Raw genomic sequence first — 60,948 nt, 5'->3', positions numbered from 1 at the left:
AAAAATGTAATCATTCTTTTAGTGTTTTAATAACGAACATTAAAAACTAAGTAGAATAAGATATTATGTATTTGTGTAGTTTAAAAGTGATGTAATGATATCTATATTTTCAGTCATCAGCTCCTGCTCCTTTTCATGCATGGATGCAGTGTTGTTTTAATTCAAAGGAAGGTTTGTGTGTAGGAAATTAATTACTGTTGCACCATGTGTGAAAAATTACATGAAATGAAATCTCAGTGTACTGAGACAGGATGATATGGTGTCCGGCGGTCCCTGAAGGCAGCACGTTTTTTGGCGTCACTGCGTGATATCCCTCCGCGGGAGAGAAGCGCGCAGCCCTTTCCCTCCCTGTAGCACAGGATGCGAACGGGCGGCGGTGAAGCGACGAGACGTGACTCTGCGCCGACGCTGTCAACATTTCCCGCAACATCCGAGTGAAAATACGCCGAACGAAGACCGGGGAACCTCCGCCACCCGTATCACCGACTGAACCCGTCCTGTGCCTGACAACGACCGAGCTCCGTGGAAGAAATATAATCCGCTGTGGGCGCTGCGCGGCAACCGAAAGTGTCGGACTGAAGAGAGGCAGCCGGGGGAAGGAATGGAGCTCATCACGATTCTCGAAAAAACCGTCTCTCCGGGTGAGTCCCTGCATCACGCAGCGCACACAGCCGGCGGCCCGGGCCCGATGCCCGGCCGGGGGGTGCGGTGTTTGCGAGACGGCGGGCTGCCCGGAGCACCGGGGAAAGTTGGAAGCAGGGAGGAGGGAAACCATGCTAGCTCACTGTGCTAACCCGTTAGCGTTACGGCCTGACGCCGCTGGTGACTTAGCACTCTACCGGGCGTTTAAGCACACTTTAATGGCATTGGTAACCCTTTAGCCTGTCGACGGGAAACCAGAAGACGTTGTCATATCGCCATCACGCGGATTCGGGCCCACATAGGCCGTAATGCCGGCTGTGTGTCCCCGATCAGAAGCCGCGACCCTGCCCATGCCCGGGTTAGCCGTTAGCTTCTTCGCTAGCTCGGGCCATTCAAACTGTCGGCCGCTTTCTCGGCGTGTTCTCCTGGGTAACGCCGCTTTAGAGTCGCTGCGGGCACAGGCGAGCGCCCTGGTTGTGAGTTGACCTCTGCTCCGCTGCTTTAAGCGGAGTTGGCGCAGTTTTAGCGGCTCCGCTGTTTGCACATAAAACTTCATGCGCGTCTCTGGAAACGTGTCGGCTAGCGTTAGCCTGCTAGCACAGTGCAGGTGGCTAGCGCGCATGTTGTAGGGTCGGTGTGCTTCTCGGTACCACCGATGGCTCTCACCGGGGCGGGAGTTAAACTTTCTGAGTCTGAGGTGAATCATTAGTGCGGGACATCCACCCCGGGGCCGGGTGCTTGTGTGTGAACGTCTGGTGAACACGTTTAACTACCGTGCGTTAGCCCGTCCGCTAACCAGCCCCCTCCTCTCTCCTCTGTCCGCAGACCGGAATGAGCTGGAGGCGGCGCAGAAGTTTCTGGAGCAGGCGGCCATAGAGAACCTGGTGAGTATGGAGGGAGAGCAGCTGGAGCTCAGGCTGCTGCAGGAGAGGAGCGGACAGGGACCGAGGACTGCTGGATCCCGCCGGCTTTTCCTCCTTCCTCCTCCCCTTCCTCCCTCTGCATTGGCACACACGCACGCACACTCTTCACATATGTGTCACAGTGAAAGCCTCCATTGGCTCCTGATATGACCGTGCCAGGGTCTGCATGCTTCAGCCACTTCAAGGTCTTCATCAGAGGGCGAAGCTGATGCTCCCACATTTCTACATACCCTTTGTGTGGTCCTGACCTTTGACCTTGCCCTCATATACTATTTAAGTACACATGCTAACTTCAACCAGAACAGGAAGTGGTTCATAGCGAGTGTCTGTGAAGGTTCATAGCGAGTATAAATATGTATGTTGAGCGAGTATATCTCTGTAAACGGGCTGTCTCTGCTGGTCACATGACTGCAGCTTTCTGTGACCAGGTGTGACCGGCAAGTGCGAGCAGGTGGGTCTCTGTGAAACATCAGTGTGAGGGTCACAGCTGTTCCAGGGTTTCTGTGAGGGTTGGATGCCGTCTCCACGGGTCGCCCTTCTTGACTGTGTGGTCAGGTTTGACTGATATTCTGTAGTGAGGGTGGGGCTTGATGAGTCAGGGTGTTGCGGTTACGTGGCTTACTTGTTACTCAGGGAAATGTTTAAATGTGTTGTCAGATGTGGTGACTGGCATGTAGAACTCCAACTAAAAGGTGCAGGTGGTGGGGGAGTCGGGGTAGGGCCGGTGGGGTTTGCAGTAAAGCCGCCATGGGGCTGTGGCGGTGTAGTTTGTGACCATGTGGGCGCTGTTGTCACGCGTCACTGGGAGACCAGGTGAGCCATCCTGAGCAGCAGGTTCACCTGAGGAAATGTTTCTTCCTGTTTATACACACAGACACTCCATACGATCGTCAGCTGTGTGAGGTGATGTCATCGTCGGCGGGAACCAATAAAATCAAAGATGACTTTCTGTAGTTTCTTATTTTGTAGTTTTTGCTGTGTCAGGAAGATAAATATCAGACTCTGTGGTCAAATGGTCTCTGTGTTAGAGACAAAGGTAAGAACAGTTACCGTTTATCTCGCAGTTATAAATTAAGCCCCACCCCTTCGCTTTACAGTGTGTTGACAATAAAACTGTAAACTCGGCAGAGTGTAACCCGACCGAGTCAATAACTCCTGCCAGACGCCGCCATCGTGGCCAGAAAGTCCACTGATCTGATATTTAACACTGACTGTTCAAATCCAGATGTTTCTGCTGGATCGTGGTTTCTGCATGCTAAAGAATATCTGCACACACACACACACACACACACACACACACACACACACACACAGTGCTGCTGTGGTCGTCTGCTCACTGCAGAGAAACAGTTAGTTGTCTGTCCAGAGAAAAATAAAAGTTCTGGTTGGAGCTGATTGAGAGCACCTGGACACCTGCAGGAGGCGTGATGCTGATGGCGTCCTGCAAACAGAAGAAACGTAGTTGGCAGTTCTTTGCTGTTTGCCTCTGTCTGCGTGTGCTACTGCCACCTTCTGGCAGGAGGAGCACGCTGCGTCTTGTCAGGTGTGAGGGGAAAAGTATTTCAGTCCAAAAATATCTTCGGTCAGCTTTCTTCTCTGGTCTGACGTCAGTTGTAGCTCGCCGTCCTTCAGCCTGAAGCAGAGCGACGGGGTCAGGTGTGCCTCACCTGTGCAGACAGAATGAATGGAAGCAGAGCGAGCAATCAAATCACTAAGTCTGTTTAATGCTCCGCCCAGCAAACTGACAGCGACTTAATGTTGACAAGCTAAAGTAAGACTTGGTTCCAGGTCGGCGACCGATCTCTGGTTCCTGTTAGTGCTTCCTGTCTGTGATCGTACCTGCTGCCTTCTTGTTCACACGTTTACACCTGAAACCAGAGACGCAGAGCAGCTGTTGTAACGAGAAGCTGTTTCAGCTCCAGTAAAAATCCCAGCGTCGTCGCTTCTGCACAAAGCTTCCTTCACTCTCACTGTTTCACCGTAACTCAAACCAGATGTTTGACGTAATCAGTGATGCTCATCATGTGACCTTTGCTCCTCCTCCTTCAGCCCACATTCCTGGTGGAGTTGTCCAAAGTGTTGGCGAACCCGGGGAACACTCAGGTGGCTCGAGTTGCTGCCGGTCTGCAGGTGAAGAACTCGCTGACATCCAAAGACCCCGATGTCAAGGCGCAGTACCAGCAGAGATGGCTGGCCATCGACATCAACGCTCGCCGCGAGATCAAGAACTACGTAAGGGCCGAGCAAACCCCGCTCACCGTCCGCCACCGCCTCCACCTGTCTAACGGTTCCCGTGTCTCCGGCAGGTTCTACAGACTCTGGGCACGGAGACGTACCGGCCCAGCTCGGCCTCGCAGTGCGTCGCCGGCATCGCCTGCGCCGAGATTCCCGTGAACCAGTGGCCCGAGCTGATCCCGCAGCTCGTCGCCAACGTCACCGATCCGTCGAGCACGGAACACATGAAGGAGTCCACGCTGGAGGCCATCGGCTACATCTGCCAGGACATCGTGAGTCACGGCGAGCACGTTAAAGCACGCCGCCTGTTGTTACCCAAGTGTTCGCTCACCCAGCTGTTTTCCGCAGGACCCGGAGCAGCTGCAGGAGAACGCCAACCAGATCCTGACGGCCATCATCCAGGGCATGAGGAAGGAGGAGCCCAGCAACAACGTGAAGCTGGCCGCCACCAATGCGCTGCTCAACTCGCTCGAGTTCACTAAAGCCAATTTCGACAAGGACGTACGTTGCTTTCTCCTAACTCCTCCCCCTTTTAATGTAACTTTATTTGCAGGGAATCACGCTGACAAATGTGTACTTCCTGTTTCAGACGGAGCGACACTTCATCATGCAGGTCGTCTGTGAAGCCACGCAGTGTCCCGACACCAGAGTGAGTAACGCCAGCGTAATGCCCGTGACCTTTGACCCCTCAAATGCACTCACCTACTGCTCTTTCAGGTGCGCGTGGCGGCCCTGCAGAACCTGGTGAAGATCATGTCTCTGTATTATCAGTACATGGAGACGTACATGGGCCCCGCCCTGTTCGCGGTAAGACACCACAAACCTTTATTTAAACCCGAGAGTCAGTCGGAGTCGTCTCAGCAGCGCCGCTACTCTTGTCACTTCCTGTTTCAGATCACCATCGAGGCGATGAAGAGCGACATTGATGAGGTGGCGCTGCAGGGCATCGAGTTCTGGTCCAACGTCTGTGATGAGGAGATGGATCTGGCCATCGAGGCCTCAGAGGTCAGTGTGACGCTTCCTTTAACCAACAGGAAGTTGTTTTTTACTTCCTGTTTGTTCACGGTTCGCTCTTTCTGTCTCGTCCAATCGCAGGCCTCGGAGCAGGGACGCCCCCCCGAGCACACCAGTAAGTTCTATGCCAAAGGTGCGCTGCAGTACCTGGTCCCCATCCTCACCCAGACCCTCACCAAGCAGGTAGCTCAGCTGTCGGAGCCTCATCCCGTTTACCTGTCTGTGGCTTTGAGTCTACCTGTTTAGCTCCGCCTTCTCCTCTTCCTGCAGGACGAGAATGATGACGACGACGACTGGAACCCGTGTAAGGCGGCCGGCGTGTGCCTGATGCTGCTCGCCACCTGTTGCGAGGACGACGTGGTTCCCCACGTGCTGCCCTTCATCAAAGAGAACATCAAACATCCCGACTGGCGTTACCGCGACGCCTCCGTCATGGCCTTCGGCTCCATCTTGGAGGGACCCGAGCTAAACCAGCTCAAGCCGCTCGTCATACAGGTGAGACGCTCGAGCAGCTCGCCCAGCTCGCCCAGTCTTCTGTCTGTCACACAAATCCCTCTGTGTACTAAACTCCGCCCCCTCCTCCTGCAGGCGATGCCCACCCTGATCGAGCTGATGAAGGACCCCAGCGTGGTGGTGAGGGACACCACGGCGTGGACGGTGGGCAGGATCTGCGAGCTGCTGCCCGAAGCTGCCATCAACGAGGTCTACCTGGCCCCCCTGCTGCAGTGCCTGATCGAGGGCCTGGGGGCGGAGCCCAGAGTGGCCTCCAACGTCTGCTGGGTGAGTCGCCGGTCCGCGCTGGGCGTCATGTGGCCTTTGAGAGAGCTCTGTCAAAACGAACCCGACCTCAGATTTCGTTCTTCTTCGGTGGAAACCTTAACCTGTCGTCTCCTCCCTCAGGCCTTTTCGTCTCTCGCAGAGGCGGCGTACGAAGCCACGGATGCCGCCGAGGACCAGGAGGAGCCGAACACCTACTGCCTGTCCTCGTCCTTCGAGATCATCGTGCAGAAGCTTCTGGAGACCACAGACAGGTATGACGATGCTCACACATGCGTCTGTGCCTCTGACGACCGCAGCCTGATGGCGGTGTGACCACTTCCTGGTTTCAGAGCGCAGAGTGAACTGCATAAAGAGCTGGCAGACGGCTTCCTGTCGGCTCGCCGATCGTGTCACAGCTGCTGTTTCCTTCACTTTAACACTTCGAGTTAACCGCTTAAATGATGATGTCATCACAGAGGTTTCTGTGATTGTGTCGACGTTTGTGGGCGGGGCTCGACAGCTGAATGCGCTCAGTCATCGGGCAGCCGTCGTGCCTCCTTGACAGCGCTCTGCGTACTCGTCTTTGATTGGTCTGTTCCTGTCTCTCAGGCCCGATGGTCACCAGAACAACCTGCGCTCTGCGGCGTACGAGGCTCTGATGGAGATCGTGAAGAACAGCGCCAAGGACTGCTACCCCGCCGTGCAGAAAACCACGCTGGTCATCATGGAGCGGCTGCAGCAGGTCCTGCAAATGGAGGTGAGGGCGCCGTCTTAGGGGCAGAGCGACATCGATGCCGTTGTGAGCATCGCTTGGATCTCAAAGTCATTCAAGAGAAAAAACATAGAGCTGAAATAAACTGGTTTGAGCAGACCAGGCAGCTTTTAATTTGAAAAGGCACTGGCTTCACGTCTCTTAACTTCCTGTCTTCCAGTCTCACATCCAGAGCACCTCAGATCGGATCCAGTTCAACGACCTGCAGTCGCTGCTGTGCGCCACTCTGCAGGTGAGACGGGACACCTGAGCCTTTCTGTGCTCATGCTCTTATTATGGCGGTTCTGAGTGTTTCCTGTGTGTGTGCAGAACGTCCTGCGTAAAGTGCAGCATCAGGATGCCCTGCAGATCTCAGACGTGGTGATGGCGTCCCTGCTGAGGATGTTTCAGAGCACTGCCGGCTCCGGAGGCGTGCAGGAGGACGCGCTGATGGCCGTGTCCACGCTCGTCGAAGGTACGCCACAGTTACTTGAGTGACTACACGGCGAGGGCAGTGACGTGTTGTGTTCAGAGGGCGCGGCTCTCCACGTGTCTCACTCTGCACATGTCTCTTGCAGTTCTGGGCAGCGACTTCCAGAAATACATGGAGGCCTTTAAGCCGTTCCTTGCCATCGGACTGAAGAACTACGCAGAGTATCAGGTAGGACTCGCACAGCTGATCACCACTTCCTGTTTCACAGTCGCGGTCTGACCTCGGAGCTGAGAGGCAAGTTTGCTGTTTATGGAGGAGGAGCTCTGATGTCATCACTGACTCAGACGTCACAGTGTTGATGATGTCATTGACGTGTTGCTGCAGGTGTGTCTGGCGGCCGTGGGTCTCGTGTGCGACCTGTGCAGAGCGCTGATGTCCAACATCCTGCCGTACTGTGACGAGATCATGCAGCTGCTGCTGGAGAACCTCGGGGTGAGGAGGGGGAGGAGCTCCTTCGTCTTTATTGACATGCACCACACTGACCGTGATGTGAAAACCACGTTTATCTGAGACTTCCTCTCTCATCACTTCCTCGAGTTTTTCTGCACATGCTCAGTGGCAGGAGCACTTCCTGTGTGGCACAGATTTGGGCCACAGCGCCGTTAGCTGGCTGCTCTGACATCAGTGAAGCTGTAGAAATTCAGTTCCATTCCAGTCAACCTTTGACCCCCACACAGTCAGCTGGTTCAGTTTCCACATTAGCTCCCGTCTGCCCCTCACAGGGTCGGTCCAGATATTCCGACCCACAGTCACATGATGATCCAGGTGTAGCGAGCAGCCACCTGTTCACAGGTGTGGATTATTGATCCCAGACTTCACCTTCCTCTGGTGCTGTTTGATCACCTGATGGACATTTAACAGCTGCCGTGTTCCAAAGCAGTCTTTGTGCCGCTCACCTGTCTGACCCTCTCACAGGTGTGCAGATGTTAAACGTTGGTCTGTTTACAGAACGAGAATGTGCACCGGTCGGTGAAGCCTCAGATCCTCTCTGCGTTTGGCGACATCGCTTTGGCCATCGGGGGCGAGTTCAAGAAGTACCTGGACATCGTCCTGGACACCCTGCAGCAGGCATCGCAGGCTCAGGTGGACAAGGTAAAGCCCCGCCCCTTCAGATGTCTGAACACACACTGAATCTTGAACTTGGGCTTCGAGTGTAGAAATGCTCAGCTTAGATTCGGACGTCTGTGATGAAAACTCATGCACCACGCTGACCGTGATGTAAAACCAACCACGTGTATCTGAGACCTCTGACCTCACAGATTTACTTCCTGTCTGTCCGAGTTCACCTGACACATCTGAACCTGTGTTTCAGACGGACTACGACATGGTGGACTACCTGAACGAGCTGAGGGAGGGCTGCCTGGAGGCTTACACCGGCATCATCCAGGGCCTGAAGGGAGACCAGGAGAACGTCCACCGTAAGGACACACACACACACGGACAGACGGTCTCTCTGGCAGCGTCTGTCCTCAGGTGTCTGGGGCTACCTGGTTGTCTAAGTGCTAACGGTTATCGCTGTGATCGCATGACCACAGCTCCAGCGACGTCAGTTCCTCTTCCTGCTTGCAGTCAGCAGGAGGCTTTAGTGATGTCGCAGACAGACGTGGGTCCTTTTCACCCGGGAAGCTTTAGGCTGCCGCCGAACTCACAGCTTCCTGGTTTTGCGGGACCCAACAAATAAAAAAAACCTGTTTGCTTTACTTGCTCTCTCACCCTCATCTCCTCTCCACCCCTGCAGCCGACGTGATGCTGGTGCAGCCTCGGGTGGAGTTCATCCTCTCCTTCATCCACCACATCGCTGAAGACGAGGACCACTCTGACGGCGTGGTGGCCAACGCTGCCGGACTCATCGGGTAAGCAGGGGGCGGAGCTGAAGCTCGACCATGTTGGTCCAACATGGAGATCTTATCAGGAGGTCACAGCCAATCAGAGGGTTCCTTTACCCCAGAACACTTCATGCTCAGATCAGATATCACAGAGCAGCTTTTATGGTTTTATTTTGAAGGAGCTAAACTTCCTGTGGTCTGCACCACAGCTGATCAGCGAGGGTCACATGGTTCAAAGTCTAAGGCGTTGTGGTCGGTGAAGAGAAATCATGCACCACGCTGATGGCGTGATGGAAAACAAACCGCATCCTCTGAGACCAGCACGGTTACCCTGGCGATGCTCCAGTGTCCAGCTTGAGAGCTCAGATTCTTTTCACATTAAAAGCCTCAGTTTGTTTGACGTGTGTGTTCCGTAGTGACCTGTGCACAGCATTTGGGAAAGATGTGATGAAGCTGGTGGAGGTTCGCCCGCTCATCAACGACCTGCTGACGGAAGGCCGGCGCTCCAAAACCACCAAGACCAAGACGCTCGCCACCTGGGCCACCAAGGAGCTCCGCAAGCTGAAGAGCCAGGCCTGGTGAGGGTGGAGGCATGCTTCTCGTGGCTTCTCTGCGTCACTTCCTCTCTAACCCCTCCTCTCTCTCTGTGTCTCCTGCAGATGGCGGGTGTCGTGTCAGGGCGAGATGAGACTTCGGATGACATCACTGAGGACAAATCGGCCGCTGGATTAAATCTTCTGTGTTTGTCGGCGTTTCGCTCGAAGCAGCAGAAGAAGAGATGAGTGTCTGTGTGTGAGCGCGAGAGAGAGACGTGTGAGCGAGCGAGAGATGATGACATCACACCACCTTCAGTTCCTGCAGGCGATGACCCCGCCCCCTCCCCCTCCCCTCTTGGATGGCCTGTGGACTGGACTGTGACTCCTCCCCCTTAAAGAAACCCCCTCTCCTTCCACTCCTCCCCCGCCTCTGCCCGCGATCCGCCTCTTTCGCTGTAGCTGGGCTCTCCTATGACATCGTGATGATGTCACCGACCTGCCGCCGCCACCCCCCCTGCTCAGGGGGAGGGGGAGGAGGGGAACTGTGTGGAATCAGCTGATCGAGTGACTGCGTGGACTACTTCTTCTGTGGAAAACTGGATTTTTGTTGCTCTTACGTTTCTTCTTCTGAGCACTAAACATGGCGGCGGAGCTGTGAGGGACGGATGCCTCCGCCCGCTCGGTCTCCTCCAAACAACGGCAGCACTAAATTCCTTCAAAATAAAAGCCGAAACGATGCTGAGAGGAGCGAGTGCCAAATGGGAATAGTTTAGCCCGGGCGTGAGCGAGTGCTGCGAGCTGCCTCGGGTTTCCTCGCCGCCGCGCCTGCTTTGGGAACGGGTCACTCACCTTTTTGCTTGTTAAGATTTCAGATGATTGAAGACGTTTGTATGAGGTTCTATTTTTCCATTGCTATGATGAAAATAAAGTTAAAGTGATACAAAACATTCCCCGAGCTCTTCTGTGCTTTCGCTCTTCTTCTTCTCGGACTCCTGGACTCAAACGTTTTGGACTCTGCTGATTGGACGCTGAGCTCTGGCTGTCTCCCACTGTTGGCTTGTTTATTCGACGCTACAAAGAACCATGATTTTTGTTTTTTGGAACTCACTAGCAGTAAGGCGGTCGCTCCTCGCTACTGGGTGACTTCCTGTTGGGACGGTTTCAAGAAAAACAACAAAAAACCCCAACACTGACACGAAGCTTAAACGCTGCAGAGCGCGCTCATTGCCGCCTCTACGGCCGGAGAGCTTTGCTTTCAGTTGGTAAATATGATGGTCACTGAAAGCCAAGTGGCTCTGGCCTCGGAGGCTTTTATTTTGTAGAGGCGCGGCAGCTGTAGGGAGGAAGCACTTCCTGTGTTGACATGAACCTGAAAGTTTTATTTCTGAATTGTGAATCATTTGAAGCCGATCTGCTTTTTCTTTCATATTCAACTTTAGTGAACTAATAAAGTCTATATTGTACTGACCGTCTGCTGCTTCTTCACAACGCTACTGCTTCCTGCTGGAGTCTGACAAAATAAAAGCCTCTCACTGCTCTACATCGGGGCTCAGTCAAATCCTGATGCGATGGGTGAAGCAGTGTGTGGTGTCACGTGACCTCATGAGTGTTTTATTTTATCTGCTTTGCCTCAAAACAAACGCTCTTCCTCTGCACCAGACTGCATTCACAAAACTCCTGATTTTACCTGAGTACAGGTGAGCTGCGACAGTTGGGACTTCAGTTTAAAACATTAAAGTACAACACTGAGGATTCAGGTCCCAGCGGTGCTCAGACGTGCTGCTAAAGGCTGGCGCAAGCTCTGCAGCACCGCTATAAAATCGACATGAAAAGCTAGAGTATTGTAAAGCTCGTCGGGCCTGTGTGTGTGGAAACGGGTTATTCATAAGAATCTGCAGGTAAGGGGTGACGGGCTGGCTCAGCGTGCGTCACGTGTCGCCTCCACGGTTTCTGAGCAGCTCGTTATGCGCTCAGCATTACGGAATATCCTTTAAATCTTTCTAAATGTGTTCTGGATGGTTCAGTGTTTCCTGCAGCGCGTCCTTGCACTGCAGGGTTAAAAAAAAACAAACTGGTTTTGGCTGTCACAGAGCACCGGACTGGACCCCGGGCCACATGTTGGACACCCTGTCCTGCATATACACACAATGGAAATGATAAACCAGCTCTCTGTTGCTGTGGAAACAGCTGAAAAATGAGAAATGCACAATAATGGAAAGGTTTTCTGTTTCGCTCGCCAAAGCAGCACCTGTGGGCTCTAGAGGCTCACCTGTTGAGCTTTGAGTTTCCCTGCTCTCCGCTGTAGCTCAGGTCAGGTGTTCCTGCTACGAGCACAGGTGAGAGCAGCAGGGCCACCTCCTGTCGATGAGCCATACACTAATAATACAATGATGACCACCCACGGGCCTTACTTTGAGAACCTGACTTTCTCCTTCAGACCTCAGAGGGATTTTCGGGAATGATGATGTTTTCCATTGATCTGATTGGCCCGTAGGTTGTTCCTGATGAACCACCTTTGAGACCTCGAGAATCAATGATTCACTTTTTGTTTTTCTTTACGTGGTCATCGGACATCAGTTGTCGACTCGTCAGCCTCTCAGTCTGCGTTTCACATACAAGTTACTGACTGTTGGAGAGGCCTCTGACGTCACTCTTAGCTTCAGTTTCCCGGTCAACTCACTTGCTCTCCGGCTGCTGCGATGGCCGAGAGGTTAAGGCGTTGGACTTGAAATCCAATGGGGTCTCCCCGCGCAGGTTCGAACCCTGCTCGCAGCGACTTTTTAATAAAGTTCAAACACTCCCCTGAAAAAGCTGCACGAGCCGGAAACAGCCCAGAGAGTACGCGTCACACCAAAATAAAAAAGGAACTGTATGAGGATGAATTAAAACCAATGACTGTAGAAACCAGTCATTGATTAAAACACACAGACACAACACCGATAAGTAAAATAAGTATATTAATAATGTTTTGTAAACTCAAAGAAGAAATATAAAAAACAGAAACAATAAAAGAAATCATTAAAAAAAATCCAACCAACTGAAAAACAATAATTAAAAATAATACCTGTATATTACTGCATAATAATTAAATGAAATAAAACTTTACTACTGTTCGTAACATTAAAATTTTAAAGTGATCCACTAAAAGCGAATTATTTTTTTTCCATAAATCTTCATTTTCCCTCAATAAACGACAACAATCGTCATCATCATCATGAGGCTGTCAGATCCCGGCAGGTGTTCGGTTCCCTCCGTTAATCGTTTAGCTATGATCGGTGATCGATCCTGCGTGCGCAGCCCCGCCTCCCGCCGTGTTGTCTGACCGGAGGATGAGGAGTCTTTAGGAGGCTAACAGCTAACGTCACGGAGCGGCGGCACCGGGATCGTTTCTCTCGTTCCTTCATGTTCTGACGTCGTCCAGCGGAGCCTTCGCCGTCACGAACCGGACCGGACTTCACATGTCCGCGGCTGTGCGCTGCCGGCGGCCCGGGTAGCTCTGCCGGGAGATGCGGCAGCAGCTAGCCGTTAGCCCCGCAGCTGTTATGTAAGAGCGGAGCGACTAGCCGCGCAGCTAACGTTAGCCGCCGCCATGAATGACGCGCAGCAAGAAATGTCTCCGGACTTCGTGCTCATGCGGCTCGTGTCCGCCGCGGAGTACGACCGGCTGGACGACCCCGACGAGCTGATGTCCGGGGGCGGCGGGTTCGGCCCCGTCAAAGCCGTGCTGGGCCGCCGCGGCGGCGGGTTCGATGTGGACTCTGGCGGCCCTTCGGCAGGCCTCGGCTCGGCTTCCCCGCATTACAGCTCCCCGCTGCCCGGGAAAGGAGAGCTGAGCGGCGGGCTGGGGCTGACGCACGCCCCGTCGGGCTCCGAGGCGCCGTTGTCGCCCCCTCCGTCCGAAGACTTTGTGGACTTCCCGGTGCCGCGTGGGCACGGCTCTGCGGGGCACGGAGCGCAGCTAATGGTGCTCCAGAACTTGCTGCGGTCCGGAGACCGGATCCTGGAGTGCGGGCTGGAGCAGCCGCCCCCTGGCTTCCTGCAGGAGGAGGCAGAGCGACAGAGACAGCAGCTGGACCCGGTGCCGGGCACGGGTCCTGGCAGCGCGACAGCTGGTCCTGGGGGAGGAAAGGACCAGAACCCCCCTGCACAGGAAAACCTGCAGCCGCAGCAGCTGTTGCAATGGCACCCGGTCCTGAGGCTGGGCTCCCAGGCCCCCCAGCGGGGCGTCCCGGCTCTGGACTCGGAGTCCGGGTCAGTCCTGTGCCACACACACCACCTGCTGACAGACCGGCTGGCTAAGTGGCCCCCGGGCCTGCTGGACCAAGCCCTGCGGGCGGGGCTGCTGGAGCCCAGGAAGACCTGCCCCCCCAGGTGTCAAGACCCGGTCCTGGCTCCGGCCCAGAGGCCAGTACACCTGGGCGAGGTGAGGGAAGGAAGTGGCGGGCAGGAACTGGTGCTCTCGCTTCCTCGCTGTTCCTGCCATGGCGTCCTGGCCTCGGGGTCCGGGGGCATCGGGCCTGGCGAGGACCCCAGCGAGACGAGCGACGCCCTGCTGGTCCTGGAGGGTCTGGGGTCAGAGGAGGTGGGGGGACTCGCGGCAGAGTCCAGGGATGCGGAGGACACAGAGAAAACAGAGCGGGTGGTGGGTGCAGGGATGCCTGGGGGGGCGGGGACTGTGTTCTCCAGTGGGACTCTCAGCGGGCTGATGCGGCAGGTGCACAGACTGGCAGAGGAGGCGGGAGTGTGCACAGATCAGAGCTGCCGGTCCTCACTCGCCGTTCTCGGCGCCACCGTGTCCCTCCCCTCCTGCGTGGACCCCCAGCCCCTCATCGGCAGCACCGCCACCCCCTGCCCGTACCTGCCTGTCCGCCCGCCACTGTCCCAGGCTGCTGCGGTGCTCCCCGACCCCCTCCCATCCTCTGACCCTCGCTCTCGCCCACAGCATCAGCACCAGTCGCGCTCCCAGCCCCAGAGCCGTGCCGCTACCCCCAAACTGGGTGTGGCCTCTGGGGCAGCGGGTCGGTCAGCCTCCCCTCTGGTGGTCCTGGAGGGGGAAGGGGGTGCAGGAGGAAGGGAGGGGGAGAAGATGCCCCGGGGGAAGTCGAGGAAGGGGGGGTCACTGAAGGTCCGGCTCAGCAAGCTATTCAGAACCAAGAGCTCGAGTGGCGGCTCGGGGGGGCTGCTGGACAAGAGGCCGTCCCTAGCGTCGTCCACGTCGTCGGGGGGCAGCCTGTTGGACGTGTGGGGGTCCACCTGCAGCAACCCAGACCAGGATGGCAGGTGAGGTCCCAAACTGATCAGGTAGTATTGATTAATCAGCTGCTTAGTTTCTCTGACATCACAGAACGGATCAGAGCGAATCGGTGACCTTGTTTTTGTTCAGGGGCGACTCACTTCCTGTTTCCTCGAAGCGGGGGATTTCCTGACAGTCTCATTTTTCTTGCGGCCGATCGAGTAGACTTCATGTTTCGTATTCCTGTGCAGCTCACAGTGAAAGTGTCTCTGATCATGTGACACTGATTAGTGGGCTGTATTGTTGTAACCATGGATACTGAAAGCACCTGGGCAGGTGAGAGTCAGGTGACACCAGGTGTTAGATTGGATCAGTTTTTATTGCCAGATAAACACTGACTTTACCTGTCGGCACACAGGAAGTGAAACTGCCGTCTCCTCAGGATGCTTCCTCGAGCAGCAGGTTAGTTTGTGTTGACACAACTAACCTGCTCACCTGCAGTCAGTGTGACGGTGTACACGTGACATTTCACCCCCACAGTCACACTGACTGTAGTGTGAAACAAAGCAGTCGCTGTCCACCAGACTCAGACCACAGCGAGCGGCTGTGCCTCTGTCGGCAGGTGTAGGGCGTGTTTTTGTGTCATGCTGGTGTTTGAAGGGGTCACTTTGGATCTGAACGAACTCCAGGCGTCGAGGGCCGGTGTCCTGCAGGTTTTAGATGTGTTCTTGAGCCAACACAGCTGCTTTAAATGACCTCCTCAGCATGCCGTAAAGTTCTCCAGAGGCCTGGTAATGAACTAATCATGTGATTCAGGTGTGTTGACCCAAGGTGAGATCCTAAACCTGCAGGACGCCGGCCCTCGAGGCCTGGAGTTCGACACCCCTGCTTTAAAGCATCAAAGTGTCCTGAAGCTTTTCTTTGAGCTGAAATGTTTATTCTGAGTGGAGTCGGGTGGTTGCTGATTCTCACTCAAGATCGCTCCCGTGGATACGAACATGTTGACGAGTTGCAGCGTTAAAACCTTCGTGCCTCGCTCTGCAGTCAGGATGAAGGTCATGGTGCTGATGGTGTTGTTTGTGTCTTCAGGCTGCAGGTATCCAGACCTCACAGTGCCTTCTCTCCGGTGCCCTTCACTCCGGCTTTCACCGGTGAGTCCACACAGCTGTGAGTGTGTGAGAGGTGAACAGGTGAGATGTTTTTACCTGAGTTTGTGTGACTGTTTTCAGCAGCTCTGAGTGGCCAGTTTATTAGGAACTCCTCTATAAGCTCGTTCACGCGTGCTCTGCAGCCGCGAGAACGTTAAACGCTCTTTAATGTGCGAGACCAGGTGAGCAGAGGGCAGGTGAAACTCATGTGACCTGCCTCTGATCAGCAACCCAAAAATGTCACATTAAATACATCAAGTATGTTTTTAAAAAATATTTTTAATATTTAATTTATTTCTGAATTTGACAGTTGTGGTCCTCCCAAACTTGTGTGTGTGTGTGGGTGGAGCCAGGTGCTGGGGGCGGGGCGGTGTGGGTCTGTGCAGACCTGCCCGCGGTCACAGTCGGGCCGGGTCAGAGACTCCTCTGCTTCGCGGTGTCAAACATGCGGCCCGGGGACCAATCGGCTCTTCATCGATTATTATTTATGTTTTATTCCGAAAAACGAAACTTTTTTCCTGTTTTGCTCCTGACACGCCCCCCTCTCCTCTCAGCTCTGCTTCTGTCTGATCACATGACTCATCAGGTCAGCTGATCACTCTGCTCACTAATCTTTCCCTCTCTCCTCTAACCCCTCCCTCTCTCTGCTTTCACCTGTGTCCAGGTGAGACGGTCTCTCTGGTCGATGTGGATATTTCTCGGAGGGGGGGGAACTCTCTCCACCCCCCCACTCCTCCTCCCCCTCCCAGACGGAGCCTCAGTCTGCTTGGTACTTCCTCCTTCTTTCTGCTTCCTGTTTGCACTTCCTCCTTCTGTGTGTGTGTGTGTGTGTGTGTGTGTGTGTGTGTGTGTGTGTGTGTGTGTGTGCGCCGTGACTCTTAGGTGAGTTTCTGCTCTCACGGGTTTTCGTGGAATTGTTTTAATCGTCTCATTGAAGGATTTTAGTCCTCTGAGGACCAATCAGAGGCAGTTATTCTGTTTTAGAATTGTTACTTCGTATAAAGTTGCATTTTTTGGCTCTTTTATTATTTTAAATGTTTTTTTGCAGATGATTTTGGGGGTCCTCCTCAGCAGCACGGCCCCTTCATGGAGCGCAGCGCCGGGGCCTCCATGCAGTCGCTGCCCCCCCGACCGATGGCCCTGCCCCCCTCCCTCAACACCATCCAGCACAGCCTGAGCCTCAACGGTAGCGCGCGCGCACACACACACACACACACACACACACACACACACGTCATTAATGGCATGTGTGTTTATTTGCTGATGCGTTTCCTGTTCAGGTTTATTTTCTGTTTTTTACTGTGTTGATTTTTCGCTTTGACTCATGAGCACATTTGTCATTGTTTTGCTTTTCAATAATTAAACTTCAAACATCAGTTGTGACAGTTTGTTTTTACGTCCTGATTTTCGTTTTTATCTTTGTTCTGTAGCTGTATTTGTTTATGTAAACTCATGCCCCCCCCATCTCCTTCAGACACCTTCCTGCGAGGTTTACCTCGACCCGTCCCCCTGCGGCCCGACGGGCAGCACCCGCCCCCCCGGCTCGCCCCTCGCTGCCCGCTCAGTCGACCCGATGCCGGCAACTTCGCCACCAGCCTCAGGGAGCTGGAGAAGGTGGAGCTACTATCGCCTGCTTTTGTAGCCTGCTGTGCGAGTGGGCGGAGCTAACCTGTGCATCTGCTTTCAGTGCGGCTGGTACTGGGGGCCGATGAACTGGGAGGACGCTGAGATGAAGCTGAAGGGGAAACCGGACGGCTCGTTTCTGGTGCGGGACAGCTCAGACCCGCGCTACATCCTGAGTCTGAGCTTCAGGTCGCAGGGAATCACACACCACACACGCATGGAGCACTACAGAGGTAACGCACACACACCTGTGCAGCGCCACGCCTCGCCTGTGAGCCTGCGTCCCCGTCTCACGGTTTCTCGTCCTGCAGGGACGTTCAGCCTGTGGTGTCACCCAAAGTTTGAGGACCGCTGTCACTCGGTGGTGGAGTTCATCGAGCGAGCCATCATGCACTCCAAGAACGGAAAGTTCCTGTACTTCCTGCGCTCGCGAGTCCCAGGTACCAGCATCCAATCAGCTCCAGGATATCTGTGGCTGCACAAGCGCGTGACATAGCCTCGGATGCACCACAAACACCACAAACAAGTGGCATATAAATGCCACTTGTTTTGCACATATTCAACTCTGTATATTTTATATATTTTATTATTATTATTATTTTATTTTATTTTTTTACTATTTAATTTGTAAAAATGTGTATACACACACACACACACACACGTAGGAAAATATTTAGTATACACATCCAGAAATGCATACACTATTATATATTGTACATATATTTATTAGTTTCAGGTTGGCCATTCTTGTATTTTGCTCGTTTGTGTTGTTGTGTTTGCACATCTCTGTTGCTTGTGGGGCTCGCACACAAGAATTTCACTCGCATGTGCTGTACCAGTGTGCCTGCACATGTGATGTGACAATAAAAAGTGATTTGATTTGATTTGATTTGGCTGCAGCCGCTCGTCATTAGATTCTAACAGGGAGCCTCGTGGGTCACAGCCACACTACTCAACTACGCAGCCAGTGTGACCTCGATGTTTGTCCAACCCTGAAGCTGCGTCCATGTTTCGTGCTGTCAGTGATGCGCCGTGTATTATATTATATATGGGGGGGGGGGGTTGATAGGTTTATAGGATCCAATGAAGACATTAGTTCATCTACATTACCTTCACAGACAGGACATTTTACAAGTATACTCAGTAAGTATCTGGACACATCAGCGTTAGTTACAAGCCTGGCTGTCCACAAATATGTTCCTATAATAATTACTGGACTTTGAATTGATTCGCCTTTTGTCCGGTTCACTTTCCTTGATATAAAATCTTTATTTAATATATTTTGAGTTTCGTGTCCTTGTGTGTTCAGGTCTGCCGCCGACCCCAGTCCAGCTCCTGTACCCGGTCTCCAGGTTCAGCAGTGTTAAGTCTCTGCAGCATCTCTGTCGCTTCTGCATCAGACAGCTGGTCCGGATCGACCACATCCAGGAGCTGCCGCTGCCCACGTACGTACCCGCCTGAGCGCTCCCACGTCAGACACGGTCCTCCTGACCTTAGAGACGCAAAGCTGACGTTTATCTGTCCCGTGGATCTTTTTCATGACACGAGATCCCGCGGTCCTCGAAGGACGCCGGGCGAGGACTTAAAACAATGTTGAAAATAATCATATTGACCCAAAACAAAACGCATGAAGGGCTGCAGCGTGACTGAGACCAGTGGCGGGTTTCTCTTTAAAGCATCATTTGGTTTAGTTTCCTTGTGCAGCTTTTGTTTATTTGATCCTTCATGTCAGTTTCACATGTTTGGTTTGATCATGTGATGTAACTGCAGGTAGAGTCTCACCTGTGACTCATTACAGCCCGTTTCATGCGCTCTCACGGTGACCTGCTGTTAGCGAGCACACCAGAACATGACAAAAAGCTAAAGCTAGCTGAGAGCCTCGGTATGAGTAACGGATCGAAGGTGATCTAACGCCATCGCTGTGATGGAGACGATCCAGAGCGGCGTCCTGTGATCTGCTGAATTGCTGTTACTAAAAAAATCAGTCGGTGCGTGTCTGCGTCGAGGTCCATGTTGTAAAAACGCGCCTGAATGTCGGAGAGTGTAAGCGAGCCGCTAACATCTGTCCTGGCTCCCCTCAGGCCTCTGATCGCCTACCTGAGGAAGTTTTATTACTACGACCCCGAAGAGGAGATCAGCCCCACGCTGAAGGAGGACAAGGAGCAGAAGGTGCGGGGGACGGAGGGCGGCGGCCAGCCGGGGGTCGAGTCACAAACGTAGCACCGGAGCCCGAAGCCGGCGTGAGTCATCTTCACGTTTCAGACACGCGCTCAGATCAAAGCTTTTATTTTTATTTATTTTTTAGCTGTTTCAGAGCAACTTGAAAGTGTCAGTTCCCAGTGATGATCACTGTGCTTTATTAATAACTGCTAACAGGACGCAGATGCTCTGTTAGCATGACGGTTTGTTTCTTTTAGTTTGTCACAGAATTTTATTATTTTTTCACCTTAAACAACTGATTTCCTTACAGACAGAAGTAATGAGATTACATTCATGATTAGGTTTTTGTGTTAGACTGTTGATGCTAAGCTAACACAGATAAGTGTGCACTGTAGTGATGACGGCGTCTCCTCTTCTTCTCTCTCTGCAGTTCTTTCCTTTTCTTTGTTTCTCGGACTCGAACACTGAAGGATGTTCAAAAATCAAGCTGAACTCTCAGACTTCAGCCAATCGGCTCCCTCCGCTCAGTCCCGCATCCGGGCGGGTTTCAGATGATCCACCCTCCTTTGAGCTCTCTGATCGGCTCACGGGGAGTCGACAGGGGAGGGGCCGGGGATGTGGAGACTCCGCCTCTCTTTTGATGTCATCGCTGAGCAGCCAGACGGCGATGTTAGCTAAAATCAGTAAAAGAGAAAGGAGCTGAGAAAGTGTCGGTCGCCTCTGGGGTCCTCTGACGATACGAGAGGGTCTCTGATCCCGAGAGCAGAAGGCGGTACAGATTTATCCCAGCTCAGAGCTCGGCGCAGCACAAAGTGTGAGAGCGTCCCCTGAATGCACCAAAAGGTCTTTAAATGAATAAAACATCACAGAAATAAACGAATGATTGTACGGAGCCCCGCAGGGGACACGGAGGAAGAAAAAAATTAAGACGGACTTTTGCGGGACCTCGCAAAAGTTTTAGCCGCATTCTTCGGAGGCCGCCGGCTCGAAGCCGACCAGGAGGTCGAGGAACGATGTGCCGGGAAAGCGGTGTTCCTCCCGGCCGTAGTAGGTCTCGACCTCCCGTCAGCTTCGAGATGGCGGGTGTCAGATCTCCGAAAACGTCGGAGCACTTTTGCAAATATGTGATGTCTTGTAAACCGAGCAGGTATCTGACGTTTACACAACTACAGTCACGCCTCAAAATATCTTAAGTGTATTTTGTGACCCAGAAAGAGGAATATTACAACTAAGCAGCTGCCGCCATTGTTGGAATTCAACTTTTGCGCGATCTCACAAAAGCACGTCTTAATTTTTTTTCTCCCATGTCCCCTGCGGGGCTCCGTATGATTGAACCTTTTAAAGCTAAATTTAAGCAGCTTTGATTCGTCGGATCAGCTGATTCGTAGCTTGATTGATCATTAAGATTTGATCGGCTCTAACATGCAGAGCGGTCAGCATCAGCTGTGAGCTGGGAGTCTGATCCATAGATCCTCAAACGTCTGCCATCTGTAAGAATGTGGGAGACCTTTCTGGGTTGAGGATGACGTCCTTGTGATGTTCGCGCTGCCGCTGAAGCGTGAGCAGCTCTCGTCTGATTGGCTCGGAGACGTCCGCCGTCTGCTGCGCCGTCGTGTAAAGTTGTTTACTTTCATATTTGCACTGAGCGACTTTTGTGAGTTTGGCCCGATCCTGAAGATGAGTCCTCGCAAACCGCTCCCCGTTCGTCGATCTCGTGTACGCTGAAACCTTTGGTACGATTTTTGCACTGCAGGTGAGGAAAGGCGGAGTCTGAATGTAGGTGTGGAGCTCCAGGAAGAGGAGCGCGCTGTGAATGTCACTGAAATATTTCCTGAGTATGAGCCTAGGTCAGCTTCGGGGTTTTATCATTGAGCTAGTGGTACTTGGCCGTCCTTTAGTTCCCGCAGCGGCGTTTTCTCCACGGTCTCGAGCCGCGGGGAATCAGCTGACCCTTCAGAGAGCGACAGGTGATCGTGGACGCTCGTTTTCTTCCTTCAGCTCGCTCAGATATGAGCAGACTTGGACGTTGAAGGCAGAAACTCTGAAAGTGATTCATTCACCTATAACACGTCCCAATGAGATCAAACCCCGCCCACTCGCACACCTTTGCACACCTGACCAACCACCGCACAAAACAGAATCGTTCAAAGTTACAGAGAAACGGACAGAAACGACCCGACTCCATTAAAAGTGTGGTGTGAGGTGGAGGGGTCGGGCGGTGTTTGAAGCTCAGTTTGAATATCGGAGTTGAATACGAACAGCACAAAGCGAGTGTTTCCTTCATGCATCTGGCCTGTAACGCGTCGGTGTGTGATGCGGCGCGCTCAGTACGGCGGCCGGGATCCTGGAGGCGACCACCGCTCTGCCTGTCGGGGCGTCATTACCAAAAAATAAGAAAAGAAGAAGAAACAGGACGACTACTGTGACGACTACTGAACTACAGATTCCCCAAGCTGCACTGGAACAAGCTGGCGTTCAGATGAACTGGACATGAGTGCATTCAGACACTGGGAAGACTGGAACGCTGGAGCTGGGATGTGAGTGCCCTGCGGGCACTTCCATGATGTCAAACGGTGAACGTGGGGGTGAACCTGCACCTGCAGGTGTGCTTGTCTGTGGTGTGGGGGGCAGTAATCTGTGCTTGTCACCTGTTAATAAAACAGTGTGGGCGGGACCAAGGCGCTCTCCTTCTTTGATCTGTACACAGGTTCCAGGAATGGCATGATACGCAGCCTGGCTTCTGTCAGTCTGCCCCAGGGCAGCTGTGGCTGCAGCTGTGGCTGCAGCTGTGGCTGCAGCTGTGGCTGCAGCTGTGGCTCAGTGTGTGAATGAATAGTGGCATTGTAAAGCGCTTTATAAATCCAATCCATCATCGTCATTATTATTATTATTATTATTGTTATTGTTATTAATTCCAAAGGCAATCCTGAAAACCTGAGTCTGCTGTGCAAAAGTCTTGAGCCTCAGCTCATGTCTTTCTGTTTGCAAAGAGCCGACTCGGTGATTGTTTAAGTTGACCAATACTTCTTTAGCTGCTGAAGGCTTTCAGTCCAGTCCTTGGCCCTGACTGTTTTCAGACCAATGTTTTTGTTACGCTGAACTCTGACCTTTGAACCTTTCAAGCGTCATGAGGCTCCGAGGAGGTCCAACAGTGAGTCTGCAGCCGTCTGTGACGCATGGTGGAGGCGCGGTCATGGTTTCAGCTGCACGTCAGTGCTGTTCTTTGATAAACTGATGAGCTATGAGAAAGCGGAGTTGAGACTGTGCTCACACCAGCTCGTTCGTGTGATTCAAACTCTTCCTCACTGATATTCTGTATTTCATGAACACGGTTCAAAAAATCACTGCAAAATATGAAAAAGTGAGGGAGGCTCGAGACTTTTGCACAGTAAAAAGTCTGTGGAAGTGACGGAAGTAAAAGTACATGTGTGTGTTCGGTGTTTTATTAATTCATAACAGCCCCTCGAGGTGCTTTATATAGAACTGAGAGATGATACAGCGTTAGGAGACCGAGCGGTCGGATGATTGCAGCACTCGGTGAAAGTAGGAAGGAAAAACTCCCTTTTAACAGAAACGGGCTCAGAGAGGGAGGATGAGAGAAAACAAGCTCTGGCAGAGAGCTGATGGATTTATAAAAGCATATTTTAAAGGACCTTCGTCCGGCCCTGAAAACACTCCTCCTGCACAAAGAAGTCCGAGATTACAGCGAGAACTTCCAGCTGTGTTTCAGCTCCAGGCTGACAGTGCTGCTTCGCACAGATCTGAGAAGCAGAGCAGCTTCACCAACAGCTGCTGTTCATTCGACTCTTCCTCTGAACCAGCTTCAGTGTTTGCTTCCTCCCCCGAGGTCTTACCTATTATTACCTTGATGCAAACAAAGTGAATTGATGTGCTGATGCATGCTCAGGCATCCAGGTAAGGAAATCCCAAAATGATCAGAGGTGATGACAATTTGGATATTGATCATAAACGGACCTCCCAGCTTCATTCAGTGGGCGGGTTTCAGTCACTACTGCTTATAAGGTTGGAAACCTGCAGTCAGCTGAGACTGAAGGAGTCACCAGATGAACAGAATCAACAGTTTGAGTAAATTAATCTGTGTTGCCATCAGTGATCGTGCAGTTATTGGTGTTTTCGAGTCTGCTGTGATGAAAGTGCCCTTCTCTGTTGTCGTGGTTACAGTATCAATGAGCTGGATCCATTTGCAGCTCATCAGAGGATTCGATCCTCCGTCATGACTCAAAATGACCAAAATAGACTTGAAATCATTTAATGAACCAAAACTTTCAGCACAGGTAGAATGAGCCAACATTTCACAACAAAAGTTAGATTTGTGTGGCTGGATGTGTGCGTCTTTGCTCCCATCAGCCACCTGGGCCCCAGGCTGGAAACCATTACAATAACTATCATCATTACAAACACGCCGCTGAAGTTTTGACTTCACAGGTCAAATGTAATCTACGACATCATTCTAATAACAGCAGCACAAGCTCCGCCTGCAGTCAGACGTCTGGACTGTTGGTAATGTACGAGGTTAGGCACAGGCGGGGATGTTGATGCAGGACTCGCTCTGGTCCTGCTGCTCGCCGTCGGGCAACGGGCCGCAGTTGACATTTGGTGTCCCATAAAATGAAGCTTTCTCCGACGAACGAGGAGGGAAAAGGCTGCAAACACACAAACACACGTTGTAGTATTCGCAGAACGGCAGTTTGACACTAGTTTCACTAAAAAACCGTCGTACTTGGATTTATTTCACTTTCAAAGCAACTGACGACCTGAACCCGGATAAGCCGGAGACCACGGCTGCAGGGGCAAACCTGTATTTTATTCACAGTAACGTGCAGAAAACGTGTCAAATGTTCGAATCATCCTATTTTAATGCGCTGCTGCCTGACGGCCTGCAGATCACAGGTTATTCCTCCAGATTAGCGGAGTTTGCAGAATGTACTGCAGACGAGACATTCAGTTTTTTGCAGAAACTTTTTTCTGGGATATTTTGCTGACATTAATATTTGTCATGAAATTTTAAAAGGTTTGTGGTAAGTTTTGTGTTCTGCCGTGAGCATTGTTTGGGTTTGGATCTCATGTTCTTCCTTCACACAGTGAAGTCGAACCGCGGTTGGAATCAAAAGATGACCAAAGTGTGTAAACCTGCTTCTTCTGCCCTCACCTGTTTTTAACAGAGCCGAGTGAACACTGAAGCGGTGAAAGTGAGTTAGTCTGACCAGCTCACGTGTACTTCAACCACAGCCAGCTACCATCCGTGACGCTTTGGCTTTTTGTTATTGCTCTTTTTTAAAATCTGCGTTTTAACAGCGGCCTGTGCACAGGTGATATTAGCCCAGGTAGCATCTATTACCTAACATCCAAGATGCCCTGGAGCTCACAGCTGGTTAAACTGTGGCTGCGACTATGAAACAAGGCTTCAGACTTTAAGGTTCTCACTGTGATGTTAGAATCTTAGCTCCCGACTGGATTTTTAACTGCACGACAGATTTGATTTGGTTTGCTGTGTCTTTGTTTTCCAGTCTGTAAACTGACTTGTAGCCGGTGTAATCAGGTTTGCAGATTCTCTTCCTGGACCGGACCGAGTTTTCGCCACAGGGTGGATCACAGAGACTCCACGGTGTCCAGGCCTCCCAGCGGCCGTTCACTGTAACACAAAAATGTGATGAGAAAGCAGCAACCTCCAAAAACTCCTGAAAACGAAGCCGGTGAGCCACCAGGACCTGCAGTTCCTCTACTGGCCAGCAGAGGCTCCAGCAGTGAGGCCACACCGGTCTCCCATGTTACTCTAACAGGTTCCGTTCGCCTTTCCAAACACGAGGTGTAGCTCATTCAGCCTTTCTTTAGAAAGTCAACATAATGTGTTGAAAGTTGAGGACAGACTCACTGTTGCAGCCTTTGATGTGGTAGCACACTCGTCTCTCAGTCAGGTTTTCACCTTCGCAGAGGGACCCGTTATGAGCCCGATGGAGACACTCGCGCACTCGTGAATGGCTGCCGTAAGTCTTCCTACAGCGGATGTCTCGCCCGCCCGGGTACTTACAGTCACTCCACTGGGACCACTCGGACCACACGCCGTCCACTGAAAACACAGAAGTTGGACATGAATCAGAAGCTTGTGCCGCAGTCTTTTCCTTTCACCTGCGCTGAGGTACCAAACCTGGACAGTGGCGTCTGGTTGAGCAGATCTTTGTTTGACGTGCTTCTCCCAGACATGGGCTACCACCATGTTGAGGGGAGGGGCTGTCACATCTCCTGGCTGATACCTGAAGTCCCAGCCCGCAGGTAACAGGACAGGAACTGAAGGGCGACCATGACCCCCAACTTCCATTCACTGATGGAGAGATTTTTTTTTAAAAAAAAGTTGGGAAAACCGGTTATTGTCTTTGTGTTGACTCCAGGGGGCGCTACTGACTCCTTTTATTTACTGGGGAGTCATAAAGGACTTGTACAGGTAGGGAAACACACAGGTGTACCTGGGCAGAAGGGCAGGTGGTTGCAGCTCTCTGTCTGGTGCCTGTCACCTTGACAATTTTGACCAGGTGGGTTGGATGAAGGGGCGGGGTTAGAACAGGCGCGCTGGCGAGTCCTTCTAATGGCTCTGCCTTGTGGGATGCAGGAACCTGAACACTCGCCCCAACTCGACCAACCAGACCAGAACCCGTCAACTGTTAGAGACGCAGAGATCCCGCTAACACTAACTGTCATGTCACCTGACATGCGTACAAACTCCAGGAGAGGCGGCATGCGGAGTAAAACTTTAATAAAATAACTTTAATAAAAAGAAAATGACCTAATTTTGAATGTTTTCTGTTGTAAATAAAATGTGTGTTAATGATTTTTGTAAATCCTTCTGTTGTTATTTACATTTTACACATCGTCAGCTTTTGTGTTTTAAAAGATCGATAAGGAGCATTAAACCACAGCATCACAACATCAGCAAACAGGGATCCTGCTCAGACGTCCAGGAAGCGTGGACCAGACGCAGCAGGGAGGCTTTCAGCAGTAACGTCACTGAGTGTGTTGCAGTCCAAGGCTCCAGGTGTTTGTCAGTGTGTGTGTTACCTGGACATGGACTCTCACAAATCTTGCTCTGAGTGCTCGGCCCTTCGCAGACTTTGCCTCCATATCGAGGGGCGGGGCTATCACATTTCCTTTCTGACAGCTGCAGCCCCTCCCCACAGGAGACTGAGCATGGCCTGAATGGAGACCACGCGCCCCAGCTGCCGTCCTCTGCAGAGACAGCCAATAAGAGCTCAGATAATTTGATAATTTTGACCTTTTTCGGATCACATCATGAGTTGGTTCCTCTCTCACCTGCACAGTTGGGAAGCTCGCTACAGTGCTGCACCTGTAAGGCGTCTCCAGGGCAACTGTTGCCAGGTGGCGATGTGTTGTCTGACGGGATGGGGTTAGAGCAGGCGCGATGTCGCACCCTGGAGGGAACGATGACATCGCCATCTGATTTAGCGATGCACGTAGCAGAACAATGAGACCAGCTAAACCAGCTGGACCAACCACCGTGGACTGAAACGCACAGGTGAGACAGAGAGACAGGTGACAGGTGGGAACTGAGTATCGGAAAGACTTTACTGAACCGCTTTAAAAGTAATACACACCACTTACCTTTGACCTTTATCAGAAACACACCTGTCCCCCCAAAACTCTCAACACAAATAAGCCTGTGAACCCTGAGAGCATGAATGACATCAATGTTACCTGGACAGGTGTTTTCAGCTGCACATCTCTCTGTTTCCTCTGAAGGACCGCTGCAAGCCATGCGACACTGAGGAGGACTGGAGCATTCTCGCTTTCGCTTCCTGACTCCGACGCCTCCACAGGTGACTGAGCATGGAGACCAGCCGAGCCACGAGCTCCACCCCTTATCTACACACACACACACACAGGTAATTAGCACATTCAAACACAACGTGTACGTCTCTGTGTGTTTCTGTGTGTACCGTCGCAGCAGACGCCATTGCAGGGTTCAGTCTGCAGTTTTTCAGAAAGTGGAGCATTCTCGCACTCTGACTGGTCGATACCGAAACACTTCCTGCTTCTCTGCCTCACTCCCTGCCCACACAGCACGTTGCACAGTGACCATGACGACCAAGAAGACCACTTGAGGAGACTGAAAACACAACAGACACACAACACAGTGTTGGTGGAGGAGCAGTTATCAGCAGTTTTTACTGTGTGTGTGTGTGTGTGTGTGTGTGTGTGTGTGTGTGTGTGTGTGTGTGTGTGTGTGTGTACTCACCCACAGGACTCACACTGTCCGTCTGTTTCCATGTAACCATAGTTTGGGTTCTGACAGCAGTCGTCTTCGTCCACCTCACCGATCTCCTCATTACACTCACCTGTGTTCAGGTCGAAGCGTGTGAAACACCTCACACAGTCTGCAGAATCACACACACACAAGGGTGACAGGAAAGATGAATGACGGACACACCTTTGAGTTCTTAGCCATCTTTATAAGAGCATTTTTGCCTCATGCTCCATTATTATTGTGTAGAAAATATATTTTTTAAATATTTTAAAATCAACCACGAATCAGAGAAAACAGGAGAAACTTTGTGTCCATTCAGAACACATAACAATCCAACACTAGCATTACGTCTTATAAGAGTCACTCAGACTCAGTTATATTTGGATCTTACGGACTGGGGCCTCTGCTAGATGTTCCCAGCACACCCTCACTACGCGTTTAGGTGCACCGGGTCTGTCCAGCGTCCTCCCCCACCACCTGATCCAACTCACCACCAGGTGGTGATCAGTTGACAGCTCAGCCCCTCTCTTTACCCGAGTGTCCAGAACATATGGTCGCAGGTCTGGTGATACGATTACAAAATCGATCATCGACCTACGGCCTAGAGCATCCTGGTGCCACGTGCACTTATGGACACTCTTATGTTCGAACAGGGTGTTCGTTATGGCCAAACTGTGATTTGCACAGAAGTCCAATAACAAAACACCGCTCGGGTTCAGATCAGGGAGGCCGTTCCTCCCAATCACGCCCCTCCAGGTCTTGATGTCGTTACCCACGTGAGCATTGAAGTCTCCCAGCAGGACAACAGAGTCTCCAGGTGGAGCACCCTCCAGCACCCCCCCCAGGGACTCTAAGAAGGCTGGGTACTCTGAACTGCCACTCGGCGCATAAGCGCAGATGACAGTCAGGACCCGTTCCCCGACCCTAAGGCGCAGGGAACAAACCCTCTCATCCACCGGGAAGAACCCCAACGTACCGGCAGCAAGCTGAGGGGATATTAGAATACCCACCCCAGCCCGCCGCCTCTCACCAGGGGCAACTCCAGACTGGGACAGAGTCCAGCCCCTCTCCAGGAGGCTGGTTCCAGAGCCCAAGCCATGTGTAGAGGTGAGCCCGACTATATCTAGCCGGTACTTCTCAATCTCACGGACTAACTCAGGCTCCTTCCCCACCAGAGAGGTGACATTCCATGTCCCTATTGCCAGTGTTGGCAGCCGGGGGTCAGTCCGCCAGGGCCTCCGCTCCTGGCCGCCACCTGGCACACAATGCACCCGACCCCTATGGCGCCTCCTGCGGGTGGTGGGCCTGCGGGAGGATGGGCCCATGTCTCCTCTTTGGGCTGTGCCCGGCCGGGCCCCACGGACCAAGGCCCGGCCACCAGACGCTCGCCCTCGGGCATCCTCCCCGGGCCTGGCTCCAGGGCGGGGCCCCGGTAACCCTATCCCGGGCAGGGTAAACTGTTCCCTCGATGGTATTTTCATAAGGGTCTTCTGAATCGCTCTTTGTCTGGTCCCTCACCCAGGACCAATTTGCCATGGGAGACCCTACCAGGGGGCAAAAGCCCCCAGACAACATAGCCCCTGGGATCTCAGGGACACACAAACCCCTCCACGACGATAAGGTAGCGATTCATGGAGAGGAATCGCTACCTTTGTAGCTGCCCTTTGTCTCCGGTTCTGTTCAAAATTTTTATGGACAGGATTTCTAGGTGCAGCCAAGTGGCGGAGGGCTTTCACTTTGGTGGCCTCAGAATCTCATCTCTGCTTTTTGCGGATGATGTGGTTCTGTTGGCTTCATCGGGTGAGGGCCTCCAGCTCGCACTGGAACGGTTCGCAGCCGAGTGTGAAGCAGCGGGAATGAGGATCAGCACCTCCAAATCTGAGGCCATGGTTCTCAGCCGGAAAAGGGTGGAGTGCCCACTCCGGGTCAGAGACGAGTTCCTGCCCCAAGTGGAGGAGTTCAAGTATCTCGAGGTCTTGTTCGCGAGTGATGGGAGAAGGGAGCCGGAGATCGACAGACGGATTGGGGCTGCAGCTGCAGTAATGCGGACGCTGCACCGGTCCGTCGTGGTGAAGAGGGAGCTGAGTGTAAAAGCGAAGCTCTCAATTTACCGGTCGATCTACGTCCCTACCCTCACCTATGGCCACGAGCTGTGGGTAGTGACCGAAAGAAGAGATCGCGGATACAAGCGGCAGAAATGAGCTTCCTCCGAAGGGTGGCTGGCCTCTCCCTTAGAGATAGGGTGAGAAGTTCGGCCATCCGGGAGGGGCTCAGAGTAGAGCAGCTGCTGCTCCACATCGAAAGGAGCCAGCTGAGGTGGTTCGGGCATCTGACACCCCCTGGCTGCCTCCTGGGTGAGGTGTTCCGGGCATGTCCCACCGGGAGGAGGCCCCGGGGCAGACCCAGGACACGCTGGAGAGATTATATCTCTCGGCTGGCCTGGGAACGCCTTGGTGTTCCCCCGGATAAGCTGGAGGAGGTGGCTGGGGAGAGGGAGGTCTGGGCCTCTCTGCTTAGGCTGCTGCCCCCGCAACCCAGCCTCGGATAAAGCGGATGAAGATGGATGGATGGATGGATGGATGGTCTTTATGGTTTACGGGGACATTTTGTCCTCAAACCTTCAACAAAGGGTTTTGTGATTTATTCAGATCTCATTTTTGGCTTCATTTTGGAATCAAGGTTAAGGGAGATTGAAAGCAATGCAAGCAGTGCTTGTGCTCACACCCTGCCAAAGTGAACGCGACCTCAGGCCCTTAAAGCTTCTCTCACTGCCTGTTTGCAGCCATCCTTTAGCTTACTGCCCTCTTGTGGCGTCAGTTGGAAACAGGCACGACTCTGCTTGACTGGTTGATGATTTCACTGGCGTGCTGGTGTAAACGGTGTCTGCAGCTGGTCAAGCTGAGCAGCTTTTTCTGATCGTTTAAACATACGTGATTAACTTCTGCTCTGCTTTCACTGCTCTGAGATCAGTTATAATCTGATTAATTAACTGATCTGTTATTGTATATTTCTCACATGTTTGTACGGGATACTGTATTTGTTTTAAATGTTATATACTTATGTGGTACATGCTCTCATGGAAATGAGACTTTTACCTGGATAAATAAAGGACTAATAATAATAACAAAAAAACAATCCAGCATCAGTGTTTATCATCAGATACATTTTCTCCTAATAACCAACCTGTGATGTAGAAGAGTGCAATGTTAGACAACATTAGTAAGGAAAGCCTGGGAGACTGCTGCACATGCTGCTGTGCACACGTGCAGGCAGCATCTCCGCTCGAGCCGTCTGCTTCATTTCATGCTTTATTTGATTAATCAGTCTTTGTTTGTCTTTGTGTGTGTGTGTGTGTGTGTGTGTGTGTGTGTGTGTGTGTGTGTGTGTGTGTGGGGGGGATGTCGACATAGGGGAAAGTTCGTTTTTGCTTCTAGTGAAAGTTGCACAATTTTCAGGCTCACTTCCAAAAACAGAAGCAAACGAAGCACAAAGACAGTTTAATGTTCGTCTCACAGTCAGAATCATTGATGTCCGTCTAACTGCTAACCTGGAGGATTGTTGCTGAATGAAAATCCGACAAAGTGACAATTAAAACACAGTGTGTGTGTGTGTGTGTGTGTGTGTGTGTGTGTGTGTGTGTGTGTGTGTGTGTGTGTGTGTGTTTGTTCAGGTTGATTATTTACAGATTTAGATCTGATCTCCTGAACCAACAACTCTACACTTTGAGTGTTTTCCACAGAAAACACCCGAACCCGTCACGCTACAAGCCGCTGTGGTCCTTTTGTGAAGTACTTCCACTTAAAGTACTTTTACTCTGTAGTGGAGTAAAAGTACTTCACTACAGAGTAAAGTTCTGCACTTAAAAACTTGATTCAGTAGAAGTGTGAAGCAGTAAGAGCAGTCACTGAGCACTGAAGGCCGTTTTTGGTGAAAGTTGAATGTTTTTTCTGTTTATTTCACTTAAAACCATCTCAGGCCTGTTCTGTTTTCAGCAGATCCAAGAAGTCCTCTCGACAGCTTCCAGACCCAGGAGAACGTCCTGTGGCCAGGCTGGAACAAACGTCACACGTGTGTTGTAGTACAACACTGAAATTGTCACACCAACTTTTACCATGACTCTGCTGTGAATGAACACGGGCTTCACGGTCGTGATTGTTTCAAGTTTTTATGATAAAATAAAAATGTGGGATGAAAGGTATAAAACACAATGTTAAGAACGTGATTCTGTTATTACGGCTTTCAGGTTTTTAGTCCCGCAGCTTCTCTACGAGCACCTCACAGCGTTGTGCGATTCACGTGCTGCTCACTTTAACGTCTTTACTCGTCATTCATGTCTGTTTGCAGCGCAAATCTTTGTGAGGGGGCAGAGTTCAGGTCTGACAGTTTCATTTTTTCTACCTTCTGTGGAGGAGCTGCGTCCACTGTGTGTGTGTGTGTGTGTGGAGGGGGGGGGGGTTACGCTACACTGGCTGACACGTAACGAAGGCGTAAGCAACAGTCGCGTTAATTGTATCGAATTTCCCAGAGGAACCCACCCGAGGGATTAATAAAGTTCTATCTTAACACAGAAGGGACGATACTGATCTATGATATCGTTACTGTCTGTATTAACCACGTTCACACAGACTATAACAAAGTGGAACCCATGATGTGCCACAGTAGCCACCTAGGCTATGTGAGCTTAAACAGATTTATTCAGTGCATGTAGCTCGTCCATCATCTGCTTTGGCACCACAGGATTGGGAGTCTATCCAGTTCCCAGGTAGACGCCTAAATCCGAATCATCACTTGACCTGCAGGTGCACATGAACCCAGGACCCCGTTACTGTGAGGTGATGGCGCAGGTTAAGAGTCTTGGTGTCATCCTCGACAGCCCTCTGTCCTTCACAGCACAGATAAATAATATCACTAATATTAACCGCCTTCGTCCCTCACTCACCTCAAACAGTACCGCCACGCTCGTCACATCTCGTTTAGATTACTGTAATTCTCTTCTCTGTGCTCTGCCTCATAAATCCCTCCATAAACTGCAGTTGGTTCAAAACACAGCTGCTTTATTTCCAGAACTAGATCCACTGAACATATAACACCAGTTCTTAAACAGCTCCACTGGCTCCCAGTTCACCTCCGTGTCAATTTCAAGATCCTGCTTCTCACTTTCAAAGCGCTTCATAACCTCGTTCCTCCATATTTACCTGATCTTCATACATACTCACTCCATCGTACGCTCCGCTCTTCTTCAGCTTCCCTTCTGTCTGCTCCACCTGCTCCCCTGACTACCACGAAACTCAGAGCCCATACTTTGGATGCACCTCCACCAGATCTCCAGACCACCAGCTCTCTCAATAAATTTTAAATCACATCTTAAAACCATCTAGAATGTCATGCCCTTCATCGTGATTCCATAGTTGTTTTTATTTTGTTACACTAATGTGAGGAAACCTTGAGGATCTTTAAAGGCGCTTCTAAATAAAATGTATTAATATTATTACCATTATCACCTCCATGTTGTCAAATATGATTCACTGTCAGTTAAAATGATACAAAAGCATCACAGAGTGACGCAGACTCCTCCACATCTGGACTCACCTGAACGCGGCACAGAGAGCAGCACCAGAACCAGAACCAGCAGACCCCTCAGACCCTCCATCGTCCTTCTTCTGCAGCACAGAAGTGACACTTAACTCTAACTGTGCCCATGTGACTGCTTCCAGCTCGGGTCCTCCCTCTGACCCTCCTCTGACTGGAACTGCAGGGCGCCGTACGATGAACTGTCACAGCTGCAGGCGGTGACATCAGCGCTGGTTAATGGGTACTCAAGTGTTTCAGGGTCTTCAAGATGTCAGTCAAAAGTCAGTGTAACGTCCTCGCAAAGGACAAAAACGTGTGCATGTGTGCGTGAGTAAATACAGATTTTCTCTTCACCAACCTAAAAAAGAAACTTGACATGAGGCAACTGCTTATCTGATGACACCACCCACACCACCCACCCCCACCCATGTTGGTGTTGGTCACTGAAAACCTAAAACCCTCAACAGACCTTTCAAACCTGTTCAGTGAAGCCAAATTTATGTATAAAAATGTAGATAAAAGTGATCTATAGAATTTTATAGTATATCAAATGTATTTCAAATGTCCACGACTGCAGCACACAGACACACAAATGTGTGTCTTTGATGTAAACACCAGCCGGGTCAGAGGTCGTGAGGGGAGGACCGACTCCCTGTGTGAAAGCAGTGGTTCACACTCAGCCAGAGCAGCGCAGCAGATCTGAGCTGATTTCATCCAACAAACATCTGCAACAAAGAAACTGACATTTGAAATGAGAGCAAGCACCAGAAACATTAGTGGTGCTGATGAAGTACTTTGTTCATCGTCGGTGTTATTGCTCTTTGAAAACAGTCAGATGGGATCATTTAACTTTCTTTTTGTCACTCAGATAAAAGGCTGAATAACTGGCGTTAAAATACAGTCGACTTCTACAGTGCTGTGAAACAGTAACTGCAGTTCTTTCATCGTTCCACAGTGAGGCGCTGCAGCCCACACACATAAAGTTACTACATGAAAAAATACATGTTGTGGAAATCATGGGGACCTCGGGTGGTCCTTTTTGGGCTCTCGTCTCTGAGGGGCCTCTAGATGCCTGGGCCCTGGATCGCCTCCATACCTGCTTCTAACCTCGGGGGCGGGGCTCCCCACACCTACTATTACACACTTAGGTGGAGAAACCTTTTGAATAGTACCGTGCTCACGCACACCTGTGTGCACCTAAGCATACCGTGTAGTATCAGTCCTGTGTGCTGCTCAGAAACATTCAATATTTATTATTTACTGTTATTGATGCTTATGTTGGTACATATTCTAACCTTAATTACTGGGGAGAATAATGAATGATGCTCATAGTGAGTAAGAAGTAAACTGAGTGGATTTTTTGGACAGAGATTCACATTTGTGAATGTGGTGGTCAGAGGGCCCGGTGACGCCAGTGTCCAGCACCAGTGTGTGAATGGGTGGATGACTGGTTGTGTAAAGCGCTATACAGATACAGGCCAGTTACCATTTTAAAATATATAAAAATACACTCCAAAAACAGAGTCCTTGAAATGTACAAAATATTGATTAGAAAAATTATAAAAATGGAGGCAACTTTGCCTGTGGTACACCAAAAAAAGATCTTATTGCTACTATGGCTCTATAGAGTTTTCCTTTTATTTTAACCTATGTGGCCTCACCTTGAGGTTGGCAAATCTGTCTCTCACTTGTTGGTGATCAACTCTCTCAAGCAGTTTAACAGTTTCTGCCTGTCACTGCTCCCTGTCTGTGTCCTCACCTGGTTCTTCCTGACCTTGTACTTTCTCCTCACGTTCCCTCTTTGGACTGACAATCATACACAAATAGATTGGATTCAATTAGATTAAAAAATACTATTAAGATCACCAACAAAGAGTCCTCTCAGTGTACTTTCAACCAAAAGGCAAATAACCAAACCACATGAACATCTAATAAAAGATATAAATATTGAAACTGATCCAACATTAATCTTTATTGACGGATGATTTGTTTTTACACTTTTACCTGACGTGGCTCCTTTTTTTGAAAAAACTTCCTCATATCCATTATGAACCTGACTGTCTCTGTACACACACACACACACACACACACACACAACAGCAGTTATAAGGTTAATGGGAATCCAGTCAGTTAGCTAGTTAGTACCTTGGGTTTAATATCGGCACATATGACAAAATAAGCAGCTTCTCTCATTCCTTTTCAAACAGGACAGTGGTAACAACAGCAGGCTACAGACAATGTTACGTTTTAGATTTTAAATAGGCTGTATACATTTCAATGGGAGCAACAGGGCGGTCAAATATCACTGATTTCACTACAGAGCAGGACGGATTGTAGGGCAGCAAACATCGTGGGGAAACACGTTTCCCACACTGCAGGTTACCTGGTGTCATGTTTTTCAGCTAAAAGAAACATGGTCTGACTCCTACCAACTGTACAAAGAGTAACGCAAGGTTAAAGGCAGCTAACATGTCCTGTTTTAAGCCAGGCTCTTCCACCTCCCTCTGCTGCGTCTCAGCCGCCATCGCTCTGGCAGCAACGGCGCCAGAGCCAGAGCAGGGGAGAGCTGGAACAAACCATTTTGGGAGGGGGGGTATCTATACTTTTGTTGTTAAAATGTTCCATCTCAATTAAGTACTGTATGCTTTTTGTATTTTTAGTAGTGTGTCCCACAAACAGCAAATGTTGTCAAAGTAAGAACTCTTTGGGGTGCTTTGATTCAAATGGGCTGAAATCGCCCCTGCCCTCTCTCTCTTTATTCTGACGTTTAACTAATTCAAAATATATTTCAATATTTATTTATCTAAAACAAAACAAGTTTACACTAAATTTAGGTTTAACAGTAAAATGTTTTTATGTTTTCCCTAAAGTGTAAATATCTGGTTTAATATGAATATATATGTATCTGTGAATATCCTGCTGTGTGTTGAAGTTCCTCTTGTTTTGCAGAGAAATATACTGAACAACATACAAAGCATAATATATAAAATAACATCTACCTGAGTTTCTTCTTTGAAAGAAGCTCCTTATGTCCAGTGTTGTGTTCATCAGTACTTTACTGAAACCGGATGAGAGTTTGTTTAGCCGTGGAGGGAAACAACTGAAAATATGAAACAAACACACGTGTGAGCTGAGACTCTCTAAAAGTAATTAAATCATGTAGCATCTGCATGAAATTCAGCAACTTAATTTGTTCTTGTTGAGATGACATCATACAAACTAGTAAGAGCGGTTAGTTGCCTGGATCCAGCCAGTCTTACTAGTTTGTATGATGTCATCTCAACAATTTCAATGTTTCATTGAACAGCCCGAGTGCTGACTCTGTGGTCAGCTCGTTGACACATAAATCAAAGACAAAAGATTTTACTCATTGCGCTCATTGCTATTTGATGGAAATGAGAGACGTAAGTGTAAGAATATGCTCAGTCAAGGATGAGCTGTATTTCCGTGATCTCTGAATGATTCCCAGGTGGGAAGTTCTCCTGGCATGCGGCAAGATTCAGCAGGACTTTCTTTCCTTTGTTGCAGTGGGTGATTAGTCATGCAGTTATTAAATACAGTTGATGCATTACAGACTTGTCATCTTTGGGGATATGAGCTATATGTGTTCTTTTTTTAGGCGGTTCACTCCTTTCTCAGACAGTCTGCATTAGATTAGATTAGTCTGGGGCTTACTAAAGTAATTAAGGTTGAAATAAGTTCTTTTAGAGACAGAAATACTTCAGTTCAAAGATATGCAATCCTTTTGGAGTGTTATAATTCCCAAAGTTTCAAAAGAAATGGTGCAGTGAAGGGGATTTCCCCTCAGCTCAGTGTGTGCCAGCAATGACAATAAAATAAGGATCTACTCGTGATCCCTCTCAACTTAGTTTAAGTGTGTGAGCAAACTTAAGCGCAATTTACTCCAGGTTATTTAAAGCATTTGTCCAGAAGTCTTTGGTAGCTTCTGTTTTCTTATTCTTTAATTTCCAACAACGTTCTGTAGAAAACTGGTGCCAGAATCGACCAGAATTCTTTGTAGAATTCTGCAGGAAAGCCGTCTGGACCTGGAGCCTTATTATTGGGCATACTTATCAGGGCTTCCTGGAGTTCACCTGGTGTCAGTGGTGAATCCAGTGCCATTGCTTGAGTGTCCAATAATTTTGGAAGAGTTATGTTGTCCAAAAACTGATCAATTTCTTTTTTAGATGGGTTTATTTGTGGTGAATACAACGTTTTATAGAAATCCCTGAAAATGTTGTTTATTTGTATCGGATCATATATTGTGTTCCCAGATGAATCTTGAACAGCACATATAGTTGTTTTTTCTTTATTTATTTTTAGCTGGTTTGCTAGAAATTGACCGGATTTATTACCATGTTCATAATTTTGTAGGCGTAGTCTTTGTACTAAGAATTTTGTTTTTTATCAATTATCTCATTTAATTCTAGTTTTGTTTTGCGTATTTTGTTCAATGTTTCCTGATCTTGGTGGGACGCGTAGGCTTCTTCTAGTGATTTGATGTTTTTTTCTAATTCCTGAATATTTTTGTTTTCTTTTTTCTTTTTGTGTGATGAGAAAGAAATTATTTTACCTCTCATCACAGCTTTCCCTGCTTCCCATAGAACAGAAGCTGATGTTTCGGGAGTGTCATTATAGTCCAAATATGAAGTCCACTCTTTTTTAAAATATTTAATAAAGTCTTCATCTTTAAGTAGTGATATATTAAATCTCCAGTTTTTTCTTGGCGTAGTATTATTCTTGTGCATTAGTGTTAAAGATACAGGACCATGATCGCTGACAGCTATAGGATGAATCTCAGTGTCTGAAATGTCGTTCAGCAGTGAGCTGCTGACCAGAAAATAATCCAGACGAGAGTAGGAGTGATGGACATGTGAGAAAAAAGTATATTCCTTACTGGTGGGGTGAAGGGAGCGCCATGCATCGCAAAGACCAAAGTCGCTCATATACTGTTTGATTATATTTGTGGACTGCCAATTACGCTCAGTTCCTGCTGAACTGTAGGGGAGAGCGGGGTAAGTTGTCACACTGTTCATAACTCCAACACTAGAGGCTCTATCTCAAAAATGAAATAGCCACTTTGTGTGACTTCTTCTTCTATAGTCAACCTCCTGTTCACATGTGGTCAAGACTGCTCTAATCTGAGGTGAGCACATCTTTTTTATTTTTTTGACCTAAAAGGAAAAATAAATCACTTTAAATTTTCTTCAGTACAACTTTGTTAGGTATAGATGTTACAGATTATTATTTTACACAAAATAGAGGAGACATTAACGTGTCTTTTGATACTTCAGCTGATGTGCTATGTTGAGCTAACCCTGACATTTAGCCAAAATTAGCATAAATGTCAGTTTGGGGCAAGTTGTCTCATTAACTTTGGGGCAAGTCGTCACATGTGACAACTTGCCCCAGTACAAATAAATGCTCCAAAAAATTGTGATATTGTAATTCATTTGTATTTGTAATAAGGTTTTTGAAGAAAGGAAGGAGAGGCAGGAATTAAGGAAGGAAGGAAGAAAGTAAGATGGTTCGAAATTATCAACGAAAGACAGAGCGTGGCAGAACACCACCTGACATTATGTTAAAGGCAGTCAGGCAGGTAAAGATGCAGAACAAATCAATCACAAGTACAGCAAAGGATTTTGACATAAATTACCGCACTGCAATTACTGACAGCGGACTACCAACTCCAGAGGACATCCGGCCATATCCAAAAGCTGGCCGCCGAAAACCATCCAGCAAAGGAAGAAAACGACGCAAATCAGCAATTCTAACCGACACGCCAGTGAAGCAGCAACTAGAAAAAGAAAAGAATAAGGCTGAATCTAGCAAAAAGCTGTTTCAAAAGAGAGGGACGCGAGGGGGGAAAACATCTGGACCTATGAAGAACAACGCAGCTAAAAGAAGAAAAATAATTCAAGAGTCATCATCAGATGATGAAGAGTGCTTCTGCCTTGTCTGTGTGGAGCCATTTTCAAACAGTTGTCCAAAAGAGACCTGGGTAAAATGCGTAAAATGCAACAAATGGGCCCATGATGCTTGCACCTCAGGCCAGGCAATTTATGTGTGCCAGAATTGTGACTATGAAGTTGAGTCTGATTAATCAGAAATAAGGCATCTGTTTTGTTCAGAGTATAAACATGTTAAGTAAAGCAAGTTATTTGCAGCATTCCATTCAGTTATGATGGATTTATGTGCAAGCCAGAGAACATTTGAGTTTAAAGTTCAAACTAAAGTTTTCTTTCTACTTAATGTTTTGATTAAAATGTGTATTGGATTGAAATAATTGTTTTTTTCCAAATTCTCTTGGCATAATTGTTCAAATTTCCAGTTTTGGTTTGAATTTAACAGTTAAAATCAATAATCATAATTAAGTATTTGTGTTCATATTTTAAGATAATCTAGTGTGACAACTTACCTGCCGATGGGGCAAATTGTCACAAGTGCACATTCTCCTTTCAACAGTCTACAACTCCGTAATGAGATAAGATATGAAAATGTAATCAATACATCATATGTGCCCGAGACTTCCGTCTTTCATTTGGTGAAACATTTATTACGTTGTGATGTATGGTGCTCAGTAAAAGTTAGTCAGTTTGAAGAGTGTGACAACTTACCCCGCTCTCCCCTATCCATGTCTTCATTTAATCCAAGGCTGAGGTCGCCTCCAAGAACAAGTGTGCCATCTAAGTGTTCAGAGCGTGCACTGAAAAACACGTGAAAGCACTATTTATGACGGCGGACCCGTGTCATCCTTCGCTGGATCGTCGAGCCATCAGCGTCAGTTCCCCTGAACCTGAACCTGTGAGTTTGAGACTGTGCCTGACCTGGACTTCTTTCTCTTGTAAATGCTCGTGCACAGCAGCAGTGCTGTTGTGCGTTGCAGAGTTTTCATTTAACTTGGTTTTCTGTGAAATGCTTCCATATTTTTTTAAATGTCCATTTCCGTTTTCTTCTGTCCTTCTGTTTCGTCATGCCCGCACACCAAGGGTTCATTTATCAGCAGTCGAGCGGTTTCACTTTCGTCATGAGCAGAAAGAGGACTCTTTAAAGGCTTCTGTGTGCGCTGTCATTACTGCTGTTTCACTTCTTTATCTCATTGTGCCACTTCCTGTTACACACAGTGGGGTTTGTGTAGCGCTTAATTGATTACAAACTTTTACATAGCAGCTAATATCTCTAACCAAGCAACATGGCCTATGCTTCTTTTAGCATTAATGGTTCTTTTAATAAATGTAGCCTGTAGGGAGGTATGGGGTCTTCACACACCCCCGTTCTCTGCTGGCCATCGGGGCGGGGGGGCTCAGAGGAGGTGTTGGCCATCCGATTGGGATCTGGGATGCGGGCCTCTCTGCTGCTGCGGAGTCGGGGCAGACTGCTTGCCTCCACCCCGGGGGAAAGGGTAACATCTCCTGGGTCTAGGTGCCGTTTCCCCCTCTGGGGGTGAGGGTACCTGGACCCGGGGTATAGAGTGTGTTTGGGGAGTGTGATTGTGTGAACATTTGTGTCTATCTTTATGTTGGGTGAGTGTTGAGTATTTGTATATGTGTGCATGAGGGTGGGAATGCATGTTTGTGTCTGTCTATATGTCAGGTCGGGTCTTAGACTCCACCTCTCTGGGAACTCCCAGGCCCTCCAAAGTGTGGAGGCCTATCTCTCCCTGCTGGTGACTGATGCCCTCAGGGGTCGGTGCGTTGGTGGTTCTTGGTGTCCGGGGCTGGGCGCTCAGGTATGTACCAGCTCACTCCCGGTGGCTACTTGGTGGGGCCTGGTGCCTGTTGCTCGGTCAGGCCTATTCCGGGGCGTAGGGGGCCCTCGGGCCTCCGGCCTCTGGGCCTGCGGCTCGGCTCACTCTGGCACAGCTGGCGGGCACGCCAGTGCAGCCCCCTCTGGTTTCTGCTCCGTGGCTACTGGGTGACCCCTTGTCTGGGGCTCTCCTCAGCTCTTCCCAGGAGGGTGGCACGGATGCCCCCCTGGTGCTCCTCCTTGGGCTCTCGCACTCTGGGGCCTCTACATGTCTGGATCTCCTCCATGCCAGCTTCATGCCCTGGGGGCGGGGCTATGGCTCTCTACACCCTCTTGCAGACGATTACATGGGGAAACCTTTTGAATACAAGCGCGCTGATCCACACAGGTGTGCACACAGGTGTTCACTGTTCATAGACATAAACTACACCTTTCTTGGCTGCTACCTCAAAGCACATTGTGCGCTGTCGGTCCTGCTTGCTGCACAACAACATTCAATATTTAGTATTTACTGCAGTTTACACGTAGCTAGATTAACGTGATGGTGTTGTGTTTAGTATGTTGCTCTGTTTTTTTTGCTTGTTTTCTCTTCTTTTTCTCTCAACAGGTGATCAATATTGAATCGGTGTGCAACTTTGCCAAAACAATGTGGGACTCTGTAGTTTTCTCTGGTCCCCTCCCCAATCAGACCAGGAGTGACATGTTTAGCCGCATGTTCTCCTTAAATTGCTGGCTGTCTGAGTGGTGTCCCAGAAACAATGTGGGCTTCATAGAAAATTTGGAAAGCTTCTGGAGGAAACTTGGTCTTGTTAGGAGAGACGGCATCCATCCCTCTTTGGATGGAGCAGCTCTCATTTCTAGAAATATGGACAAATGTATCAAACCTCTGTCGTGTTCAATATTTTCAGAAGGAATTACAGGAGAAAGTTCTGTCTGTTAAAAAGATTTAATTTGCGTTGGCAGTTGAAATTACAAGTTTCCACAGCTCTGGACGTCTGTGTGAAATCAGGCATTTGGTTCACAAAAAGGATGACCCTCAAACGGGCCGTATAACTTTATATAGTGAAACAAAAACAAAGATTATCATGGCTTTCTGGCTCCTGCACGGATATGGCAGTCCGGCTGTCTCCCTCCCCGTCCACGTCTGACCTCGTCCGGTATCTGCTCGCTCCTCTGCAAGAGGTAGAAGAGGAAAACACCTCCCGCCTAGCCTTGATAATCTCATTTTATTCTCCATTGTTCTTGTACTGATTCTACGTTCTGGTTCAGAATATCTTGCTCGGACTCTCTAACCCAAAGACTCATTCTAACCATTATCCGTGTGTCAGCGTGTTTGCCACCAACCGCCTGCACTCTGTGTCACTCCTACAATATATCAATCTGGACCGTCACGCCGAACGAAGCTTTCGACCTTCAAAGGAGTGCCAGCTCGTATGAGCACATTTGCACAGTGTGTATACAAAAATGATTAAACCAGCTTTATTTATACTGAAAACAAACATTTTCAAATTTTCAACACCTCCCAAAATATGAGTATCCAGAGTTGGGACCAGGAAGCAGAGCTGCAGTCTTACACGCCTCTCTGCAGCTTCTCTCCTCCTGCTACCCCCCAAAAACCCATCTCCATAGAGACTGTGTCAGCTCCCAAACAGACAAAAACAAACTAAAAACCAGCAACAAACAACTTAAACATAAAAATATGATAAAATAACATAAGCTCTGTTATTGTAATCATACCAAACACATAATGAAACTGGAAGAACTGCTGAGCTTGTGTGTATAAAGACAAACTAACAGTCACACTACTTGAATGAAATGGCACCGTGAGTGGATCTGTGCAAACTGATGGGATCAAAGTCACAAGGAATGTGTGTTTCGTCTTCTGCCCTGAAGGCAGAGTTGCTGGCTGAACTTCACATATCATCCATGGTTTCTTGTTTGGATAAAACATAGATGTGTTTATCAGCTGTGACGTTGTCCATACATAAGTGCAGGTCCTGGATTCTTAGGTATTCTGTACTCTGTGGCACTGAAGCAGTCCTGCAAACGAGTGACTGATCTTTCTGTGCAGGCTTCAACGCTCTTGAGTTTGATCTGATTAGTTTTTGTTTTTTAAATTTAAGTGTTTATTGAAGTTATGCATAAAATAAAACGTACAGTATTTGACGGCTTCCTTTGTTCTAAGTACAGTAGTCTGGATCACTTCAAGTGCTTTTCCTTCACGCAGGTATGAAAAAAAAGAGAAAGAGAAGGAAAAAACAAAACAAACAACAAAACAAACACATGTAGAGACAGATACAGTTTGTAACTATATCCATGCAGAGAGAGGGCAGCTGAAAAGCCAACACACTCAGTAGCAGATGGTGACAGAGCATTAGTACATGTTATTATAAAAAGCAAACAAAAACTGAAACAACCGTTCCTTCGATGATGAATATCAGCGATATCAGGCCTTACAGGACTCACAGAGCAGTTTCCCCAGTGTTTTACAAATTTCTCACACTCAAAGTTCACAAAAAAAGTTTTTTTTCTTTTCTTATAAATCTCAAACGTTACATCAATCCAGCTGTTTAATGTTGGTGGATCCTGTGTTGGCCATCTTTTGGTCAGTGCCGTTTTACTTGCAGCCAGCTGCACACCAAGTAAGTATTTATCTATACTTCATGCCTGAGGGTTTGTATCCTAAAAATATGGGTTTGAAATCAAAATATGTACCAAATATGTTTTGCATCACTTTGTGGACTCCTCTCCAGTAGTTCTTAATATTCTTACAAAATATGTGGTAGTGGTGTGCTGTTTCGTAGCCACAGTTCCTCCAACATTCACAACTTCCATCATCATAATGTGCCTTTATAGCTGGGCTGATGAAAAACTTTTCCAGCAGAGCTTCCATATGTGTGATTTTGTACTTTTCCAATGAAAAGAACAAATGTTCTGCCATTCCTCTTTCTTCCATCGTTCTTTTATATACTTTGTTGAATAATCGCTGAGATCATGAAGACGATTGTATATTTATGAGATTACACCTTTCTTATAAGCATTTACAAAGAGTTGGATAAGTGGCCTCGCTGTAGTGGCTGTTTGGTTTTTAATGCTTCGAGTATAGAAGTTTCTTAACTGCAAGTATCTATCGTGGTCTCGGTTTTCTAAATGAAACGTTTGCTTTGAAGTTTGGAAACTCATAATTTCATCTTCCTTTACAATACCACACATCGATGTAATTCCTTTATCTCTCCAGTTTTTAAACTGGGTCTATTTGACCTGATTAGGTTGATTCTTCTTCTCAGGGGAGTATAGGCTGGGATGAGGATAAGTGGTGGTCAGATGTTCCCGGCTGTGGGAGGGGGACTCAAGTAGGAATAGACTCCATCCAGTGTGTTTCCTCTGATGGAAAATTGTCTGCGGTCTTACTATTACCTATATCTATATTATCTATATTCGCACCAGTTGTTGTGAATATCGATACACAGTCCACCCCACCTGCTCCAACCCAAGTCTTCATTTCAATCATGGCGGGGAGTTGTGGGGCCCACTAGCTACACTGTAGCATCAGGATAAAACGATGTAGCCAGACCTGTGGGATGATCAGAAGCATGCTGGGCAGTGGTGGTTTGAATGATTGTTTTCTTAGCACACCATTTTTGTCTGCGCTCCACATATTACTTTCATCACTTGCCGACTGCACACCTGGGAGAATCTGGCAGTGTGCGAACGATTAAGATTGGCTCTGTGAACATGTTTTATTGTGTTTCTCCCCCTGCTGGCCCTGCTGCTGTCTTCTTAAAGGATTTTACAGATTTTTTATCTTCTATTATTATTTTGAGAACGTTCTGATTCTTGGGGATTTTTAACATGTTGATGAGGGAAGCATCAAACTCAACAGCTGAACTTTGATCTGTATCTGATTCCTTTTACTTTGTTGAACGTGTTTCTGGACCAAAACATCTGAAAGGCCGTACCTTGGACCTTGTGTTTGTCGAGGACGTACCTGTACTTAAGTCTAGCTCTAAATAAATACTCTTCATATTAAATCTCACAGAGGCATAATGAATTAAGAATTTTTTGTTGATAAGGTCAAAGAAATCAAGGCCAAGATCTCACCCCAAAGCTTTCTTGTTCTGCTAGCGAGGCAACCCCTTCTCACTCTTGGTCTCATATATATATATATATATATATATATATATATATATATATATATATATATATATATAACTACATTTTAAAAAAAAAACATACATGCATAGGTTGTGACCTGGTCTGAAAGTTTCCTGGGCGGAGCGTAGTCATGGCGACATGGTGGATGCTCCATGGATCCATACTTACTGAAGATTATGAAACACAACAGAAGCTGAAATACAGTTTTTACAGTCAATACACAAAAATATGAAGTCCATGACACCTGCTTGCATGCTTGTGTGTACTTCGCAGGAGAGGTAACAACACGTGATCAATGCTGTGAGGACTGCAGGATGATTATTTCTATGCGTGATGGACCTCTACGTTTTATTACCATACAAACAAACCCTTTTCCCCACATTCAGTCTTCAGTTTGTTTCCACAGATTTTAATGGATTTTGCTGTTTCCTGTGTTCTTAGGATGTTTCCTTGGCTTTATACAGCTGTGTTATAAGCCCTTGGTCAAGGATGGGCAAAGGGCTTATAACACAGCTGTATACTCTCTATTCCCAATATTGTGCATTACTCTGAGAAGAACTGGCAGTTTTTCCAACTCTTGTTAATCAGTAAAAAAACAAAAATGCATTACTATGATAAGGTGTGTTTAAAGTGCACGAACTTGACTGATTCATACTCATCATTTACACTCATCCTCCTACAGCTTGCACAGAGACACTGAGGACTGGATGTTAAACATCAGGTTAAAGCCCAGCCTGGAGTCACAGCCAAAGCCTGCATACAAAGGCTCGGTGAAGGTGGTGTTGAAGGTGTGAAGGTGGATCAGACTGTCACAGGAGACTCTGTAGAAGGACACAATGCCGGCAGGATAGTCTACATACACTGCTATTCTCTTAGAGAAAGAAGATGAGGATGAGGATGAGGAAGGGAAGTACATCTCTTTGCCTTGGTTGTTGTGGCAGACAGCGTAGCGGTCAAGAAAGCAGCTCAGACTCCAAGACTGATCATTTCCTCCAAACCTGCTTCGAGGGCTGTTGCCTTTTCTTTTGATTCCTCTGTAACTCACACATATGTCCACTAGTCCCCTCCACTCCACCTCCCAGTAACAGCGACCGCTCAGTTCATTTTCACACAGAAGCTGGGGCCAACTGTCAAACCTGTCTGGATGATTCGGATATAACTGAAAGTCTGACGCTGTCACCGTCATGTTGTTGTGGGACAATCTGAGGGCTCGGCTTACTGTGTTTGGGTCTATCTGCAGCTCGCAGGCATCTGATGGAGACAAAGAACACAGCAAATCACATTAACTGGTTTCGTTTCTGTTAACAGTGTGCGGGCAAATATTCCAAGATCTTTAAAAAACATACAGTTGATCATGAACTGTTAATTCATGAACCTGAGTGGCACGGGATCCCACGGAGGTTGTACCGCACCGGGTAAAAATTCAAGTATTCAAGTGACAGCAAACGGTTTGTGAGGTTAGGAGAATGTTCCTCATTATGCTTGGACATCAGGTATTCCACCAGGTTCTGTACTGGGTCCAAAACTACTCATTAGGTATCGATATATCAAAATTAGTTTTATTTGCAGATGGCACAAATAAAAACCTAATGAAGCTGCTGGAGACGGTGGCTTCAGAAATGTGCATCAAAAAAACTGGTGTGCCAGGAACAAAGTACCGTTGAATCAAAACGTCATTGCAGTGTTATTAGGGAGTTCTCAAACACACCCACAAGTGCAGATTCATATGAATGGATCCTTTTCCTGTAACAGGTGTAGGCTGCTGGGGGATTCCCATGATGCACTGGGTGTTTCATCTTCACTCACTGGGGGTGTCCAGATTCACGGGCTGCATCCTCCTGAGGCCGCATTTGTGGGCCGATTGCGTCACAGCAACGTGACGAAGGCTGTCCAAATTGTTGGACTCTTCCGAATGCAGCCGACAAATGCGTCCTCCTTTTCCCCGAATTTGAAGGATGGGTCGGGTGTGTCCTTCGTGGCCCACCATATCCCAGAATCCATAGCGTGGCCCAGCCGATTCAAGTTTCCGACAATGGCGGCTGCTACTAAGTTTTAAAATTACTCTTATTAATCTTTCTGGGTCACAAAATAAACGTTTAACATATTTTCAGGCAGAAAGTAGCTGTGTAAACATCAAATATCTGTTCTGTTTATCAAGATGTCGCATATTTGCAAAAGTGCTCCGAGGTTTTCGGAGACGTCTGTTACCCACCAGCTCGATAGCTAGCCGGGATGGTCAATGGTCACTAGAGCCGCCGAGAATGGCAAACCCCCGGCACATCATTTTCAGATCACCGCGGTCTTTGGCTACTCAGGTTAAGCATGATATATGAGTCACTTAGATAACTTAAACATGTTATTGTTTGGCTTTTTTCAGTGTTTCTTTTGTTTGTGAGTAAATCGGTTTGGCTGAGATCAAAGTTATGGTTTCCACACAGCTGAACATCAAACAGAAAACTGATTAAACAGACGTGTGAGATGGTCGAGAGTTTACTCCAGTGTCCTGTTATATTTTAGCTAGCAAGGAGCAGACGGCCGAGTTTATTAACTCCACCCAGACAGCGGTGACGCTAATCTGAAGGCTAGACCGTCACATTTCACAGCTGTTTACTTCCGGCCTACCCGACCTCCTGAGGACCCGGCCCACGTAGACCGCGAAGGCCGGGTCCTCAGGAGGATGGAGCCCATGAATCTGGACACGACCACTATGTGTTAACAGACCTCTCTGCATTGAATCATATCTGTTATTAACCTCTGTCTCTCTTCCACAGCATGTCTTTATCCTGTCTTCCTTCTCTCACACCAACCAATCACAGCAGATGGCCCCGCCCCTCCCTGAGCCTGGTTCTGCCGGAGGTTTCTTCCTGTTAAAAGGGAGTTTTTCCTTCCCACTGTCGCCAAAGTGCTGCTCACAGGGCACTCTGTGATAGTTGGGTTTTCTCTGTTTTCTTTGTATTATTGTAGGGTTTTTTTTAACATTACAGTATAAAGCACCTTGGGCATTTCCTGGTAGATAAATAAAATTGAATTCAATTGTTTTTTATATTTTTTCTGTGACATGTCAGAATAAGCTGAGTAAAATCACTTACACTTCTTTAAGCCCGGTTTCAGCCTCTGCTCTCCACCATGGTCCAATCTGCATAACAAAACAGCCATTTACGGATGCAGTTATGAACTGCTTCACACTTTAATCATTTGAAATGATTCAGGCTGGGAATCATAGAATAGCTCACAAAATAATGCTATCACAACATGCAATCGTGTAACTGAAAATGAAAATTTACCATCAAATGCAAAACGCATCATTATGCAGTGTAATGTTCCATGTTTGTCAGATTCATTGACTGCATTGTCTACTTGATGATAACATATCAGAACTCTTGGTTTCAATTTCAAGTTATTTATATATCACTCTTCACAGGATAGAAACCACAAAGTGCTTCACAGTGATATAAAAACAGATATACATAAAACAGCACCATCAAATGTAACATTATCTCATCACCGGGTTTTTAGTGCATGCTGGGTAACATGTGGGCAGGCTGCTGTTCTTGGGAACCTTTTTCCTCTTTCTTTCTCTCTAAAGACTGTCTCTGGGTTTCAAAGGGGAGAAGTAAACTCTCCACACCCACCACCAGACTGTTAAATGGAGAAACCTTTTGAATGCAAGCGCAATGACGCACACAGGTGCGCACACAGGTGTTCAGACACACTATCTTCCTTGGCTGCTGCCTCTAAGCATACCATGCGTGGTTGGTCTTGTGTGCTGGTCAGTAACATTCAATAGTTATTAGTTATTGTTACTTATACTTATCTAGATGTTGCTGTGGTCTCCCTGTTGTGTTGTTCTCTTCTTGCTTGTTTTCTTTTTTTCTTCCAGCTGATTTTTAGTCTTTTCTCTCTGCCCCTCTTCCTCTCGCCTTTTCTCGAACTTGCCTTGCATCTTTCCTTTTCCTATTATCCCCCATCATGTCTGTTCCGATTGTAATAACTAAATAACTAAACAACGAACTAAAAAAATAATAATATAATTAACCAATAATAATAAAGATCAATCACGTAGACCAGTATGGCGAAGCTGCAATGATCCACTTGGAAACATAAATCCGCTGGGCAATAATAATTCTGATTGCTGCCAAACGAGACAGGCACGAAGTACAAGTAATTTATTGTACCCAAGTACAATTTTCAGCTATCTGTTCTTTACTTGTTTGTTCATAAACCTGCTGCTAAACAAACTGGAGGTCAGAAGCAGGTCATGTGATCACAGCCTGTACAGTAAGAAAATCTACTCCAGCTCTATTTTCGCTGAACCTTGCAGCTGATTTTAGGTTCCTGCTGAATCCACTTTGACCCCTGACTGTGCGCATTTTCCTGTCAATATATAAAATAAAGATTGTTTTTCCTTCTTTAAACTAAAGTCAGACTAAAGTTTGTATTCCCCTCAACTAATATTACTTTATCTTTATGTTAACACTACACAGGGTTCAGTGAGCTTTGCACAAGAAAACAGAAATGTCCTCTAAAGACACTACTCTTCATTTCTCAGTCTGAGTACATTTTTACTTTTACTAGATGAAAGTAAAAATCAGTGTTTCCAGTTCTCCAAGCACTAAGGAAAGGAGTTTCAATGCTACCTTACTTGCTTCCTTTAGCAGAGGATACGCTGGTCCATCCTTTGCAATGGGCCATCTGACCATTCATGAAAGAAACAATTTAAAAGAGTGGCGCAGCTCGTATGTATATTAACTGTAGTTGGATGTCCATGCCATAACTTGATGAAAATTTTTGAATTTTGTTAAACTCACAGCTGAACATCACACTGCTGGAATAAAAATTACTTTTCTTTGAGCTGTTGCTGCATGAAGAACAAAGTTCTCCAGATTATATTAACTGATAAACGTTTACGCTTCTGTGGGGTCAGTTTGCATTGTTAATGTCTTTTGCAGTATTGCAGCCTTTAAGATTATCACAGATTCATGTTTACTTCGGGTTGGCTGGGATAAACGTGGAATAGAGCAAATTTCACTGCAGTCACAGGAATCGTTCTACGGGATGACAGCAGCTAATTATAAGAAAACAAGACGCATTTAATTTTATTGGCTGCGGCAGATTTATTAAGCAGGGCAAATTATTGTGATGCCACAGGTGATCTACTAACTTTCTCCTGAATTTCTCCGCAATTTAATGGCTCATAAATCCACAAACCAGAACAGGGAGAGTGTTGGGCCCATTAATCAAAAGAATAACTCAGGTTGTACACATGTGTTTCTCTCAAAAACAGTGCAGCAATTTAGATAAATGAGAGGAAGGCGAAGGAGAGTCAGCACGCTTTTAAGCAAGTTCTTCTGGCAGAACTCTCCGGGCATGTGCAGAGGGTCCTGAGGACTGAGACTCAGGTGGAGCTCAGAGATTATTCAGAGGAGAGCTGCATTAGTGCAAACTCTGTGTCAAACAGCTGACCTGCATGATGTGCAGAAGAAGAAAAGACTGCAGTCCCGTTACTGTTATGGTACCACAATTGTAAATGCGCAGATTGCTGTTCGGACTTGGCCAGGACTTGCATATTGCAATATTAAATCTAACACAGTAACATGAATTCATTAATAGCAGCTTTGTCACTGACATTTGTTATACTAGGGACCTTTGGCATCCAACGTATGTAAAGATTACATCAGGACACGTCTGCTTCTCGTTCTTTCCGAGAATACCTGAGAGTGTCCAGTCTCCAGTTTGGATCATTCAGTCGAGCAGACAGCACATCTGCTGCCGTGTCACCTGGATGATTGTAGCTCAGGTCCAGCTCTCTCATATGTGAAGGGTTGGTGCTCAGAGCCGAGGCCAGAGAAGCACAGCCTTCCTCTGTGACCATGCAGCCTGACAGCCTGAAAATCATGAATAACATTTCATTTTTAAGCTGAAGAATTAAAACAAATGTATTATCAAAAATCTGCAAAGAATACTATGTTTTGTTTTTTAATGATAATGACTAACTTGAGAATCTCAAGTACACAGTGTGGACTCCGCAGTCCAGTGGACAGTAATGTCACTCCTGAATCCTGAAGATCGTTGTTACTCATATCCAGCTCTCTCAAACTAGAGGACTGGCAGCTGAGAGCTGAAGACAAAGCTTCACAGCTTCTCCATGACAGCTTGCAGCCACTCAGCCTGATGACAAACAGACAAAACTTAAACACTTAAAACATGCAAAGAATTTCTGCTTTTGTGACCACAAGTCACACTGCTTCATTTTAAAATAGTCCGACTAGGAGTAGCTGCATATGCATTTTTAAGAAATGGATATCTGCACTGTTGATGGTTCAATACACAAATCCAGCCTCACTGGGTCACAAGCTCGCACACTCATAGTGTTACTCTGTTCCCAAATGGGAACGTTCAATCTGGAAGAACCTTCAATATAAAATCTGTGCCAAATCAAACATGTAGGTCTGACCCACATATCTCCAACCTTCCTTTATATCAAACATCCTTGAAAGAGTAGTTGTCAAACAGCTAACAGATCATCTGCAGAGGTTTATTTGAAGAGTTTCAGTCAGGTTTCAGAGCTCATCACAGCACAGAAACAGCTTTAGTGAAGGTTACAAATGATCTTCTTATGGCCTCTGACAGTGGACTCATCTCTGTGCTTGTCCTGCTAGACCTCAGTGCAGCGTTCGATACTGTCGACCATAATATCCTATTAGAGCGATTAGAACATGCTGTAGGTGTTACAGGTACTGCACTGCAGTGGTTTGTATCATATCTATCTAATAGACTCCAGTTTGTGCATGTAAATGGAGAGTCCTCTTCACACACTGAGGTTAATTATGGAGTTCCACAGGGTTCAGTGCTAGGACCAATTCTGTTTACATTATACATGCTTCCCTTAGGCAGCATCATTAGAAGACATAGCATACATTTAGAGACCTGGATGGCCGCTAACTTTCTGCTTCTTAATTCAGATCAAACTGAGGTTATTGTACTCGGCCCTGAAAAGCTTAGAAATATGGTATCTAAGCAGATTCTTACTCTGGATGGCATTACCTTGGCCTCCAGTAACGCTGTGAGGAACCTTGGAGTCATTTTTGACCAGGACATGTCCTTCAACGCACATATTAAACAAATATGTAAGACTGCGTTCTTCCATTTGTGCAACATCTCTAAAGTTAGAAATATCCTGTCTCAGAGTGACGCTGAAAAACTAGTTCATGCATTTATTACTTCCAGGCTGGACGACTGTAATTCATTATTATCAGGAAGTCCTAAAAACTCCCTGAAAAGCCTTCAGCTGATCCAAAATGCTGCAGCAAGAGTCCTGACAGGGACTAGAAAGAGAGCAGATTTCTCCTGTTTTGGCTTCCTGTTAAATCCAGAACTGAATTCAAAATCTTTAAAATGTTAAAGATTCCCATGATTCAGTGAGTGTTTCTTCTTGACTCACTATGTGTTAATAGACCTCTGGGGATCGTGGCTCAGAGTTGGGAGTTCGCCTTGTAATTGGAAGGTTGCCGGTTCGAGCCCCGGCTTGGACAGTCTCGTCGTTGTGTCCTTGGGCAAGACACTTCATCCGTTGCCTACTGGTGGTGGTCAGAGTGTCCGTCAGCCTCGCCTTTGTCAGTGCGCCCCAGGGTGGCTGTGCCATCACGTGAGGGTGGATGACTGGATGTGTAAAGCGCTAGACAAATACAGGCCATTTACTCTCTGCACTGAATCGTACTTGTTATTAATCTCTGGCTCTCTTCCACAGCATGTGTTCATCATCTTACTTTATGTGAGCGAACACCCACTGTAGGTTTTCAGCAAGCTATAAAACTGACATATTCTGTATTTACAGCAGCGCAAAGATACCAAAAGCATGATGATAGAGAGGCAGAAACATATCTGTAGGCCTTTTTGTTATTGGACTAGTAAATAACATCATCTTGCTTGCTGTGACTTATAATGTCAACTCTGTAAGGCCTGTAAGCTGATTTGTTTGGGAGAAGTAACATTATATTTGGTTTCGTGGGTGACTCACTTATCCATGAACTTACAGAAGTTTTCTAGAGGTTCTGATCACTGGCAGCAGCCTCAGAAGAGCCTCCTCCGAAGCACAGTATTTCTGCAGGTCAAACACATCCAGATCTTTTTCTGAGGACAGTAAGATGAAGAGAAGTGTCGACCACTGAGTGGGAGACAGTTTATCTTTGCAGAGACTTCCTGAGCTCAGGTATCGTTGGATCTCCTCCACCAGAGAACGATCGTTCAGTTCATTCAGGCAGTGGAACAGGAGGATGCATTGTTCTGGACCAGGATTCTTCCTGATCCTCTTCTTCACATACAGGATTGCTTTTTGATTGTTATGTGAGCTACTTCTAGTTTGTGTCAGCAGGTCTTGTAGGAGAGTCTGATTGGTCTGCAGTGACAGACCGAGGAGAAAGCGAGCAAACAAATCCAGGTGACCGTTTGGGCTCTTTAACGCTGTCTTGACTGCATTTTTTTGGATATTCAGAGCCGTAGAAGAGTTTGATTTACTGAAACACGTGAACAGACTTTGCACGGTGAGTCGGGGGACAGGCATCACATTTCTGTTGTGGCTGAACAGTGATATGGTCACGTAAACTGCAGCTAGAAACTGATGAATGCTTTGGTGAGTAAAGCTGAAGATATTCTTCTGGGCCTGTTCCTTCCTTTGTCCACAAACCTGCTTGAAGATCTTTGTGAACAGTCCTGCGTACTTTGACGCTGCTCTGACATGAATGCCACTGCAGCGCAGCTCCTCCTCAGTAAAGATGGCGTTTCCTCTCAGCAGCTGGTGAAAAGCCAGTTCAGCCAATGACATAATGTACCGAATGCACTTTTCTGGGACATGCTTCTGCTTTGTGTGGTTAATCTCAACCATCAGGAAGTGGATGTACATCTCAGTCAGGGTGTTGGGCAGCTCTCGTCCCTCGCTGGTTTTCAGCACATCCTCCAGAACTGCAGCTGTGATCCAGCAGAAGACTGGGATGTGGCACATGATGTGTAGTCCTTGGGATGTGTTGATGTGGGCCACCATCCTGTTGGCCTGCTCCGCATCTTGGAATCTTTTTCTGAAGTAGTCCTCCTTCTGAGGGTCAGTGAACCCTCTGACCTCCGTCACTCTGTGAACGTACTGAGGGGGAATTCGATTGGCTGCTGCAGGTCGTGTGGTTATCCAGAGGCGAGCAGAGGGAAGCAGTTTGCCCCTGATGAGGTTGGTCAGAAGCACTTCTACTCCGGCTGACTTTGTCACGTCAGTAGACTTCTCTGTTTTTCCTGTGAAGTCGAGCTGAAGGCGGCTTTGATCCAGTCCATCAAACACAAACAGAAGTCTGAACTCACTTGTGTCTCTGGAGTTCTGTGAACTTGTGAAAATGTCATTTAAAGTCTCTTCTTTGATACCACTGGCTGAAAAATATGGGATACATGTATGGATGAGCTCTGCCAGGCTAAATGTTTCTCCTTGCCATAAACCCATCTGCTGACAGTCAAAGGGGAAGATCAGATGTAAGTCTTGATTGGTTCTTTTTTCAGCCCAGTCCAACAAAAACTTCTTAACAAGGGATGATTTGCCAATTCCTGCTATCCCGCTGGTCAGCACTGTCCTCACAGCCGTGCCCTCACTAGAAAACAGTTGGAAGAGGTCACTGGGTTTAACCGCCCTCTCTGACTCGAGGTCAGCCAGTCTGACCTCTTGTTGTGAGTCTGTGGTCCGTCTCTCTGTAATAAACAGCTCTGGGGTCACGTCATACAAACGTTCCTCATTCTGCTTCTCGAGGGCCTCCTGAGCACACCTGAAGATGTTCTGGAGCTCAGACTGCAGCGCGACTTGGTACGATGTTTCAGGTTGTGGAGGCGGAGCTGCTGGCATGCATCTCACATCTGTGGGGAGCAAAGACACACCCATGAAAAGTCTGCTGTGGGAAATACCAACACAACAACCTGTTTGTGCGCATGCAGCCTCCTACAGTTTACAGTCATCCTTTAAACTTTGTTAAGCGTAGCTTTTTACTTCTTTGTTTGCGTTATTTAGTTATATTTTGTAACTTTGTAATAAATAGTATTGTTTATTTAGCTCAGTTAGCTACTCTTCTTACTGTCTCAGAGCAACGGAGACCCCATGATTTCCTCTTGGGCTCATTAAAGAGTTCTGATTCAGATATTTCCCTGTAACAGCATCATCTCTGTGGTGAGATGGGAGTCTGAGCTGAAAGATACTCTAGAACGAGTCTCCTGAAGACGGGTTGGACTCTGTGAGAGCTGCAGGGCACAGCTTGCTGTCTGTATGCTGTCTCCCCCCTGATGGTTCAGAGGGTTGTTTCATATTGTAAAGATCTCACAGTACTATACTGTACCAACAGGGCACTTCTCCCTCAGACTGCAGTCTCTCTGGTTCCAGAGTCTTCAGCTTTCCAAACCTGAAGCTCCTCTTCTGGTTCCACAGCACATAGTTGGGGCTGGATCAGGTGACCCTGAATCCTCTCTTAGTTATGCTGCAATAGCTCTAGACTAAGTATGTAGGTGTGTGTGAGTGTATGAGATATTTTAATGTGGAGTTCAGTTTGCCTCAACTGCTTCAGAAGCCGTGTCAGCTGACTGACCTGCTTCCATGACTCACCTTCAGGTCCTAAGTCAGTGCTGGATAAACTTTCCACCTGATCCTTTGTTTCCATCTCCTTAAAATCTTTGAGCTTGCTGTCTCCCAGCTCCTCCAGCGCTTCCACCAACTCTGTTGGTGTTGCCATCCTTGGTCCTGTCAGGAATCAGGAGATGTCTGTTTGTCTTCACATGTAACACATCTGTACATTTGGATCAATGAGAATAAAATAAACCCATGCGTTAGACACAGCCCACTTCAGACGGCTTTTACTTTACGGCTTTACGGTTTTTAAACTAGACTGTTCAGTGTAATAATGAACAATCCTTCCAAACCACTCGTGTGTCTCACATGTGGTTTTAGTGTCAGTTTCACAGAAGAAATGAAAAGTTTCACCTCTGTCGACGTCTTCTTCAGACGCTTAGTAATCCAGACAGATCAATGCCACATTGCATCAAATCGTTTGCATTCATTTGTTGCCAGTTGAACATCAGTTTAATAAGTTCGTTGAAGCAGTCGCAAAATCTGAACTTTCATTACCTGCCCGTGTTTCTGGTTTATATCGAGGATATGATGAAATAGACTATTGCACCTGAGAAATAACCTGAGGCAGCTGCGTGGGAGTCATGATAATAACAGGAAAGGTTCTTCCTTCATTACCTCCTTTAGTAAGGATACACTGCTGCCCCAATGTTGTGACACAATTTGATATTTCATCATTTGTACAAAAAATTTTTTTTAACATAACAGACAAAGTGATGTTAATCATATAAATGTTCAATAACAATGTTACGCTGTGCGGCAGGCAGGACGTAGGACCCAAATGCAGGACTCGAGCACGCAAAGGTCTCTTAAAGCTGCAGCTTTATTTGCTGCGAACACTTGAATGCAGGATATAAGAAACAAAACATAATGACCGAGAGCTGGGAAACCAGGAACTCAAGAGAACAGAAACTAGAAAACAAAGAAACTAGAAAACTAGGAACTGACGAGAAAACAAACAGACCGACAGCGTGGAGGGAACATCCAGCACAGAGGGAACAGCTGGAAACACAGCTGGGACTAATCAGAGCCGGTTAATGAGATGGTGGGAAAGCAAAACACTGAACACAGGAAACAAGATCATCAAAGTAAAACAGGAAACACAAGAGACACCCACAAAGACACAGAATGACACTTACTGAGGAGACACAGGAAACACAGAGGAAAGGAGGAGCACAAAACAGAAACCAGGAGACTAAAACTGATAAAGAACAACACAGAAGCACTGGGTAAGCAACCCAGGACCAGGACACAAACACTGTGTTTCATGCTGTGACCTGTTGTTGAGTCACTGAATGTGAACATCGCTGTAAGAAATGACAGTAACCTGTAAGGTCTCCAAACCCAAATGATCTTAAATCAAAGGGAGTCTAAGCTTCTTTACAATTCAGTCTGCATCAGTCAGTTGTTGGAATTAATTGAAATGTTGATTTGAACCACAGCCAGCATCCAGCCACAGGCAGCTCATTCACAAGGAGACAACATAGAGCACACACCGAAACCCAGACTAAGACACATGAAACAGGACACAGGGATGATTACGAGAAGTGACAGACACAGGGCAAAGATGTCATTACAATAACTACAATAAGTGCACCTGTTATAAGTATAATAAGTATTAAATACATACACAAGAGAAGACAGGCAAACCAGACAGACATGGTGGCGTGGCTGGGGAGATAGAGAGGATAACAAAACATGAACGCAGGACACAGGACTGAGCCCAGAAGCCAGTGGTGTGTCTAGAAAATTTTTGTTGGGGGGGCCAGGTAGGGGCACAGATTTGGAGAAGGGTGGCAGATTTAATTGGCAGATAATGTTTTAAAAAAAAATTCTACCAACCCTTAACCATAATTCAATAATCCTATAAACCTAATAACCAAATGCACTTTTAACTCTTCTTAGAATGAGATTTTAACCACTACGGTGCAAAGTTTTTAGATACTGCGTTGATAAAGTACAAGAGATACAATCAGTGCTTTGTCAGTGTTTACTCAGCATTCAAGGACAGCAATATTTGCATAGTATTTTTACTGACATATAGTGCACATATGTTTTGGGCAAAAACATTTTTGAAAATTAAAATACGAACATTTGTAACAAACAATTGACAAATTAGCCAATGCCAATGCAAAACTTTATCTGCCTGTTAAAAAAAGAAGATAATCTTCTCACAAACTGGTGTTTGATTTTGAAACAGGAAAAAAGTGGAGAAACAACTGAAAAGACTAACATTTGAATGAAACCTGAAAGCAAGTAAATACTTTCTATGCTGCCTTATGGTAAACTTTGGTAATATTGATAAAGAACAACACTGGCTGATGATAAAATACAGTCAGCTGGCATGGTGACACTGCCAGTATTAACCTGCAGGGCTGGACTGGGACAAAAAAATTGGGCATTTTTACTACAGACCGACCCACCAGGTAGTAAAGCCATAAAGACTTTGACTGAAAACAAACCCTGTTGTGACAGTGATGTACAGTCTTGTTGGTATATGTATGATTTCTAAACATTTTACGTCAGATAAAAACTTTGGTTGTAAGATTTAGATAATTATTTAATAAAAGCGAGACATTTTAAATGAGAATAAGAAAGAAAAGTATTTCTTTGTGCCCCCCTCTCCCTGTTAATGCCCTACCTGCCCCCTGGCAACACTTTGCTAGACCCGCCCCTGCACAGTTACCAGCTGTCTGCTACATAAAAAAGGATCCTGGTGTTATTTGTCTCTCAGAAACAGTTCATAACTTCAACTCATTCATGTCACCTAAAAGGTAAACCTGTTTCTCCATCACAGCTCTGATGGTTCAGTAAGGACATCTCCTGGTTTCATCTTCATGTTTCCCTCTCACCACATATCCAAACTGACATCATGACCAGCAGCTTTACAGCTGTGGCTCCAGCAAACATCAGCTGATACTAGAAATTAATATTAAATAAATTCTAACAACAGCTGATCAAGCTTAAACGTGCTGCTGTTGTTTAGCGCGACATCTGCTGGTTTCCTCTTTCTGGCGCAAAGTGGGCGATAAACAAGAGAGCCGATCAGCTGATCATTGATCAGTTTCATGATTGAAGTAGCAACAGGAGAGGGAGGGGGAGAATGAGAGGAGAGGCAGCTGTGCCGCATAAAGACAGAATAAATCCAGCTTTGTGTCTTTTTTCCATCCTAGCTAAAGTTCGGGACAAACTGCGTCTCTTCTCAGCTCAATATGAAACGTGTAATATTTTCTCTGAATGAGGGACCATTCCATTTTTTTAAGGAGCCGTTGGCAACTCTACTAACCTTATGAATAAAATAAAGTTCACTATCAGTAACATCATAGCACCCACCCAGCTGTATAAAAACTCCGTCAAACTGGCTAGAACGCAGTACGAGTTATTGCAACTGACAGTAAAAAGTCAGCAACATGAAAATAAACTCCACCTAAACTTGGTTTATATCTGACCCAGATAGACTGCAGCTCATAACTTCTTACCTGAAGTTCAGTTCACCTGACACTCGGACTGGTGGCTGCTTCGGGGCTCTCCTCCTGCCTCCCCTTCCCTCATCCACCTGTTGCCTCTGTGGAAGCCCCGTCATAGCCACCACCAAACAACGGAGTTATTTCTACACATCGACCTGCATCTGGCCAATCCACCACCTCTCATTGTTCATGCCATTACAAAAAAAATAAAAAATAAGTCACTGGGGATATGCACGGTATGCCCGATGGCCAGTCCAGCTATGTTAACCTGCAACCAAATCTGCAGCTCCATACAGCAATGTTACGACTTCGATTATATCTTATAACTCATAACTCTTATGTTAGCTCCCCTCTGTAGCATACTGTCTGAAATATTCCACAGCTGCAATAATTCTTTAAGTGTTATTTTTTCCTTGGTATTCTAATTTCACCGAAGTTTACTAAACTCAACAAACTTGATATTACTTACCGGGACATTTATTCTGTCCTCATTTTCTTTCACCGAAAAATTGTTTCCTGCAGTGCCATCTTTCGTGCTTGGCTCTCCTACCTTTGCTAACGTGATGCGCATAGCGCAGAAGCGATGCTGCATTCACTTACACTCGGATATCTGAGCGTCACCGTGAAAACATAATCGGACATTTGATATTTGATTGAATTTTATTGTTTTGCCTTTCGGGTGGCACCTGGGGTGGCCAGTCTGGTTTGGGGGGTGGCCTGTGCCCCCCCAGGCCACCCCGCTGGACACGCCATTGCCAGAAGCTGAGGACGTCCCACAGAGATGAGACTGGGAACACACTGCAAATGTAAGGGAACTAAGGCAGCGGTCCCCAAGCCCCGGGCCTCGGACTCGTACCGGTCCGTGAGTCGTTTGGTACGGGGCCGCGAGAGTTGAGGCTCAGCACTGCTGCTGAGCACTGCTGCGCTGTTTCCTGCTTATTACACAGAAACTGCCACATGTAACTGAGTGGTAATAACATTCACTGTGCGTTTACACATCCCTCTGCGTTTGGTTGGGGTTATTGTAGGATTTTACAATAAAACGTGAGCAGAGGTGACTGTTGTTGTGATTTAAAACTGAATTGTGTAGATTTTTAACACCACTCCTTTATATAATATGCACGAATCACCAATGTAAGACTGCACTGAGGCGACATAACATGTGAATTTGTAGTCCATGTTGTTGAATTTCAATCCTGTCACACAGTCTAACATCAGAACAGTCAGACTCTCTGGCACACCCTTCCTTCATCTCATGACATTTTCTACCAAAGTCAAAGAAAAGTGTTTAAGAGGAGGTATGATTATTTGGATCTCACATGTCAGTGCTGAGGTCTTCCCGGTGTTGCATTCTACTGAGAGCAACTTTATACCTACATAAGAACAAAAACATCTCTTGGCCTGCAGATAATGACACGCAGCTCTGTGTTAGACAGTGAGTGTTAGTCACTCTGTGTCCACAGCACTGCAGCAAAAAACCTGACAGGCACTGATACACGTGGAAACGACCAGGCAGGTATACTCATCATATATGATGTTGTAATTGATATTAGTTGTTGTGCTGCTGGTTTATTGTGTTCTTACCTCCGTGCACGTGTTACACAGTGTGCCTGATGTGCATTAATGTTTCTCTAATGTAAAGACGTCGTAATGTTTAAAAATGATTTATGTTTGCAGATGACAGTAATATATTTTATGTTGACAGACCATTAATCAGTAACCGCTTTGATAAATACTTGACTGTTGAATCTG

The 60,948-nt window shown here is 47.5% G+C and overlaps 4 protein-coding genes, 1 long non-coding RNA gene and 2 other non-coding genes across 8 annotated transcripts; 5 read left to right on the top strand and 2 right to left on the bottom strand.

The window, feature by feature from the left end:
* Positions 1–319: 319 nt before the first annotated feature.
* kpnb1 (karyopherin (importin) beta 1) lies at positions 320–10,647 on the top strand. Its single transcript, XM_026163825.2, has 22 exons — positions 320–641; positions 1,468–1,526; positions 3,615–3,797; positions 3,872–4,072; positions 4,149–4,301; positions 4,390–4,449; positions 4,518–4,607; positions 4,695–4,805; positions 4,896–4,997; positions 5,085–5,309; positions 5,403–5,594; positions 5,715–5,845; positions 6,183–6,330; positions 6,506–6,577; positions 6,655–6,799; positions 6,903–6,985; positions 7,142–7,249; positions 7,766–7,909; positions 8,130–8,235; positions 8,556–8,670; positions 9,060–9,221; positions 9,303–10,647. Coding segments are annotated over exons 1-22 (2,631 nt in total). The 5' UTR covers positions 320–601; the 3' UTR covers positions 9,304–10,647.
* On the top strand, positions 8,359–8,496 carry LOC113021588 (small nucleolar RNA SNORA79). Its single transcript, XR_003272320.1, has one exon. It is a non-coding gene; the product is annotated as a small nucleolar RNA SNORA79 (small nucleolar RNA).
* Positions 10,648–11,872: 1,225 nt separating the features above from the next.
* Positions 11,873–11,954, top strand: trnas-uga (transfer RNA serine (anticodon UGA)). The gene has a single exon. It is a non-coding gene; the product is annotated as a tRNA-Ser (tRNA).
* Positions 11,955–12,125: 171 nt separating this feature from the next.
* On the top strand, positions 12,126–20,050 carry LOC113020117 (uncharacterized). Of its 2 annotated transcripts, XM_026163823.2 has the most exons (10): positions 12,126–14,459; positions 15,502–15,563; positions 16,225–16,329; positions 16,609–16,746; positions 17,035–17,174; positions 17,248–17,416; positions 17,495–17,623; positions 18,493–18,628; positions 19,265–19,423; positions 19,774–20,050. In XM_026163823.2, the coding sequence occupies exons 1-9, from the start codon at positions 12,769–12,771 to the stop codon at positions 19,401–19,403; spliced, it is 2,709 nt and encodes a 902-aa protein (XP_026019608.2). In that variant the 5' UTR covers positions 12,126–12,768; the 3' UTR covers positions 19,404–19,423; positions 19,774–20,050. The 2 variants fall into 2 exon arrangements, with proteins under 2 accessions (XP_026019608.2, XP_026019609.2); XM_026163824.2 differs by lacking the exon at positions 16,225–16,329.
* A 3,547-nt stretch (positions 20,051–23,597) lies between these two features.
* LOC113020116 (properdin) lies at positions 23,598–33,394 on the bottom strand. The gene is made up of 11 exons (XM_026163822.2): positions 33,208–33,394; positions 27,610–27,748; positions 27,311–27,480; positions 27,069–27,236; positions 26,667–26,876; positions 26,415–26,582; positions 25,826–26,017; positions 25,510–25,683; positions 25,237–25,431; positions 24,885–24,996; positions 23,598–24,007 (listed from the first exon to the last, which is right to left on the bottom strand). Exons 1-11 carry the CDS (start codon positions 33,266–33,268, stop codon positions 23,878–23,880), a joined length of 1,719 nt encoding a protein of 572 aa, XP_026019607.2. The 5' UTR covers positions 33,269–33,394; the 3' UTR covers positions 23,598–23,877.
* On the top strand, positions 27,116–31,821 carry LOC145428203 (uncharacterized). The gene is made up of 2 exons (XR_013908429.1): positions 27,116–27,256; positions 31,611–31,821. It is a non-coding gene; the product is annotated as an uncharacterized LOC145428203 (long non-coding RNA).
* Positions 33,395–45,153: 11,759 nt separating the features above from the next.
* Positions 45,154–57,043, bottom strand: LOC113020115 (NLR family CARD domain-containing protein 3-like). The gene is made up of 6 exons (XM_026163818.2): positions 55,709–57,043; positions 53,124–54,972; positions 51,085–51,258; positions 50,802–50,975; positions 48,180–48,226; positions 45,154–46,341 (listed from the first exon to the last, which is right to left on the bottom strand). The coding sequence occupies exons 1-6, from the start codon at positions 55,833–55,835 to the stop codon at positions 45,767–45,769; spliced, it is 2,946 nt and encodes a 981-aa protein (XP_026019603.2). The 5' UTR covers positions 55,836–57,043; the 3' UTR covers positions 45,154–45,766.
* Between the last annotated feature and the right edge of the window lie 3,905 nt (positions 57,044–60,948).

This window comes from Astatotilapia calliptera, chromosome 4 (assembly GCF_964374335.1).
Source record: "Astatotilapia calliptera chromosome 4, fAstCal68.1, whole genome shotgun sequence".
NCBI classification, from domain to species: domain Eukaryota; kingdom Metazoa; phylum Chordata; class Actinopteri; order Cichliformes; family Cichlidae; genus Astatotilapia; species Astatotilapia calliptera.
This window is presented reverse-complemented; position numbering and strand designations above follow the sequence as displayed.

Bases quoted from the DNA above. Each gene is read 5' to 3' on its own strand.
- LOC113020115 (XM_026163818.2), bottom strand. From the start codon at position 55,835: ATGGCAACACCAACAGAGTTGGTGGAAGCGCTGGAGGAGCTGGGAGAC. The intron at 51,259-53,123 runs GTAAGTTCATGG...GTTTGTCATCAG, and splicing joins AGAACCTCTAGAAAACTTCT to GCTGAGTGGCTGCAAGCTGT. The intron at 50,976-51,084 runs GTTAGTCATTAT...CATGATTTTCAG, and splicing joins TGTGTACTTGAGATTCTCAA to GCTGTCAGGCTGCATGGTCA.
- LOC113020116 (XM_026163822.2), bottom strand. From the start codon at position 33,268: ATGGAGGGTCTGAGGGGTCTGCTGGTTCTGGTTCTGGTGCTGCTCTCT. The intron at 27,481-27,609 runs GTGAGTACACAC...TTGTGTTTTCAG, and splicing joins GGACAGTGTGAGTCCTGTGG to TCTCCTCAAGTGGTCTTCTT. The intron at 26,018-26,414 runs GTAACACACACA...CGTCTCTAACAG, and splicing joins TTGTGAGAGTCCATGTCCAG to TTGACGGGTTCTGGTCTGGT.
- LOC113020117 (XM_026163823.2), top strand. From the start codon at position 12,769: ATGAATGACGCGCAGCAAGAAATGTCTCCGGACTTCGTGCTCATGCGG. The intron at 14,460-15,501 runs GTGAGGTCCCAA...TTGTGTCTTCAG, and splicing joins AACCCAGACCAGGATGGCAG to GCTGCAGGTATCCAGACCTC. The intron at 17,175-17,247 runs GTGGAGCTACTA...ATCTGCTTTCAG, and splicing joins GCCTCAGGGAGCTGGAGAAG to TGCGGCTGGTACTGGGGGCC.
- kpnb1 (XM_026163825.2), top strand. From the start codon at position 602: ATGGAGCTCATCACGATTCTCGAAAAAACCGTCTCTCCGG. The intron at 3,798-3,871 runs GTAAGGGCCGAG...TGTCTCCGGCAG, and splicing joins GCCGCGAGATCAAGAACTAC to GTTCTACAGACTCTGGGCAC. The intron at 7,250-7,765 runs GTGAGGAGGGGG...GTCTGTTTACAG, and splicing joins TGCTGCTGGAGAACCTCGGG to AACGAGAATGTGCACCGGTC.